The sequence below is a fragment of the Ochotona princeps genome, chromosome 24 (assembly GCF_030435755.1).
Source record: "Ochotona princeps isolate mOchPri1 chromosome 24, mOchPri1.hap1, whole genome shotgun sequence".
NCBI classification, from domain to species: domain Eukaryota; kingdom Metazoa; phylum Chordata; class Mammalia; order Lagomorpha; family Ochotonidae; genus Ochotona; species Ochotona princeps.
The window spans coordinates 6489439-6550386 of NC_080855.1; the positions used below are offsets into that span (position 1 = coordinate 6489439).

The 60948-nt window shown below is 60.9% G+C and overlaps 3 protein-coding genes across 3 annotated transcripts in view; 1 reads left to right on the top strand and 2 right to left on the bottom strand.

Moving 5' to 3' along the window:
- GNA12 (G protein subunit alpha 12) overlaps positions 1-29842 on the top strand; it is an 89268-nt gene extending 59426 nt beyond the window's left edge. Inside the window, exons 3-4 of the mRNA XM_004598122.4 lie at positions 28252-28302; positions 29211-29842. Of these exons, the coding sequence (XP_004598179.2) occupies positions 28252-28302; positions 29211-29780 (621 nt within the window). The 3' untranslated portion in view covers positions 29781-29842. The remainder of the gene's footprint in view (positions 1-28251; positions 28303-29210) is intronic.
- Positions 29843-34569: 4727 nt separating this feature from the next.
- AMZ1 (archaelysin family metallopeptidase 1) lies at positions 34570-38932 on the bottom strand. Its single transcript, XM_058680755.1, is given in 6 exon segments — positions 34570-34688; positions 36136-36288; positions 36652-36780; positions 37733-37747; positions 37750-37899; positions 38291-38932. Coding segments are annotated over 6 exon segments (783 nt in total). The 5' UTR covers positions 38595-38932; the 3' UTR covers positions 34570-34656.
- An 11061-nt stretch (positions 38933-49993) lies between these two features.
- On the bottom strand, positions 49994-55639 carry BRAT1 (BRCA1 associated ATM activator 1). The gene is made up of 13 exons (XM_004598124.2): positions 55448-55639; positions 54444-54598; positions 53726-53873; positions 52918-53293; positions 52718-52837; positions 52327-52418; positions 52086-52204; positions 51827-52013; positions 51675-51754; positions 51323-51425; positions 51152-51250; positions 50894-51069; positions 49994-50684 (listed from the first exon to the last, which is right to left on the bottom strand). The coding sequence occupies exons 1-13, from the start codon at positions 55575-55577 to the stop codon at positions 49998-50000; spliced, it is 2472 nt and encodes an 823-aa protein (XP_004598181.2). The 5' UTR covers positions 55578-55639; the 3' UTR covers positions 49994-49997.
- Positions 55640-60948: the final 5309 nt, after the last annotated feature.

Consider the following 60948-nt stretch of genomic DNA (forward strand, 5'->3'; position numbering starts at 1 on the left):
GTGTGTGTACAGTGGACAGGCAGCCTCTGTGTGTATAGTGAACAGGCAGCCTGTGTGTGGGTGTGTACAGTGGACAGGCAGCCTCTGTGTATAGTGAACAGGCAGCCTGTGTGTGTGTGTGTGTGTGTGTGTGTGTGTGTGTGTGTGTGTGTACAGTGGACAGGCAGCCTCTGTGTGTATAGTGAACAGGCAGCCTGTGTGTGTGTGTGTGTACAGTGGACAGGCAGCCTCTGTGTGTGTGTGTGTGTGTGATAGTCATACAGAAGTGCTGTGTGTGCAGCATGACAGGTGCTGTGTGTCTGCATGTGTGGGCTTATGCATTTCCCCTGAACAGGAGGAGGTGTTTCAGCACCCACTTGATAGCACTCATCCCGGTGACGCTCCTGTTGTGATTGTCAAGGTCTCCCACACCTGACGGAGGCCCACCTGTGTTAGCCACGCGTGGAGGTGGTGCTGTGTTCAGCCAGCCAGCCATCACTGAGTCGTGCCTTCTGCGGGTGGTGGAAACCCTGGGTCTGGTTTCGTTATCACAGACAAAGCTGCTTGGAGTGAGTGTAGGCACTGCTTCCCCTGAGGATCGTCCGCAGGCACAGGCTTGCTGTGTTTGTGAGGAAGTGGGTCCAGCCCTGCAGGCCTGTGCTGTTTCTCCCCAGGGATGTGTGAACGTTCCTGCACAGTCCATACCGTGACAGCATCCTGACGGCATCCTGACGGCATCCTGACATTTTAGCTCATGTTCATTTTCTTTCTTTTGTATTTAAGATTTGTTTATTTGAGGTAGGAGAAAGAAAGAGATCTTGAATCTTTTGGTTCACTCCTCAAATGACTACTGGCCAAGGCAGGGCAGCTCCATCCAGGCCCCCGACATGGGTGGCAGACACCAAGCATTCCTACGTGCCGGGAGCTGGACCGGAAGCGGAGTGGCCAGGAACCCAGGCAGCTCTCCAGTGTGTGGCGGCTTAGCTTGCTGCTCTGCCGTAGAACTTTCTACGTGCTGTGTCTCACACATCTGGCCGGGGCGACACCCTTTACTCTGCCGTTCCCTGTGAACTCTGCCTTTTCTCTCAGCCGTCTGTCGTTTTCTTGGCATCCTGGGCCTGAGTCCTTTGTCAGGAGATCTTTGTTTCCCTCGGGCTGCCTTCTTACTGGCAGCTCTGTTGAGCTACAGTTCACTCAGTGTGAACCTCCCTTGTTGCCGGTGTGCAGTTCTGTGGCTTTGAGGGAGTGACCACAGTGGCCACCTCAGCAGTGGCCAGCCAGGTCAGAGCACGGAGGCGTGGTCAGAGCCAGCGAGACGCGTCCCCCAGCTTGGCTTGGCAGTTCAGTCCGTGCTTGTGAGGAGTTGTCACAGCTTCTGCTGCATGGGCCGAGGCAGCAAGAGACTGGACAGAGTGTGACATGGTTCTGGAGTAGCACTGATGCTTGCAGCAGTGACATGCCATACTCACAAAACGCTTGAAACATTGTAGCCACATGTGTCCCAGTGTGATGTAGCCATGATCTGAGACATCCAGGGATCTGAGGACCTCACGGGGAGCACTGGGGGGCTGCAGCAGGCCACGCCCAGGGATCTGAGGGCCTCACAGGGAGCACTGGGGAGTTACAGCAGGCCATGTCCAGGGATCTGAGGGCCTCACGGGGAGCACTGGAGAGTTACAGCAGGCCACGCCCAGGGATCTGAGGGCCTCACAGGGAGCACTGGGGGGCTGCAGCAGACCATGCCCAGGGATCTGAAGGCCTCACAGGGAGCACTGGGGAGTTACAGCAGGTCACGCCCAGGGAGCTCAGGGAGGGCCTCACGGGGAGCACTGGGGGGCTGCAGCAGGCCATGCCCAGGGAGCTCAGGGAGGACCTCACGGGGAGCACTGGGAGCTGCAGCAGGGCACGCCCAGGGAGCTCAGGGAGGACCTCACGGGGAGCACTGGGGGCTGCAGCAGGCCACGCCCAGGGAGGTCAGGGAGGGCCTCACGGGGAGCACTGGGGAGCTACAGCAGGCCACGCCCAGGGATCTGAGGGCCTCACGGGGAGCACTGGGGGCTGCAGCAGGCCACACCCAGGGATCTGAGGGCCTCACAGGGAGCACTGGGGGCTGCAGCAGGCCACGCCCAGGGAGCTCAGGGAGGACCTCACGGGGATCACTGGGGGGCTGCAGCAGGCCACGCCCAGGGAGCTCAGGCACATCCTGAGTCAAGTTACCTGATAGGCTGAGGCTGACCAGCCAAGGAATGAGAGACACACACCACAGAGCAGTGCCAGGAGACGCAGGTACTTGTCCAGGTGATTCTAGCAACGGGACAGCAGAGCAGCATCCTAGAGGGCTGTCCACCTAGCCATCGTGCCTGGCAGAAATATTGTTTAGAAAAGCAAAGGGAAAATACAGACTTTTTTAGAGACGCAGGACCTGGTGAATTCCTTAGCACCAGCCATGTCTGACGCCTCGGGAGGTATCTGACAGCAGGTCTGTGGGCCAGCTGGATATGGGTTTACACAGCAAGACGAAATGCACCGGAAGAGGCAAGGTGTGATGAAGCCTTATAACTGAAACACCTCGAAAGGTAGCTGACTGCAAAAGAGCAAGCAATGTCAAAGGAAAACCCATGAAGGCGTTAGTACATAGCTGGGCAGGGAGGAGTGCAGATGGCTCTGTAATAAAGGCTCTAAATTAAAAATAGAGGGCCCGGCGGCATGGCCTAGCGGCTGAAGTCCTCGCCTTGAACACGCCAGGATCCCATATGGGCACCGGTTCTAGTCCTGGCAGCTCCACTTCCCATCCACCTCCCTGCCTGTGGTCTGGGAAAACAGTTGAGGACGGCTGAAAGCCTTAGGACCCTGCACCCGCGTGGGAGACCCGGAAGAGGTTCCTGGTTCCCGGCTTCGGATCGGCGCAGCACTGGCCGTTGCGGCTCACTTGGGGAGTGAATCATCGGACAGAAGATCTTCCTCTCTGTCTCTCCTCCTCTCTGTATATCTGACTTTCCATTAAAGGTAAATAAATATTTAAACAAACAAAAGAAAAGAGGTACACAGGCCTTAATTTAAGCAGTATGCCAACACAGGAGATAAAATAGAATCATTAAAACTCAAGGCGGAAAAGGAGGGAATGAGACTAAAGAGCCGAGAAAATAGCGGAAGGAGGAGCTTCGAGCTAACTGTAGGAACGCATACTGAGGACAAGTGCTCTGACAAGCTGATTGAAAGACGCAGATGCTCAAGCTGAACACAAAACCAAGACCACAGGAAGTGTGAAAACAGATGAAACACAAAGGTGCAAAGATGCTGTGTGTGAACAGTAACGCAGACCAGCCAGGGGTCTGTTGTCCCATGGGACAGCTGTCAGGACGAAGCTTGCTTCCTGACAGCCCTGAGTGCGAGAGAGAGCTTCAGGGAGCGAGCATACCAGCGCAGCAGCGGGCAGGTCGCCCGTGAGGAGGTGCGGGAGACTGCGCCGTGGGCACCAGTAGTGTGGGAGCAGGGCCCACAGCAGAAACGCAGACCAGTGTCCCAGGTTTGCCTAAACACTCGGAACACGGCCCAGCGTATTGGCGTCACAGGCTGACCCTCTGCCCGCAAGTCCTGGCACCTCATTTGGGCTCCAGTCCATACCTCCACTGCTCCACTTTGGATTCAGCTCCCTGCTCATGGCCTGGGAAAGCAGGGCAGGGTGGTCCCAAGCCTGGCACCGTGCACCCACATAGGAGACCCCGAAGAAGCTCCCAGCTTCTGGCTGGGAATCATCTCTGCTCCAGCCAGTGCAGCCATTTGGAGAATAATGGTGGAAGACCTCTCTGTTTCTCCTCCTCTCTCTCTCTAAAACCTGCCTTTCAGATCAATAAATAAATAAATAAATATATATATATATATATATATATATATAATACATGCAAGTACATATATACATGCATACATAAAATTCTGAACACAATATTAGCAAATTACCTAGACAGCTTACAAGAAGAATAACAACCTTGAGTAAGGAGTGCTCTCCTAGAAAAGTGAAGTTCCTGGGACTTGAAATGCGACAGTGTGACTCCGCGCCCTGCGTGTGAGAAGGCCACAGGATCATCTCGGCGTTTGCCGAAAGGGTGTTGGACAAAACCAGCTGCCTGTGTTTACCGGGAAGATGATTTCCTCGACATCTGGTGTTTACAAAAATGCAGCAGAAACCTGGGGCTCCCCCTTCCGTGAGGACAGACAGAGGGGCCTGTGCTTCCTGTGTGGATTGGAGAGGAAGACATCGCACTGTCTGTCCCTGCAGAGGAGCTTCCGGCCTGATAGTGCGTTTAGCAGCACTGGTGTGTTCCTACACACTAGCAGAAAGTAATCAGAATGGAAATAGAGGAGCATCTGCAGTTAAGCCCGTAAACGGAATCTTTTAGGAATAAATTTAGCCAAAGGTGAACAGTTTTAATGAAATTTACTGCAGGTTCTGAAAACATATCTGAGTGAAATTAAGGCCTAAATAAGTGACTAGATGTACCATGTGTGTGGGCCAAAAGTTTGATGTGAAAGTATGTTTTTTCCATGTTCCTCTAGATCCACAGAATCCCCATCAAAATTTCAGCAGACTTCCTTGCAGTGGACAGTTTGATGCTAAATATAAAATGTATGTGGGGTAGGCATTTGAGCTGGTGCTTAAAACCAGAGGCTTGCCTCCAAATTGCAGTCCCTGACTCCGGCTCCCTGTAGCGCAGACCCCAGAGGGTTTCTGTCCCTAACATGAGCGATCTGGAGTGAATTCCCAGCTTCCGTCTTGAGGGCCTTGGAGAATGAACCAGCACGTGGGGCCCACTCATGTCTCTCTCTCTCTCTCATGAATGTGTGTGGAAATGGCCATAGTACATGGGAACCGTAGGGTGATGGCTGTGGGTTTCCTGAGTGTAGTGAGGTTCCCCCAGGCATGTGCACTTTGGATGTGTGTCATGTCTTGTGTAGCAGTTACAGCCAAGCAGAGTTCTTCTTTATAAACAGATAATTGCTCTTAACTCCGTATGAGTAATCACAGCTCAGATTCACTGGACGGTTTTCCTGGTGCCATGAACATGTCAGTCTCGCTGTATTCCTGCACTGTTTTGGCTTGTAGGGTTGGGGAGCTGCAGCCTGAAGCCAGGTGGGCCCCCTAAGGCCAGGTGGGCGCCCTAAGGCCAGGTGGGCCCCCTAAGGCCAGGTGGGCCCCTTAAGGCCAGGTGGGCGCCCTAAGGCCAGGTGGGCGCCCTAAGGCCAGATGGGCCCCTTAAGGCCAGGTGGGCGCCCTAAGGCCAGGTGGGCCCCTAAGGCCAGGTGGGCGCCCTAAGGCCAGGTGGGCGCCCTCAGGCCAGGTGGGCCTCAGGGGCAGGGTGCAGGGGATGGAGTCACTGGAATACCGGGAAGCAGAGCTCTGGCTGAGCTGGCCTTCCGCTGGTGCATTTGTCCCACGCCCTTCATCCGTCACACATTAACACAGGCTGTGGGAGGCACTTGGGCTGCTCACCTGTCCAACCCCTACCTGTCCCATCCCTGGAGTAGGTCTGCAGCGCCCCCATGCGTCCTCCCCGGCCCCTGTAGCCTCTCTTCAGCCGCCCTGCCGGCCCAGGCAGCGACTGTGTTTGTACTCCGTCATTTAAACAGAACGTTTCCCTGTAATTGTTTGGAGGCTGGTTTATAGTCCCTTTCAAGCTTACATCTGTTCTGTTAAAGTGACAGTAAGAAGCAGTGCGCTGGTGGGTCTGGCCAGCTGTCTTCCTGTTCTCTGAGGCCGAAGTGTGCTTGAAGTGGAAAGCGAGGCACGGAAGTCGGAACCTCCAACACTTCCCTTCCTGGGCTCCTGCTCCCACTCGTCCTGTGGATCGGAAGGGAGGGCCAGCACTTGCAGACCTGTGACTTGGAGGGGAGCAGAGGTCGAAGCTGCACCCCAGCCGTGGCTCACCTTCACCCCGTGAGCGGCCGTTGTCTCGGCAGCTTGACCACGTGGGCTGTTGCCTTGCCCCTTCTAGAAAGCTGAACATGAGGCAGCCTGCCTGTTGACAGTTCCTGCACTTCACAGCTTCCCTGTGATTTTAGTAGTTTATTCTACTTATTCTGTTCCCCATTCCTTTGCTCTAGTTGAAAAGAACAAAACGGAGTCTGATGTTTGCCGTCATCGCGTTGCCCCAACTCCGTACGTGGCTTTCATTTAAGCCAATGGTGCCTTTCCTGCCTTGGTGCCCAGCCAGGGGCTCACACGTTCAGTGCTGGTTTGGGGTTTGCTGGTTTAGTTTGATTTATTGGAAGGCAGAGGGAGAGTTCTACCTCTGGTTCACCCCACAGATGCCCGTAGCAGGCAGGGCTGGACAAGGCCAAGCCAGGAGCTCACGCCGGGTCGCCCTGTGAGTGGCGGGCACGGGTTCCTATGGGTGTGTGTGGAGTAGAGCGGCCGGGTGCTAACCAGCCACGCAGGCATCCCCAACACCTCCTGGAGGAACCCAGTGGCCAGTGCGGAGCTGAGCCAAGGTGGAATCCAACACCTGTGCCGGTTGCAGTGGCCGAGCTGCGCCCTTTCTGTCGGACGCGCACTCTGCGTGCTCCTTAGGGCTGCAGCTAGGATTTGGGGGACCTTGTATGTCAGTTAGCTGTTCATCACTGTGACTGCATGGCTAAGGCTGCCAGCTCTATGGAGGAAACAAGTTCATCTTAGCCCACAGTTCTGGCACTAGAAGCCCAAACAGTACAGTGCAGACTCCTCGAGGGAGGGCGGGGCCTGTGTGGGCTCCTCTCCCACCTGGGAGGCTGGATTCCCTCCTGGGGGGCTCTCCTGCATGGCCCGGGGCTTTGCCCCCAAGGCCCTGGAGGACTGAACTGTGTGAGCTCAGGCTAGCACATAGTCGGTGCGCAGTACTTGTATGTGAGAAAGGGCGCTGCTGTGTATTCTGGAAGGTCGTAGGTACTGTCGCGGACAGACCGAGCAGTGCACACTGTCCTCTCTGTGGCGTAGGTGCCGGTGTATGGCTGGCTGACTCAGTGATCTGGGCAACATATCCTATTTCCCCCGCACCAGATCAGTGTATAGCTTGGGTTGAATGTTTTCTCTGCGTGTCCCCAGGATCTATTTTTATGGAGTTTTAACTATAACTTTTTTATTTTATAAAATACAAAAAACGTAAAATAAAAACCCTGGCCTCTTCCTGCCTGCACGGTGCACACACAGACTAAGAGTTACGAGGCACCACTCTTGGCCAGGTTGGTTAACAGCGCCCATTGGGGAAGGCCGGGCGGTCAGCACCTTGACCCTGTGTTCCCCCAGACGTTAGCCCAGCTGTTTGACCAGAGTGGCGGAGGTTTCAAACCTGCATGGCCCGTTTGCAGGTGTCTGGCCTGGAGGCATTGTGCAATTTACAACTGTAAATTCTTTCTATCTTGAGAATCTGTTACTGAATTTTGTGATTACTTTTTAAGCATATATAACTGCATTGTGACCCTTATAGAAGATAATGATCCTAACTAGTGTTAGATTTTGTTCTGATCTTGGACCCATGAAGCCTCGGTGAATCTCCATGCTCTCTGGGCGTTGTTTCTGTCTCGGGAAGTTGTCTTACGGAGTGACCTCCAGCCTGACGCTCGGCGGAAAGCCAGCTGCACACCAGAGTGTGACGCTAGAGATCAGATGGGAATTAGCAATTCCTCGGGCCCTGCAGTTGCAGATTTTGTGTATATAAACTCTGAAAATGGAAACATTTCTGGTAACTTACTTGGCAGCAAAACCTGATCTGACGCAACCTGGACTTGGCCCCTGCAGTTACTGCAACTTCCTGTTGGTGTGACCAGGGTCTGTGTCACTGGGACACGGTGAGGTCCTTGATTGTAAGGGCCACCCCGCCCCCGGCTGTTGGCGTCTGTGCTTAAATGTACCACACCACCTGGCCTCGGAACCCGGAAACATTTCTGATGGGAAGGCGTGGTAAAATGAGCAAAGAAATGAAGAGTCAGCCTGAGTGGGCACTGCTGGCCTGGCAGGCGCAGCAGCTGGAGGACCGGCTGCCGGCTTGGTTGTCAGCAGCTTGTGTCGAGAGAGCTCGTACCAACGCCGTTCGTAAGAGGAAGACACCCGGCTTCCCGAAAGTCCCAGGAAGGCCAGAGAGATGTTTGTGCCTTGATTCAGCAAACGTCGTGTAGTTATTTTTAAAAGTGTTTATCCCTTATCTTACACCACATACAAACTAACCCAAAATGGATTAAAGATCTAAATATGAGAGCTAGAACTTTTTAAAAAGATTTATTTATTTATTATTGAAAAGTCACATATACAGAGAAAAGGAGAGACAGGAAGATCTTCCATCCACTGACTCACTCCCCAAGTGGCTGCAACGTCGGGCTGACTCAGAGCCAGGAGCCAGGAGCTTCCTCCAGGTCTCCCGCACGGGTGCAGGGTCCCAAGGCCTTGGGCCGTCCTCTACTGCTTTCCCAGGCCACAGGCAGGGAGCTGGATGGGAAGTGGGGCTGCTGGGGTTAGAACTGGCTGCCATATGGGATCCCGGCACATTCAAGGCAAGGACTTTAGCCGCTAGGCCACCGCAGTAGACCCGACACTGGACTTTGTGATGATTTTTTGGATGTGGCACCAAAAGTGCAAACAACAAAAGGAAAAAAAAAATAGACAAACCTTACGTTTGTTAAAAGAGACAAGCAGAGTGGGTACTGCAGCACAGGACTAAACCTACAGCAGGGCCCCCACACCGGAGTGCCTGGTTCAAGTCCCAGCCCTCGCGCACTGGTGGTCCAGCTCCCTGCCGCTGTGTCTGAGAGGCCGTGGGTTATGGCCCGAGCTCTGGGGTCCCTGGTTCAAGTCTAGCTACCCTGCACTGGTGGTCCAGCTCCCTGCCGCTGTGTCTGAGAGGCCGTGGGTTATGGCCCGAGCTCTGAGGTCCCTGGTTCAAGTCTAGCTACCCCGCACTGGTGGTCCAGCTCCCTGCCGCTGTGTCTGAGAGGCAGTGGGTTATGGCCCGAGCTCTGGGGTCCCTGGTTCAAGTCTAGCTACCCCACACTGGTGGTCCAGCTCCCTGCCGCTGTGTCTGAGAGGCCGTGGGTTATGGCCCGAGCTCTGGGGTCCCTGGTTCAAGTCTAGCTACCCTGCACTGGTGGTCCAGCTCCCTGCCGCTGTGTCTGAGAGGCCGTGGGTTATGGCCCGAGCTCTGGGGTCCCTGTCAGGCCCAGGGGGATTTCTGGATGCTTCAGGCATTTGAGGAACCAATCAGCATATGCTGTCTCGCTCGCTCTCTTTTCTCCCGCTTTTCCTCTTCTCTTTCCCCCTTCCTTCATGGTGCCTTTAAAATAAAAATGTAAATCTTGGGCCCTGAGCAATGGCTCAGTGGCTAAAGTCCTTGCCTGGCACAGGTTCATATCGCAGCTGCTCCGCTTCCCATCCAGCTCCCTGCCTGTGGCCTGGGAAAGCAGTCGAGGACGGCCCAAAGCCTTGGGACCCTGCACCTGCGTGGGAGACCTGTAGGAGGCTCCTGGCTCCTGGCTTCTGGTCTACTCCAGCTGGAGTGGGTCGTGAGCAGAGCTTACCTAAACCAGGTGCCATGATGCAGGAGGGGCTGCCCTAAGCCACCTGTACACAGGTGTTACAAGGATGCTTGTGATAGAGGCCTGAGGCTGCCGCGGGAGGTGAGGTAAGCCAAGCAGAGTGACAGTTCTGTGCGACCCCTCTTCCGTGAGGTGTCCAAGAAGAGCCCAGCGTGGTGCTTGCCGGGGAGGAGGGGAGAGAGCTGTGTGTGATGGATGGGAGGGCTCAGGTGTGGAGGTGTGCTCCGAGCAGTGGGGATGCCAGGAAGGTGACCTGTGTGTCCGTGTGCCCTCGCCCTGGTTTAAGGCAGTGTGGACTGGGACACGCAGCGACACGCGAGTTCTGCTGGGGACCTCTGAGCTCGCCACTCATCCAGTGGCAGACCCCAGAGCACTGACTGGCCGTCACACAGTGTGGACTGGGACACGCAGGGACACGCGAATTAAGTTGAAGGACAGAGCGAGGGCGCTCTCCTGTGAGCACTCCCCAGATCCCCGCAGGAGCCAGGCCTGGGCCGGCCTGAAGCCGGGAGCTGGGAGCCATGCTGGTCCCACGGTACCAAGGGCTCCACTGCCACCTCGCGGGCCACGCGGGCAGGAAGGCGTGACGGAGAGCAGTAAGATGTGACCGTCCATGGTACAGAGTCTGCCTGGCCCACAGCAGCTCCTCGTGCCTGCAGCCTGAGCCTCTGAGAACTCGGCGTTCCCTCCAGGACGGTGGGCACACACTGTGAGAGCAGAGGCTGGCTGGGGCTGCAGCTGTCCCCTTCCTCAGCCCCTCTGTCCAGTTCTCCCCCGCTCTCGGAGGGTAGGACAGCCTTGGCAGAGGAAGTTGGACCTGGCGAAGCCTTGGGCACTCAGACACTGGGGTCTGAAACAGAACATGGGGCCCCACCCTGGGCCCCACGAGAACTGTCTGGTCCTGAGCAGCTTGGAGGCCACCAGGAATGGATGAGGTAGGTGTTAGATGATCCCAGCTGCAGTGTGGTCAGGGGGAAGACCCCCAGCTGCGATGTGTTCAGGGGAAGACCCCCAGCTGCGATGTGGTCGGGGAAGACCCCCAGCTGCAGTGTGGTCGGGGAAGACCCCCAGCTGCAGTGTGGTCAGGGGAAGACCCCCAGCTGCGATGTGGTCAGGGGAAGACCCCCAGCTGCGATGTGGTCAGGGGAAGGCCCCCAACTGCGGTGTGGTCAGGGGAAGACCCCCAGCTGCGGTGTGGTCAGGGGAAGGCCCCCAACTGCAGTGTGGTCAGGGGAAGACCCCCAGCTGCAGTGTGGTCGGGGGAAGACCCCCAGCTGCAGTGTGGTCGGGGGAAGACCCCCAGCTGCGATGTGGTCAGGGGAAGACCCCCAGCTGCGATGTGGTCAGGGGAAGACCCCCAGCTGCGGTGTGGTCAGGGGAAGACCCCCAGCTGCAGTGTGGTCAGGGGAAGACCCCTCCAGCTGCAGTGTGGTCAGGGGAAGACCCCCAGCTGCGATGTGGTCAGGGGAAGACCCCCAGCTGCAGTGTGGTCAGGGGAAGACCCCCAGCTGCAGTGTGGTCAGGGGAAGACCCCTCCAGCTGCAGTGTGGTCAGGGGAAGACCCCCAGCTGCGGTGTGGTCGGGGAACACCCCCAGCTGCAGTGTGGTCAGGGGAAGACCCCCAGCTGCAGTGTGGTCAGGGGAAGACCCCCAGCTGCAATGTGGTCAGAGGGAGACCCCCAGCTGCAATGTGGTCAGGGGGAGACCCCCAGCTGCAGTGTGGTCAGGGGAAGACCCCCAAGCTGCGATGTGGTCAGGGGAAGACCCCCAGCTGCAGTGTGGTCAGGGGAGACCCCTCCAGCTGCGATGTGGTCAAGGGAAGACCCCCCAAGCTACGTTGTGGTCAGGAGACCACCCAGCTGCGATGTGGTCAGGGGAGACCCCCCAGCTACGATGTGGTCAGGGGAAGATCCCCAGCTGCAGTGTGGTAGGGGGAGACCCCCAGCTGCGATGTGGTCAGCAGGAGACCCCCAAGCTGCGATGTGGTCAGGGGAAGACCCCCAGCTGCGATGTGGTCAGGGGAAGGCCCCCAACTGCGATGTGGTCAGGGGAAGGCCCCCAACTGCGATGTGGTCAGGGGAAGGCCCCCAACTGCGATGTGGTCAGGGGAAGACCCCCAGCTGCAGTGTGGTAAGGGGAGACCCCCAGCTGCGGTGTGATCAGGGGAGACCCCCAGCTGCGATGTGGTCAGGGGAAGACCCCCAGCTGCGGTGTGGTAAGGGGAGACCCCCAGCTGCGGTGTGATCAGGGGAGACCCCCAGCTGCGGTGTGGTCAGGGGAGACCCGCTTCTCGGAGCTGTGCAGCCAAAAGCAGTGTGCCACAACCTCGGGGGCCAATGGAATCATATAGGGGTTCTGTGCGCTCCCCTGTGGCATCCAAGTGGGAACTCCGGGGTGAGCCCCGGAAACGGCAGGGAGGCTGCCCCACTGAGCCAGCGGGGAAGGGTGTGCAGCCAAGCCTTCTTGTGGGAGAAAGGGTCTCCCCAGACACTCCCCAGGATAGCACAGCTTGGGCCGCCAAGTCCAGCTCATGCCATGGCTGAAATGGCAGGTACCGCTCTCCTAAGGTGCTTACGCCCAGGGTCACCAGCCCAGAGTCACCAGCCCAGAGTCTCCAGCCCAGAGTCTCCAGCCCGGGGTCACCAGCCCAGAGTCTCCAGCCCAGAGTCTCCAGCCCGGGGTCACCAGCCGAGTCTCCAGCCCGGGGTCACCAGCCCAGAGTCTCCAGCCCGGGGTCACCAGCCCAGAGTCTCCAGCCCGGGGTCAGCAGCCCAGGGTCACCAGCCCAGAGTCTCCAGCCCGGGGTCAGCAGCCCGGGGTCAGCAGCCCAGAGTCTCCAGGTGGAATTTGTTTTGGCTTTGTAGGCTGTCTGCTCTGATCCCACTTCAAGCAGCTGGAGTGTCGTGCATGTCCCAGCTGGCTGCCGCCCGCCAGCGTGGCTGCCCTCTGCTCCTGGCGCTCCTCGGCCACTGCCCCCGAGCCTGAAGACGTGCACAGCCACATGTTGGACTCAAGTGTGGATGGTTGCCCCTTGTTTCCTCAGGTGCACTATAACAAGGACTTTTTTCTCACTTTCTAGAGGCCTAGGGTAGGTTTCATCTTGTGTGAGCAAGGATCCTAGCGGTAGAGAATGAGCATGATGAACCAGCTTCCGGGCAGACGGACCGTGGCCTCGGCCACGCCAGGACAGGGGTGTGCTTGGCTTGCACCCCGCACCGTGGCAGGGCTTGGCAGCCCTGGGTGGGTGTCTGCGGCTATGCTTCCTAGGGGCCGCTCGGCTCCAGGAGAGGCGGCAGCCTCCTGCTCCGGCCTGCCCCTTCCCCGGCAATGGCCCAAGCCTGCAGGCGCCTCCAGGGACATGGCTCTGCTTCCTTTTCATTGCTCAACTTCCTGCCACTGTTTTGTTAAATAACTGTGGTTTACTGTGAGTCCAGCCCTGGAACCGCCCTTCTGGTGGGGCCTTTACCTGCAGAATGGGCTGCCGGAACAGAGCCGTGCTGTGTGGGAGTTACTGACGAGAGCTAACTAGTCCTCGGTGTGAGCAAAACAGTGTAGTAACTGGCTTCTGTGGAAAGCTTTTTTCTTTTTATGCAATTCTGTGACTTGGAGCAAATTTACCAAGTTGTGCAACCACCGCCATAACCCAGTTTAGAGCATTTCCATTCTCCTAGCGAGGCCCCACCACCTGCCCACCCCCAGCTGCCGCCCTCGGCGGCCCTCACCGCCTCCCACCTGCAGACCCTCTGGAAGTGACACAAACAGTGTGGCGCCTCCTCTGGCCCCTCACTTGGCATAGTGTGCGGGACTCACGTCCCGTGGAGCGTTCCTTTCCACAGCTGTCAGTTCACGGGGTTGTCCTCATGAGGTGGTTGGCATTCGAGTCTTCCAGCACCTACTCAGTGCTGCTGTGCCCATTCTCATGTCAGTTTCCAAACACGAGAGAATTGTGTTGGTGTTTTCAAGAATGCTAAAGTTGGGCCCGGCAGCGTGGCCTAGCAGCTAAGGTCCTCGCCTTGCACGCCCCGGGATCCCATGTGGGCACCGGTTCTGGTCCCGGCAGCTCCACTTCCCATCCAGCTCCCTGCTTGTGGCCTGGGAGGGCAGTTGAGGACGGCCCAATGCATTGGGACCCTGCACCCTTGTGGGAGACCCGGAGGAGGTTCCAGGTTCCCGGCTTTGAATCGGCGTGCACCGGCCCATTGCGGCTCACTTGGGGAGTGAATCATCGGACGGAGGATCTTCCTCTCTGTCTCTCCTCCTCTCTGTATATCTGACTGTAATAAAATAAATAAAAATAAATCTTTAAAAAAAGAATGCTAAAGTTAAATTTTTCAAGGTAATTTTCACAAAAAAGTGAAATTTTCTTTTCTCTCCTTCAATGTCCTTCTTATCCTGAGTTATGTGAGCAAAAGGATCCCATCTTCCCGGAGAGACTAGCGCTCTCCTGTGGCAGACATGTGAGCTGCAGCGTGCAGCCCGGTGTGAGCTAGGCACTCAACAGTGCCCACCCCACTCTTCACCTTGGCGTCAGACTGCTGTGGCAGCACCAGGAACTCAGTGTGGCCTTTGGTCTTGTCATTGTGCTTTGGCTTCTAAGGGAATGTTCTGTTTGAAAACGGCACTTGGAGGAGCAGCATTCGGCGTCACAGCGAAGATGCCCATGGCGCTCAGCTCTGTAGGGGTGCCAGGGTGCAGCCAGGTGCAGACTGGGAGCAGTCATGGCTCAAGCGGCTACCTCCTCCTGCTGCCTGCGAGTTCGAATCTGGGGTCTGCCTGGCTCCGGTCCGCCCTCTGGGGTCTGGCCCTGGCTCTGGTCCGCCCTCTGAGGTCTGCCCTGGCTCCGGTCCGCCCTCTGAGGTGTGGCCCTGGCTCCGGTCCGCCCTCTGGGGTCTGCCTGGCTCTGGTCCGCCCTCTGGGGTCTGACCCTGGCTCTGGTCCGCCCTCTGGGGTCTGGCCCTGGCTCTGGTCCACCCTCTGGGGCCTGCCTGGCTCCGGTCCGCCCTCTGAGGTGTGGCCCTGGCTCCGGTCCGCCCTCTGGGGTCTGCCCTGGCTCCGGTCCGCCCTCTGGGGTCTGCCCTGGCTCCAGTCCGCCCTCTGAGGTGTGGCCCTGGCTCCGGTCCGCCCTCTGGGGTCTGCCCTGGCTCCGGTCCGCCCTCTGGGGTCTGCCCTGGCTCCGGTCCGCCCTCTGAGGTGTGGCCCTGGCTCCGGTCCGCCCTCTGGGGTCTGCCCTGGCTCCGGTCCGCCCTCTGGGGTCTGCCCTGGCTCCGGTCCGCCCTCTGGGGTCTGCCCTGGCTCCGGTCCGCCCTCTGGGGTCTGCCTGGCTCTGGTCCGCCCTCTGGGGTCTGCCCTGGCTCCGGTCCGCCCTCTGGGGTCTGCCCTGGCTCCGGTCCGCCCTCTGGGGTCTGGCCCTGGCTCTGGTCCGCCCTCTGGGGCCTGCCTGGCTCCAGTCCGCCCTCTGGGGTCTGCCCTGGCTCCGGTCCGCCCTCTGGCTGTTGGCATTTCAGGGATGAAGGGCAGATGGCAGAGCTTCTCTTACCATGTCTCTTGAACTTGAAAACAAATGTATGATTACAAAAAAGAGAGCACTTCACCTCTTTTAGTGTTGAATGTATGTAAATCAACCAGCTGATAACTGAGCTTGTGAAAGTAAAGGAGGTGGCAGGAATTGTGGCATAGTGGGTGGGGTCCCCTCCTGCCCAGCTGGCGTCATACCAGCTCCCCATTCGAGGCCCAGACACTCTGCTTTCAGTCATGCCCCCTCATACTGCCTGGGAGAGCAGTGGACCCTACACCCACATGGGAGACCTGCTCAGAGACCTGCGTGGGAGACCTGCGTGGGTGACCTGCTCGGCCACTGCACCCACGTGGGAGACCTGCTCGGAGACCTGTGTGGGAGACCTGCTTAGAGACCTGCTTAGAGACCTGCTCGGCCCCTGCACCCACGTGGGAGACCTACTCGGCCCCTGCACCTGCGTGGGAGACCTGTGTGGGAGACCTGCTCAGCCCCTGCACCACGTGGGAGACGTGAAAGGACACCCTGGTTCCTGCTTCAGCCGGGTCTGTCCTCGGGGCGCTGTGGCCATCTGGGAGTGAACCAGCAGAGGCAGCTCGCACTCTGCTCCCTCTCTGAAGGCATTGGAGCAGCATTCCGTCTCGCAGACCAGGAAGGAGCTGCTGCCCTTCTGCTTACTCAGCTCAGTCTTTTCTTCTGAAATACTAAGCAAACGCCTCCCAGAAGATGGAAGACCGGTTCACAGGCTGCTTTGAGAAGTGCTGGAGGCACGCCTGTCAGGTGTCCTGTTGTCCCTGGGTTCCTGCTGGACAGACCGTGGGTGGCGCAGTTTTCTTCTGGCCCCCTGAGTTGATGTGGGGCCCACTCTGAGACACACACACTCCCGGGGCACCAGGTTCCCCCATTGCTGCCGCCAGTCCTGGAGGGAAGAAGCCTACTGGGCATTTAGTTCACACCGTGCCACTGCGGAGAGACACAGGATTATCCAGAGGCACCATCACGGAGTGAGGGTGGTCTCTAAACTGCCTGGCAGATCAGCTTGCAGGTGCGCACACGTTCACTCACGCCGCCTCCCGCTGCACACCGTCCACACGTCTCCCCTAGGGACGCCGCAGGAGCGAATGGGCACCATTGCATTTGCTGTAGTTTCCATTCTGGGAGGGGTAGACTTGTTTGAAAGGCGGAGTTGGAGAGATGCAGAGAAGGTTCATGCAGTGGTTCACTCCGTATGACCACAGTGACCGCAGCAGCCTCATCTGGGCTCCCATGTGCCTGTGCGGATCCGAGCACTTGGGCATTTTCTGCTGCTTTCCAAGGTGCATTAGCAGGGAGCTGGATCAAAAGTGGGACAGCCAGGGATCAAGATGGCAGAATAGGGGAAGGACATGTTTCAACAGACAAACATTAGCCAGTGTGAAGCAGAGAGGGCACATTCCAGGAGACAGCAGAGGACAGAACAGCAGAGGGGGACCCGGAGATTGACAGACACAGGAAAGCAGCGGACACGACGGGGTGGTGTTGCAGAGACCAGTACTCCAGCAGCCGGAACTCCACCAGCGGCAAGGTGGGAAGGGACATTGACCAGGAGCTCAGAAGGTGAACTCAGACAAAGAACTGCCTGTCCTGCTGGTCCGTTTGATTTGACCAGGATCAGAGACAGAGCGGCAGATCCCAGACTGATGGTGCGGGAACAGGGTGGATTTCACAGCCCAGTCTGCCCCCTAGAGCCAAATGGCGCGCCATTTTGTATGGTGTGGGAAAACTTTAAGACTTCAGGGACAACAGTGAGCTGCACATATACTGAGCTCAGAGCATTGCACTGGTCCACAGGGAAAATAATACTGACTTTGGCATCGTACGGGTCAAAATAGGTCCGTGTGGGCCTCAGACATAATGGCAACATGTTCCAGCAAGATCAGCGCCACCAACAACCTAGCTGTATAGGACACCTGGTGTCTCCCTAATCCTGGGACCTGCTCCAACCGGAAGTGGGAGAAAGGTTGTATAGACAATGGTGCAGCCTCGGCACAGTATCACAGGAGGTGGAGACTGGTGAGCCAGGAGTTGGGGCTATGGAGACCATGGTGGAAATCTCACATAGGAACTCAGACCTGGAACTCACTGGAGGGAGTGGCACAAGTGACTGCAAACAAAGAGCCATGTCCCAACCACAATAATTAAAATAGAACTGTGGACCTGTGGGTGACAGAGCTTAGAAACCTGCCCTGAACCAGGCAGGGCTGTAACACCTGTGGGCCTCATGTGAGCTAGATCAGGGAAAAGCCAGGCTGGGTGACTGTTCCTACTGGTACAAGCATAAATCAGAGGGAGTGAGGGTTGGTGGGGCTTTGCCGCAGCATCAGCTGGCAGATCCTGCAGTTAAACTGCAGAACCACCTGGAGAGTGCATGTTCCAGGAGTGGGAGTAGCCCAGTAGGGAAACAGTGGGCACCTCCCTCTTGGGTTACCACTGCCACTGGAGAGCACAAAAGCCAGGACTAGGGCAGCGGTGGCTAGACAGAAGGGTACCCGCTAGTATGTGTGTGGGCCGGATAGTGGGGCTGGTTGGGTTAAACTAGGCTTCAATGCCCATTGAACTGAATGGGATGTGGGACAGATTGTACAAGTCAGCTGTACATACTGGCAGCACGGGAACCAGGACAGGGAGCAAACCTGGTGGGGGTTATTGTGGGTCGCTCCGACTAGGCTGCAGCTCCCACTGGTTTATGCAAAGGCTGAGTATGTGCTGGGCAGAACCAGGCTGGACTGCAACACGCATTGGTTCCAGTGGAAGACAGGGCTGGAGACAGAACCAACCCAGCAATTGCAATCACCAGCATGTGCGTAAGCAGATTGGAGTGCACGACTACCAGGCCCCACACTGGCAAGCAGACGCAAGAAACTGGCCTGGGAACACCTCAGACGAAGTTTCTTAGCGATCCCCTCAATTGAACTGCCGAACTCAGAACCCTAACCAAGAAAAGACAGAAGACAGAACAAGTCAATCAGCCGCCTCAGCTATATGTTGGCAGCGAAATACGGGGCAAATGGAGACTCTAAGGTGGACTATGTCAATCAGTGGATTCTTAACGACCCCCTCGTGCTTGGCGTGGCGAGACTGGCAGCGATTCATAACTGGTGAACTATCAAAACCACTTGAGCAAGAATCTCAGAGCATGTCCCACATCCGGGACCTGGGGAGGGTGGGAAACTGGGTGGGGCTTCTCCCTTTACCTCCCCCTTTACCTAAGATACAGGAAAAAAAATGTGTGGAAATGATAGTCTTACCCACTTTCCTGTAGCCCTCGAACCTTTTTACCCTAATTAACCATGTAAAGATTGTCAAAAATATAATAAAATGGAAAAAAAATCTTCAGTGACTCACAAATCATATAATAGCATCATTTTCTTCAAGAAGTTTCTTGATTTTCGTTTCTTCAGCATTAATCATTCAGTAGCATGTTATTTAACTTCATGGCATGGTTAATTTCTTTTTTCTTTCTGTTGTTGATTTTGTGTTATGGCTTTTCATTTAAGGGATGTGTAGTAACTGTGTAATGGAGACTAACATATCCAGATGTGAGGGTACAATGCAGTATGCATCTCTACTTCCGGACAAAGACGGACTTACAATGAAACTGTTCACTGTATCTTGACAGTAAGATGCTGGACTCTGCCATTGTCCATGCCCGCAATGATGGACATATGCCTGTGTATGAGGAACTACACTGTAGTAATGGTATAGGGGAACTCAGTGAAGGGAAAGGGAGTTGGGGAGGGGTGAAGGAAATCCCAGGGCCTGTGGAACTGTATCATAAAATAATAATAATAATTTTAAAAGGAGACTGGAGAAAAAGAAAAAAACGTGGAGCATCCGGTAGTGGGATGCCAGCATCCCACACGGGACCCGGAGGTGCCTGCATCCAGGGACAGGGACGTCCTCACTGCACCCACCCGGGTCAGCTGCAGACTGGCAGGCCTGCGGCACCAGGGGAGCCTGCCTGTGGGCCCGCCTGGACAGGGCCCTGCCTCCCCTCGGCTCCTCCACCCCAGCCCAGGGGCTGAGCTCAGCGTCACACGGCTTGGGCTTGTCGGGAATGGGATTACTGTAATGCGGAGATTCTGTAGTTTAATCTTCAGGAAATGCAACTGGATTTCAGTCCTAAATAGACAGCCTGGTGTGTGCTCTTCGGGGACCAGGGATGACATGAATTAGTCGTGAACTTTGGAGTGCTGTAGCTGTTCCACTTTTTAATTTTTTTTTTTTCACTTTGGCCAAGTTAACTCCTAAGCCTTGATTTCTTCAGCAGGAAAAGTGGAAATCCCTCTACTGTGTTTGGATTAAGCGGATAGCCGGCAGGTGCATGGTGACTTGGCACTCACCGAGGTTCTGGTACCGCTGCCCCCGTCTGCTCTGACCCACCCCTCCTCACCCACTATGGGATCTCCCAGAAAGTAGCAGACCCCCGAGGTCAGACCCCCCTCAGCCTTCTCGGCCCCTGGGCCAGAAGCTTCGTGCTGTTTGGGAACAATATGGCAGGTCACGTTTCCTCCCGTTCCCCACTGCTCTGCCTTGTTCAGCGATGGGAGGGGAATGGGTGGCCAAGAGATGGTCGGCGGGGAGCATGCGTCTTGACGGACGGAAGGGCTGGGCAGGTCTGCAGGGAGCGGGGATCCTGGTGCCCTCGTCCTGTCTTGTGCTGGCCTCTGTCTCGGGGCCCATCTGGGCATCTCTGCTTCTGTCTCTCCTGCTAGCAAATGCAAATGTAAGGTCGAAGGGAACGTTAAGACAGAGACAGACGGAGGTGGCTGGAGCCGTGGCTGCGTTTGCAAAGCTGGGCAGCAGTGTCGTTCCCTCCAAGTGAGGCGAGCGGCCAGCGCTCGCTCTGGGCTCACACATCTTCCAGGTGACTAGAACACCAGCAGGTTGGAGCCTGCCAGCCCCTCTCCTGCACTCCTGCTTCCTGTCTGGAAGCCCCAACTTCACGCAGAGGCTGTCCCAGCATCCTGTATGCTGAAAGCCCCGGTTGCATGCCTACCCCACTACACTGCTCAGCCTCGCGCAGAAGGCAGCCCCGCCAATGGGGACCGGGCCCCATGATGTCAGTGAGGTGCTGCCCTAAGGCAGAGGGGCCTGTGACACTGGCTGACCCTTGCGCTACCTGTGTGGCTATGCTGGACACTGACTATTGTGGGTCTGAAGCCCTTTTGCACCCAGAGGACCCAGAGCCAGGCGGCGAGCTGGGCGACCTCGCAGTGAGGAAGCACGCACGGATGAGTGTCCCTGACACACGTGCACCCCAGGGGGAGCCAGGCTGCTCCTCAGTGTGCACCAGGCCCACATAAAGCCAGCAACCGGACTCAGCCGTGTCCCCGAGGAAAGATCAGAAATGGTCGCGGCTAAACTTAGCTCCCTGGATAAGCTGCCAAGAACAGGAAGTGGACATGGGGCTGGAGGAAGGGGGTTGGGAGGACTTAAAGGGGCAGCCGGGGCTGTGCGTGCGTGTGCACGCCAGCAGTGGCTTCACTTGGCCAGCGTCCCAGCATAAGCGTGTGTGGGGGAAGGAGCACCCAGTGTCGGCTGGCTGCACACACGGGCGTCTGAAACTCCCAGGGTACAGGTGCGTGTCCTCCCCCAATGGTCCTTCTGCAGGCGCTCTGGGATCACACTGGGACGGACCCAGGGACAACCCGTGACCTAGGAGCACAGATCGCATCTGCTGGGAGGCCAGATGGCCCTGTGCCATGGGTGCTGAGCTAGGCACAGAGCATCCTGTCTCAGGCAGGGCTGCACTCAGCATCCCTGAGGCCCCTTCAGGAGGGGTGCCAGGGCAAAGCCCCCTCACCACTGGGGTGACAGCAGGGGCGGGGAGCCACACGCGCAGACCATTCACTGCCGAACCTGGCAGATGCTCACAGAGCCCTGTTGCTTTCCGACTTCTGTCAGTTTCCTTCCTTAGTGTGCTGTGACTGACAGTCTGGGAGGTGCCGAGTGTGGGCGCACAGGGATGGTCTGGAGGTGCCGAGTGTGAGCACACAGGGATGGAGGAGCCGAGTGTGAGCACACAGGGATGGTCTGGAGGTGCTGAGTGTGAGCACAGGTCTGGAGGTGCCGAGTGTGAGCACACAGGTCTGGAGGTGCCGAGTGTGAGCACACAGGTCTGGAGGTGCCGAGTGTGAGCACAGGTCTGGAGGAGCCGAGTGTGAGCACAGGTCTGGAGGTGCCGAGTGTGAGCACACAGGTCTGGAGGAGCCGAGTGTGAGCACACAGGTCTGGAGGTGCCGAGTGTGAGCACACAGGTCTGGAGGAGCCGAGTGTGAGCACACAGGTCTGGAGGTGCCAAGTGTGAGCACAGGTCTGGAGGTGCCGAGTGTGAGCACACAGGTCTGGAGGAGCCGAGTGTGAGCACACAGGTCTGGAGGTGCCAAGTGTGAGCACAGGTCTGGAGGTGCCGAGTGTGAGCACACAGGTCTGGAGGTGCCGAGTGTGAGCACAGGTCTGGAGGTGCCGAGTGTGAGCACAGGTCTGGAGGAGCCGAGTGTGAGCACACAGGTCTGGAGGAGCCGAGTGTGAGCACAGGTCTGGAGGAGCCGAGTGTGAGCACACAGGGACGTTCTGGAGGTGCCGAGTGTGAGCACACAGGTCTGGAGGAGCCGAGTGTGAGCACACAGGTCTGGAGGAGCCGAGTGTGAGCACAGGTCTGGAGGTGCCGAGTGTGAGCACACAGGTCTGGAGGAGCCGAGTGTGAGCACACAGGTCTGGAGGTGCCGAGTGTGAGCACAGGTCTGGAGGAGCCGAGTGTGAGCACACAGGGACGGTCTGGAGGTGCCGAGTGTGAGCACAGGTCTGGAGGTGCCGAGTGTGAGCACAGGTCTGGAGGAGCCGAGTGTGAGCACACAGGTCTGGAGGAGCCGAGTGTGAGCACAGGTCTGGAGGTGCCGAGTGTGAGCACACAGGTCTGGAGGAGCCGAGTGTGAGCACACAGGTCTGGAGGAGCCAAGTGTGAGCACAGGTCTGGAGGAGCCGAGTGTGAGCACACAGGGACGGTCTGGAGGTGCCGAGTGTGAGCACACAGGTCTGGAGGTGCCGAGTGTGAGCACAGGTCTGGAGGAGCCGAGTGTGAGCACAGGTCTGGAGGAGCCGAGTGTGAGCACAGGTCTGGAGGTGCCGAGTGTGAGCACACAGGTCTGGAGGAGCCGAGTGTGAGCACACAGGTCTGGAGGAGCCGAGTGTGAGCACACAGGTCTGGAGGAGCCGAGTGTGAGCACACAGGTCTGGAGGTGCCGAGTGTGAGCACACAGGTCTGGAGGAGCCGAGTGTGAGCACAGGTCTGGAGGTGCCGAGTGTGAGCACACAGGTCTGGAGGAGCCGAGTGTGAGCACACAGGTCTGGAGGTGCCGAGTGTGAGCACACAGGTCTGGAGGTGCCGAGTGTGAGCACACAGGTCTGGAGGTGCCGAGTGTGAGCACACAGGTCTGGAGGTGCCAAGTGTGAGCGCACAGGGCCTTTCCACGGAGCCTGGCGAACGCAGGCGCACTGCTTGTTTACTGTTGCGTGAGGACTAAAGCCTGAGCGAGGCGGGGCGCAGTCCGAGCACAGCACCGACACCCGCTGCGCGTGGCCTTGTAGAAACGTCCCCGCCCCGGACCTCCTCTCCCTCACTGTTCCCACTTCTCTTCATCACAATTTTTTTTTAATGCATTTTCATCTGCAAGGCAGAGTTAGGAGAGAAAGAACGAGAGTGGGAAGTAGTTCCCCGGGGAAGGTGTGCCTCAAGGACAGAATCCGAGGTCACTACCGTGTGGGTCGCAGGCCTGTGCACTGAACTGCCCACCCGGAGTGTGAGATCGGCCGATGGGAGAGGTTGATCCATTGGTCCTGGGAGACAGGTAATCAGTAGTTTGAGGGCAGGAGTGAGTAGTGTGCGGTTCCTTGGCAGTTGGGAGAAGGGAGGCCGGATTGAGTGGTAGTGACGGGGCCAGAGTGGTGTCCGGGTATTCGATGAAAAGCAGGCGTAGCTCCCGAATCCGAGAGGACCCGGGTGATGGAACAATCTCCCCCGAAGGTCCTTGAGGTGGTGAGCTGAAAGCACAGCGAGGGTAGCTGAAGGGTCAACCTCAGAGCTTCCTTGGTGAGATGGGCCGGCCAACCCCTGGCTTTGAGATCCAGCTGTTTGGACAAATGGGCTTCAGCCGGTGTGCCATGGGCCCACAGCGATTCCCCGTCGCTCTGTAGAGGTGGAAAGGTCGTCTGGGTTGGGGAAGTTAAGGAGTTCCATAGGAGAGTGAGGGTCCGTGCACCCCCTTAGGAGAAGTCAAGGGTGCTTGGGGTGTCTGAGAAACCCTACCAGTCCCCACAAGAAAAGGATGGGTGGTTGAGATCCCTAAGGGCCTGGATTCTGTCTCCCGTGAGGAACTTCTGTCCCGATTAGAGGACCCCAGGTGGGTCGTCTGTGGAGACGAGGGCTGGGCCTTGGCCCGGGGCCCCTGTATCCTTTATCTCCCCCCAAATTCAGTAAGGCTGCTGTAGAGGAGTACAAGGCCTCGAGGGAAGGGCGGCTGGGAGCAGAGCTGCCTTGGCTGTACCACACAAGTCCCTTAGCCAGTGCCTGGCCAGAGACATGGGGGCACTCTGAACCCCATTGGGAGCGCAGTCCTCGTGAGCTGCTGTGACTGACCGGAGTCCGGTTCCTCCCAGGGGAAGGCGAACAGGTGGTGAGAGTTGTGGAGGGGATGGCAAAGAAAGCATCCTTGGCCCAGGCCTGTAAAGTGGGTGGCATCAGGAGGGACCCGGGAGAGGAAGGCGTAGGGGGTGGGGACTGCTGGATGGAGGGGGACACTGGGCGTTAGCGAGGCGGACATCTGGAACCATGCCACGAGCTGCTGAGGGTTTACGGAGAAGAAGCCATTGGCCCAGTGGTCGGTCGATGATGGATGTAAGGCCTCGTCGGTGCTGTGGTGAGATGGGAAGGGTTTAAGGGAAATCTGAATGGGCTTGTGGTGAGTGGCCACGACAGGTGTAGAAACATCCCAAAGCCAGGGCTCAACCTGGGACGAGAGAAGAGGCCACGGCTCATCTAACTGAACGCAGTCCGAGGCCAGGAGAAGTGACGCCAGCAGGGCCTGTGCTCCGGACAGGGTGCGGGAGGCCCGCAGTGTGGACAGCATGCTGCGTCCCAGCAATGGAGTGGGCACCAGGGTTTGACCAGGAAGGAATGGGTGAAGGGTGTTCCCTTGAGGGAGCAAGGCAAAGGAGTTCCGCCAGTACCCGTAACCAACGTTATGGAAGAATGTGCGGGGCCGGTGTGAGCAGGCAGCCCCGTGCCACCAGGAAATCGGTGTGCTTACCCGCTACTTCAGTGGAGTCCGGGGTTCAGCCGGGGTGATGGGGGTGTCCGTTCCCGGGTCCTGCCAATCCTCAGCCAATCACAAGAGTTCGAGTGTTGGCAGGATGCAGCGTTCTACGAAGGCGGACCAGCAGACCCCCGCATTGGGCAATCTGATTTCCACTGACCCATTGTCTTCAACGTGGACATGGCTTAGTAGGCCTGCGAGGGCACGGGTTTGGACACTGGGAGTGCCCAGTGTCCCTCCTGCCCACATTTAAAGCAGACTCCCGGTGGTTCCCCGGGCTCCACGAGGCATGGCTGGCCGTAGGGACGCCACCAGTGCCTGGGACTGGTGGGTCACCTTTTCCTGTAGCTTGCCTGCCTTGCCTGTTCAGCCGCCTCCTTGTGAGTGTTGCAAATTTTATAGGCCATTTTTACCAGGTCCTGGATCGGGGTTTCAAGACCTTCCTTCGTCCGTTTGAGTTTTTTCCGAATATCTAGGACTGACTGGGAAATGAAATGAGTTGCCAAGACCCCTGTGGAAGACTCCAGATCTAATTTTGTATATTTTATGAATGCCTCAGTCAGCCTGGTAAGAGACAGTGCTGGATTTTCATCTAAGACCTGGGTGATCTCCCGCAATTTATTAAAGTTGACCACTTTGTTGGAAACTGCCTGCATGCCTGCCAGGAGGAGTTGGGCCGTGCAGCCACACTGACAGCCCTGTTGGCTGTCCTGATATTCCCAGCGTTGGGGCACATGGGGACTGCCTGGTTGGTCAGGCATGGCTGGCCCGCATGGTCTGTGGCTGCCTGCAGGGTGCGAGCCCGTTCCTCAGAGGTCAGCAAGGAAGTAAGAAAGAGATAAACGTCCTGCCAGGTTAAGTCAAAAGCCTGAGAAAGATTCTAAGCTCCTTAATACAGATGTGCGAATCAGCTGAATAGAACGTGTCTCGATTTGGCAGAGGTCCTGTATAGGAAGAGGAGCATGCACACGCACTATGCCCTCCGCCCCAGGCGCTTCTCCAAGGCACACCAGTGTGTGTGCCTGCGAAGGGGCCGGCTGGTCACCCGGTGCCCGCACCAATGGGTGAGGGCAGGGGGAGGAGAGATGGGGAGTCAAAGACGGCAGGGAGTGGGGGGCGGCACTGTAGAAAGGGGGGAGCAGTGGGCTTAAAGATAGCATCGGTGAGAAACATGGATGTGACTTTTTCAGGGGGCTGTACCTGTGGATACAAAGGAGGAGGAGTCAGGTCCAAGGATGGCACCGAAGGACTGGAGACAAGTGGGAGTGAAAGTGGCAGCACCCGAGTTAACATATGACGGGGAGTGGGCTGAGGGTGGGGGGGAGGAGGAAGAGGGCCGAGGGTGGTGGTAATGGGGGAGAGGGTGGGGGGGAGGGGAGAGGAGGAGGAGGGAGAGCGGGAGACAGCCCTAGGAGTTCAGGCAGCGCAGAGGAAGTGTGGTCAGGCATCATGTCCGAGGAACCCACAGAGGTGCAGGAAGGCTTGGCCTGTCCAAGGGGACTGGAGAGACAACAAGAGGAGCAGAGGGAGGGGCGAGACTGGACAAGGCCAGTGCATAGGCATCTCAGACCATTTGCTGTTGAGGCAACAGAAATTGTCCATTTCCATGAGGATATTAAAATCAAACGTGCTCTCCGCTGGCCACTTAGAACTACTGCCTAATGGATGTATCCTTACACCAGTCGGGTAAAAGCCAAGGTGCTTGGCGGAGGTCCCTGCCAGACCGCAGGTTTTGAAATTGGCCAGCAGACACCCGAAGGGAGTTTGGATGTCGTGGGATTGGGACCCTGCATTGTCCATTCTGTCCCGAGGGAGTGCCTCATGACTCGTTCAGCTGCGAGGAACGCAAACTAGGCAGGCACCTCGTTCCCAGCTTTGAAGGGCGAACCAGTGAAAAGGACGGCTCGTACCCCAGGAGCCCCGAGACCAAGGGACCAGCGTGAGAGATGTCTCCCCGTCAGAGGGTCCAACGACGGAGGACTGGCGTGTGCAAGACTCGGCGGTTCTGTACTGAGGACTCTGGGGACAGGAGGGGCTCAGTGGAGGGTCTTCCCTTCCTCACATCTGTTGGTGCCATGGCAGGCGGGAAGTCGGGAGGGGAAGCCTCCACCCTGCGGGTTGGGGTAGCTTAAGGACCACTCTTCCCGGCCTGGTTCCCCGTCATGGAACCAAGATGTCAGGTTCGCCGACCACCAGAGAAAGAAAAGCCTCCGTCAACTGTTTAAAGAGGCCTTTATTGGGGGGAGTCCGCTCTCGGGCCTCTCCACGCAACAGAGCGGCAGAGAGAGAGCAGGAGCTGCGGGGAGCCAAAGGCGCCCAGGGAGCGTGAGGGGGCTTTTCTACCCTGCAGATGCGGACGCGGGTGCAGCTTCACTCATTAGGAGCAGAAGTGCCCGCCTGAGCTGGCCATTGGTCCGCCAGGGCTCGTTAGGAACACAAGTGCCAGTCTGAGCTGGCCATTGGTTCGCCAGGGCTCCATTGCCCGTGTGGCATGCCGGGTCTACACCACCCGACTGTTCCAGCCAGAGGACCGATTGACACAAACTCCACCCTCCTCAACCATGGAAACCTTCACTCACGTGGTCCTCTCCGAGGGACCTGAGTGGCCGCGTGGGAGGCCTACATTGTGGGTACTGAGTGCAGCCCAAGCTGCTCCACTTTGAACCTGGGTCCCCGCAGCCACGTGGGAGGCCTGTGCGAAGCTCCTGGCTCGGCCCTGGCTTCTGCCCCAGCTCGGCCCTGCTCGGCCCCAGCTCGCCCTGGCTCGCCCCGGCTCGGCCCCGGCTCGGCCCCGGCTCAGCCCTGCTCGGCCCCGGCTCGGCCCCGGCTCGGCCCTGCTCGGCCCCAGCTCACTGCAGCTATCTGTGGAGTGAAGCAGCAGGTGGAGCATCGGCCTCTCTCTCTTCCTCTTCCGTTTCGCACTCTCTACCCCCACAGCCCGTGTGTGTCTCCTCTGTGACTCTGCCTCTCAAATAAGTAAAGAATATCCTAAAAAAGAAAATACCAACAGCAGTGTGGATGGCGGGGCTGGGGCCAGGTGCTCCGTGTCTGTGCTGTGGCCGCCATTGCACACAGGGGACACTCACCCTCAGACTGCACCATGCCCTTTCCCAGGGCACTCCCAGTGTGCGCCCGCCAGCTGTGCCCTTTCCCGGGGGCTCTCCCAGTGTGTGCTCGCCAGCTGTGCCCTTTCCCCAGGGCATTCCCAGTGTGCGCCCGCCAGCTGTGCCCTTTCCCCCGGGCACTCTCAGTGTGCGCCCACTCTCGTGTCTTGTGTTGGCTGCTGTGACTGAGTCCGCCCAGGCTCCCACTGCTAGCAGGAGGGCTGTGCCCCGCACCTGGCCATGGGCAGGTGGCCATGTGGCAGAATTGGGCTGCTGGCAGGCAGGGGAGCTTGCTTGTCTGCATGTGGAGGGGGCATGCAGGCAAGGGCAACTCAGGGCTCTCCCCACCAGGGTGCCCTCCAGCCTGCCCACCTGTGCCGCGCCTGGTGCCACTGGAGGAGGCTCGCTAGTGACAGGCCACGGGAGGTCATTGCATGGTGGCTCCTCAGCCTGGGCCATATGCGGGGGTGCCCTCCTCCCACCGTCTCCCACCTCTGACCCGAGGCCCAGCCCTGGCCGTGAGCAGGGTCTGCCCAGAGAAGCCAGCACCACAGCAGGAGCAGGGCCCTTCGGGGGAGCTGTGACAGAGCTGTCTGGCTTGAGGCTGGAGCTGCGGGAGCTGCCCTCTGCCGTCCTGTGTGTTCGGTTTGTCAGCTGCAGACGGCCCCGCAGTGCTTTGCTCACTGACCGTGAGCCAGGCGGGGAGTGCTGCTAGAGCACTGAGCCGTGGCTGTTTCCCCCATGACAGGGTGAATCGGTGAAGTACTTCCTGGACAACTTGGACCGCATCGGCCAGCTGGTGAGTCGAGACTCCTGCCCGGGCACTGGCTGCGTGCGGGCGGCGTGTGTTGTGTCACGTGACCGGGAGTGGCCCACGTCTGTCTTGGGGTGCAGGGAAGATCAGTTCTGCATCAGCCCACACGGCCCCTTCACCTGTGCACCCTGAACGTCGTCGGTGACTGGGGCTGAGCCAGGTGGGAGCCGGACCAGGGCCAGGCACGCAGCCCAGATCCCCCGCGTCTGCTTGAGCCAGGGTCTGCGTCCCAGGACGCGTCAGCAGAAAGCTAGGTCAGGAACTGGAGCGGGGTAGGTGGGGCCCCCGCTGTCAGAATTGGGGTACTCGCTCAGACATTGTGGTCAGCAACACGAGGGCCGCTCAGGGCAGTTGGTCAGCGCCCTGCAGTTTGACACTCCCTCCGTCTGTTTCGCTTTCAGTGTATTTACTGAAGTCACAGGACCACTTCCCACCGGGCTCCTGCCAGCCCGAGGCTGGTCCCAGACATGTCCCCGTGGCTCTGCCCATTGTCCACGGGCCACAAGCAGGGTGGAGTCCCTGTCGGCTTGCTCCTCATCCTGCCCGGCGGCTGTGTGCCTGGACATGGCCATCCGAGCTCGGGCAGCCCTGCAGACCCTGCTGGAAGGAGCGTCTCGGGGTGTGGGGTCACAGAGGGGTGCCTCCCACAGCAGCCAGCACAGGCGGGGTCTCTGCCTCTGGGCGCCTGCCGCCCGAGAGCCGCCGCTCGGTCCCAGACGAGGCCCTGGTTCTCTCACTGTGTTTCCGGGCAAATCTGGAATTGATGGATACATTTGCCAAACCAAATTTGGTTTGTTTTGGCTTCTCGTGACACCGCCTCTGCCCCCACCATGCCCCGTCCCACCCCACGCTGGCTGTCCCTGTTGACCGCCCCCTCCTTCTGTCCTCGGCAGAACTACCTGCCCAGCAAGCAGGACATCCTGCTGGCCAGGAAGGCCACCAAGGGCATCGTGGAGCACGACTTCGTCATCAAGAAGATCCCCTTCAAGATGGTGGACGTGGGCGGCCAGCGCTCGCAGCGGCAGAAGTGGTTCCAGTGCTTCGACGGCATCACGTCCATCCTCTTCATGGTGTCCTCCAGCGAGTACGACCAGGTGCTGATGGAGGACCGGCGCACCAACCGGCTGCTCGAAGCCATGAGCATCTTCGAGACCATCGTCAACAACAAGCTCTTCGTCAATGTCTCCATCATCCTCTTCCTCAACAAGATGGACTTGCTGGTGGAGAAGGTGCGGACGGTCAGTATCCAGAAGCACTTCCCGGACTTCCAGGGCGACCCGCACCGGCTGGAGGACGTGCAGCGCTACCTGGTCCAGTGCTTCGACAGGAAGAGGAGGAACCGCAGCAAGCCGCTCTTCCACCACTTCACCACCGCCATCGACACCGACAACATCCGCTTCGTGTTCCACGCCGTGAAGGACACCATCCTGCAGGAGAACCTCAAGGACATCATGCTGCAGTGAGGACGGCCGCCACGGGGCCTCGCCTCGCGTGGGTGAGGCCTGGGAGCGCGGCTCGCTCCCTTTCTACCGGAACTTCACTCCCCTCTGACGCGGTTAACCCAGGACTGCGCGGGCCCTGGCCTCCCACTGCACACAGGCAGGTCGGCCTGAGGTGCTGCCAGCCCCAGGCGGAGGGCCGCCGTCTGTTCCCCAGGGAGCACACTGCCTTCTCTGACGCCAGTGTCCTCAGGGCCCGGTCCAGGCGTGTGCATGGACCTGCCTTCCCGCCGTCTGCCAACACGGCGGCACAGGTGCAGCTGCCGTAGATGGTGGCCGAGTGGCCCCGCCTACCCCGTGCCCACCCAAGTGGCCTTGTGGACGACTCCCCCTCCTCTGTGTGGGTTGTCCTCCATACTGCTGTGCCTGCAGGGCCGCCCCCACCTTTCAGGAAGCCCCGAGCCCTGGCCAGGGCCCCATGCTGCCCACCCTGGTGCCTTCTCAGCGTACACTGCCCTCACCGTCGTCACGGACCCACCTGCTCCCCGGCCACACACACAGCAGGAGCAGAGGGCCGGCCACGCACTGTGTCCGACGTGGTACATTCCAGCCCATCCCCGGGGACCACCCCTCCCAGAGGCTCTCACTCGCCAGGGACGTGGCCTCCAAAACACAGCGAGCACTTCTGCCAGGCCCTGTCCCGGGGCTGTGCCATTGCCCGCCAGCCCTGGCATCCCTCTTGGGTGGTTTCCAGCGAGACAGGCAGTTGGGCACCTGGTGGGCGGGCCTGCCCCTGAGTGGGTCCAGTGAGGGGTGGCCTGAGCCTACCTGTGGCTACTCAGGAGGCTGGGCTCAGTGCAGACGCTCGTGCCCCGGGGCTACCTGCAATGAGAGCCCACGGCCAGCTTCGAGCAAAGCCGTGCCCTGGTGCGCTCGCCTGGCCCCACCAGGCACGGGATGTGCGCAGTGTGAGCCCTGGAGACCCACGGGCCTCCGTGTCTCAGAGCCCAGTGGAAACACAAACCCACCCTTGGCCTAGTCCATCACCCCCTGCTCTGTGCCCCTGGGGCTGAGGTCAGCCCGGCGGGGAGCAGGTGCAGGGTCCTCTCCCCGTCTGCTGTCGCCATCACCCCAGGCGCATGTCACCGTGTGGTGTTCCTGTTGAACTGAAGGGCCTGGGTGCCCAGGCAGCTCAGCCCCTCAGCCTGTGGCCTCATGGGCACAGCGGCCATGGTGGGTTGGGGGCCCTGGTGACCCCTCTGTTGTGGGGTGTGGTGGGGCTGCCTGCACCAGCTTGCAGGCCTCACTGTCATCATGGGGTGTTGGGGAGGCAGGTGGTTGGTGCCTTACCTGTCACACCATGATGCGACAATAAAGTCCTCGAACGACGCTGCCCTCGGAGTGGTGCTGCGCACTCGGCCCGCGGGGCTGCCAGAGCCTGGGAGCTGCCCGGCTAGGACTCACTGGCAGTGTGTGATTGAGTCTCTGGGAGTTTATTCAAGTCCTGGGTTTCTCTTCCCTTGTTACACAATACCACTAGGCATTCGAAAGCAAGCATTGATTTTTCAGTCCCAGAAATTCCGAGCAAGTAAGTGCGAGGCTGACTGCAAGTCTGACCCGTGCCTCGGTCCAGTGCCTCGGTAGACAAAGCCTGGCAGGGAAACCATCGGGAACACCGTGTGAGGCCAGGCCACGTGCCAGGGTGAGGCGCCTGTGGCAGGGTTTGGAGCAGGCACCGGCATGCTGGGTGAAACCCCAGGGGTCCTGCCCCATCCCACAGAGCATGGTATGGCCAGGGCCAAGACCTGGGCAGAGGTACTCACGGGGACACACACACGTGGACTTCCAGGCAGGTGCAAGCTCAGCCCTGGCTCCTCACACCCCCTGAGCTGCCCAGGGCAGGCCCCATGTGCAGGGAGCTGGCTGCAGAAGGTTCCGGAAGGTGGTCCTCCCTCAGTTCCCCTGCGTGTGTAACAGCCACAGCGCTGGCCAACAGGCAGGGCGCCGGCCTCTCACTTTGGGGTACCTACCTTTTTACAGATAAGGAGCTGTGCGGTGCTCGCGCGGCCTCCGCAGGCCTGGCCAGGGCAGGTCCGGGGCAGCGGGGCGCAGGGAAGCTGGCAGCACATCCCCTGCCTGGGAGGCACCTACCATTACTGTTCCTGGCCTTGCCAACTCCCAGCGGCTGCAGCTGGGAAGGGCCACAGCCCGACCTGAGCAAACTGACTCCCCCAGGCTGCCAGTTGGCTGTGCAGGGGCCGCCGCCTCCACCTCACAGCCTTGGAGGTACAGGCGTCCGCACCATCATCTTCAGAGGTGGGCATCTGACATCCTACCTCTGAAGGCCCTAGGGTGAGCCGTGGGCAGGTCACGCCTGATGGACGGCCCAGGGAGCTTGGCATTCAGGCAGAGGGTGAGCTGTACAGCTTCCCGCCCATGCTGACTGTCGGAAGGAACCTGAACACACCCATCTAGGCCCAACTGCTGGGCCGCAGCGGGAGCTGGCATTCAGGGCAGACCACAGGTGAGTCCCAGAAAACCCTCAGCTGCCTGGGGAGTGCCACGTGGGTGGGCAGGATGTGGGTGCTGAGTGCCTGGCTACATGCCAGCCGCAGGCTCCTCCCCTCCACCGTCCCTGACCCCAGGCCGGGGCTGAGGAGAGGGGTCGGCAGCCACAGGTGCAGTTCCTCCTCCGGAGGGGCTGGAAGGGGCAGGTGAGTGGCCACAACCTCCTGCTTTGCTGCCCTGAGGCGGCCCACACGTGGCCGGCAGACCAGTCCCACGAGGAGACGCAGAGGCGCACAATGTAGGGAGAGCACTCACCACACGGCATCGGTCACAGCCCGGCCAGGGTGGCCACGCCGGCTCTGGCCATTTGCCAAGAGCCCAAGGTCACCTGAGGGGCTGAGGCGGGACAGGCCCTGCAGGGAGAGCCCCGCAGCCAGGGCCGCCCTAGGGGGTGCTGTGCTACACGTGGGGTGGGTCGGGGCATCACTGTGATAACACTGGCCAGGTAAAGGCGCAGCCTGTCAGGGCCACCTGTGGCCACCTGGGGATGGGGTGTTGTCACGCCCTCTGGCAGCCTGGACACTGAGGGCTGTGAGCCTATAGCAGCCCGGAGGGCTGCGCAGGGGGCGCCCAGTGTCACCCACAGGGCTGTGGGGCACCGCCCACAAAGACGGTGGGTGTGGAGTCCCCTGTGTCTTCAGAGAAAGCCTTCTCACAGGGGATCCCCGCCAGGCGGCTGGTGTCCTGGGTTAGGAATCCCACGGGAACTCGGGGAGCACGTTGGCATCCCACAGATCCAAGGGACGGACCTGCCCAGGAAGTGGGGGCGGGAACGGGGACTGTCACGGCGCTCCCTTCATCCGGCAAGCCCCTGGCGGTGACGCATGTCACAGACGGTGCTCCCCTCTGCGCTGCACGGCCCACCCTGGCCTGCAGGGATGCAGACAGAGCAGGGAGCAGGCAGCACACAGTTCTGATAGAGCTTTTTAAAAATTAATTGGTTTTTATTGGAAAGTCAGGCATACAGAGGAGGAGAGACAGAGAGGAAGATCTTCCGTCCGATCATTCACTCCCCGAGTGACCACAATGGCCAGAGCTGAGCTGATCCAAAGCCAGGAGCCAGGAGCCTCTTCTGGGTCTCCCACGCAGGTGCAGGGTCCAAGGCTTTGGGCCATTCTCAGCTACTTTCCCAGGCCACAAGCAGAGAGCTGGATGGGAAGCGGGGCCGCTGGGGTTAGAATGGCATCCGTATAGGATCCCAGTGTGTTCAAGGTGAAGGCTTTAGCCACTAGGCTACTGCACCAAGCCCTACATCTTTAATTTTTAAGCCAGGGTTAGAGGTGCGTGGGCCATGGCCCCTTAGTTTGTGGAAACAGCCATCTCCGTGCCTTCTTGCCCTGGGGGCCTCAGGCCTGGTCCACCCTGTGGGCGCAGAACACGGACCAGGACCACACCTCATCCACCATCTTTCCCAGGGTTGGCTGTGGGAATTCCCAGCCCTGGAAAGCATGAGCACCAGAGGCCCTCCCGCGTCCCCTCCCTATGCCTCAGGCCAGCCTTGGGTGGCAGTGCACAGGAGTGGCCATGCCTAGCCCAGGCCTTCAGTGCCCGCGAGGCCCGCCGGTGGCAGCCTCCTGGGCCACAGAGCAGCAGAGGGCCTGGCCGAGCCCTCCTCTCACCTCCCAATCGGCGGTGTTGTCCTGAGAGGCCCCTCACCGTCCACCCACCATCCTGGCCTCACCCCACAGGGACTCCATGGTCAGAGCTGGCCACCCCACGCTGGCACCAGGCAGGAAACCAGTGAGGGCAGTGCAGTAGGGCGAGGCCCAGGGCTCAGCACCCCCTCCCTCCTTGCTGCCTGCCAGGTGCAGGCAGGTACATGGCGGCACACGGGTCCAGGTGCACACAGGCCAGGCTAGGCCTCCCCTTGGACAGCCTTGGGGTGCTGAGCCGCCACCGCATCGAGGAGAACTTGTTCCCCAGCGTCTTGCGCAGCCCCGAGCTGTGCCTCCCGCTGGGCGGGCCCTGCCTGGCGGCCGGCAGCTGCCCGGTGAACAGGTCCCAGCGCTGCAGCGCGTCCACAGCTAGGTCTACCTTGGCCAGCTCCTCCTCGGCCACCTCCTGCTCCAGGGCCTGGATACAGGCAGCCAGCCACCGCCCGTGCTGCTGCACCTTCTCCTCCGGGCCCCCAGGCTGTGGCACAGCCTCCACGGCCGCCAGGCAGCTGGGCCTGTCCTCAGGGTTGGGCTCCCGGCCCTCAGGGAACAGGTGGCTCAGCACGTCAGGGGTCGAGGTGCCGGCCGAGGAGCTGCTGGCCGGTTCTGAGTCACTCTCACAACACACGCCTCAGTCGGTGCTGAAGGCCACGGACGCCTCCTGGCCAGGCCAGCTCTCAGCCACCGCCCAGGTCCAGGCGTGCAGTCTCTAGGGGAGAAAGACAGCCCCCAGGACTCCAGCTGTGGTGCGGCCAGATACCATTCGCCTTGCAGGCACTTGGTGGGTCACAGAAAGTTCAGTTTCAATGCCTGGGGTTCTCCTTAAGACCCCATGAATTACACGAGGCTTGCCTGGTGGCATGGTGCGTTAATCTGCCAGCATCCATCCATAGAGCGCTGGCTGCTCCAGCAAGGACGACCTGAACTTCCTGGCTTCAGCCTGGCAGCTACTTGTAGAGTGAACTGGCAGATGGAATACTGATTTATTTTTATTGGAAAGGCAGAGACAGACCTTTCATCCACTGGCTCACTCCCCAGCTGGCCACAATAAAATGGCCAATCCGAAGCCAGGAGCCCCTTCCGGGTCTCCCAGGCAGGTGCAGGGTCCCAAGGCTTTGGGCCGTCCTTGACTGCTTTCCCAGGCCACAAGCAGAGAGCTGGCTAGGATCCCAGCGCTTGCAAAGCAGGGATTCAGCCATTGCACCAGGCCCAGATGGAAGCCCTTTCTAAATGCCTCACAATTACAATGTTACCGTAAAGACTACTGAGAACCCCCAATTCCAGGGGGTTACAAGTGGAGTAGTGGGGTACAAGCCTCTGCCAGGGAGCTGGCATCCCATACAGGTGCCCATTCAAATCCGATTCAGCTCCCTGCTAGTGATCAGAGATCCAAGGAGGGCGGCCAAGTGCCTGGCTCCCTCCACCCACGTGGGAAACCCAGAAGTTGTCCTTGGGCCTGCGCAGCTCCAGCCACTGCAGCCTGCTGGGGAAGAACCGGCGGCTGGAACATAGATGTCTCTCCTCCTCACTGGGCCTTTCAAATACAAATTAATCATCAAAGACCCAGTTCCAAAGTGCTTCTTACTATATTGCCTCGTGCCGACCCCGTGGACAGAATGCCCTCTTCCTTCCCAGTACCCGGGAGAGCTGGGGGCTTAGGTTGCTGGCCCCCAAAACAACACAGAGGGCAGTGCCCAGGCACCTGCAGGCAAGGAACCTGGCCTAGCGCCAGAGGCCCAGGGCACATGCCTCCAGCTGGCCCGCGTGGGCCTGGTCAGCCCCAGGAGCCTGGGTGCCGTGCCCCACTGCTGGGTCCCTGTGCGTTTGCAGCCAGCCCACACGGGCCTGGTGTGCACTCGGCGGCCCCGGGCACACCCACGGCACTGCTGGGTCCCTGTGTGTTTGCAGCCAGCCCACACAGGCCTGGTGTGCACTCGGCGGCCCCGGGCACACCCACGGCACTGCTGGGTCCCTGCGCACTCCCGGCCAGCCCACACAGGCCTGGTGTGCACTCGGCGGCCCCGGGCACACCCACGGCACTGCTGGGTCCCTGCGCACTCCCGGCCAGCCCACACAGGCCTGGTGTGCACTCGGCGGCCCCGGGCACACCCACGGCACTGCTGGGTCCCTGCGCACTCCCGGCCAGCCCCACTCACCTTGTACCTGTCGAGGAGCCTGAAGCCCAGGATGTGCTGCAGCTTGCGCAGGCAGGTGGGGCAGAGGTCCAGGCTCAGTGCCCCCTGCATGAGGCAGCGCAGCCAGCGGCAGTTCCCCAGGCCCAGCAGGTGGCAGAGCTCATGGCAGGCGACCTGAGGGAGAGGGCAGCCCTGCTGGAGAGGGGGCTGGGCACTGAGACCCCCACCCTGCAGCTTCCGGTTCCGTGGCCTCGGCCAACACACGGGGCCCCTGAGCCCGTACGTGCCCACGCGGGGCCACATCAGCCTGACCCTGCACCCACCTTGCAGCACTGCACCAGGCCCAGGGCACTGAAGCCTGGGGCTGGACCTCCGTCCTGACCAGCAGCCGCCTCCGCCTCTGCCAGAACCAACTCGGGCCCTACCCGCAGGTGCTCCCTGGAGAAATGGGCAAAGCTGCAGACGCCCACCTCTGGGGAGAGGCAGAGAAGGTCTCAGTCAGTAGCAGCCCTGGAGCCGGCAGGGGGTGCCGCTCACCGTGGCCCGGCAGGAACTTGCTGAAGGTGAACCTCCAGCTCTCGTGGGGGTACAGGTCAGCCAGCGTGAGGCCCAGCACGCACAGCGCGTCCTCCGGCTTGCTGATCTTCAGGAAGGCCAGGATGCCGTCTGCAGCAAGGGGTGGTGGGCTCAGGGCAGCCTGCAGCCCCGGCCAGCCTACACACTTCAGGTTGGGTGCAGCTGAGCAGAAAGGCCAGCGCTGGCCAGCAGGGGGCAGCACGGCTGGGCTGGGAAGGCTCTTGGCCTATCCCAGAGAAGCTGAGGGATTCACGGGGTGCTCACGGCGCAGGGGGAAGCAGCGTGTCAGACCTTGCAGCCCCTCCAAACACTGGGCAAGTCCTCGGCTCTCCCCGGCTGTGTGGACGCCTCCACCACAGCCCAGGGATGCAGGAACAAGTCTGGGAGAATTGTACCAGCTCACCCGGGGAGCGGGCACCTGTGGGGGTGCCTGTGGGAAGCTCTGCCCTGGACAAGGCTGGCAGGCCCAGTGACGGAGGGAGCGGGTGAGCGGTGGGTGCGAGCTGCTGGGATAGCCGTGCTCCAGGCTCAGCATAGAGGCTGGCGTTGTGGCACAGCAGGCTGTACCACCGTCTGCAATGCCAGCATCTACAGTGAATATGCCGGATCGAGTCCCCTCCAGCTCCCTGCCTGTGGCCTGGGAAAGCAGTCAAGGATGGCCCAAAGCCTTGGGACCCTGCAGCCATGTGAGGGACCCGGAAGCTGCTCCTGGCTTTGGATCTGGTACAGCACTGGCCATTGCAACTGGTGGATAGGAGGGCTCTGCCTCTCAAACATAAACCTAGTTTTAAAAAGATGTAGTCATCATTTTTTTAAAAAGCACTTTAGCTGCAACTAGAGATACAGTCAGTCAACCAGAAGATAACAAACAGACTAAAGTAAGAACAGTGAAAAGGGAGACTGGGGGAGACAGGCTGCCACCCCCTGCCCGGGAGGTTGGAGGCAGCGGGCCCCAGGGCCAGCCCAGCGCCTTCTCGGGACCACCGACACTCCCAGTGACCCACAGGGCCTGAGGGGTCTCCTCCCCGAGCCCGGACCTCACCTGTGTGCAGCTGGGGGCCGGCCAAGTCCTGCCCGGGCGCGAGGCGCAGCGGATGGAGGTGGCAGCCACCGGGGGCAGGCACCTGACCTGCAGGCCTGGGAAGAAGGCGTCGGCACACCTGCGCAGGTCATCCAGCAGGGGGCAGCCCGCCGAGCCCTCGCCCAGACCTGGGGGCAGAGCAGGGGAGACTGCGGAGGGGCATCACCTGGGGGCAGGCGGCCAGCAGGGGCAGCCAGGAGCAGGACTGAACAGACATGGGCCAGGAGCCTGTGGGAGAGTGGGCGCAGCCGCCCCCAAGAAGTTAAGCAAGCAGGACCCGGAGCAGCCCACACTCTGACCCGGGCAGTTAGTAGGGGGCAGGGGGCAGGGCCTGAGGGGCAGAGCTGCACAGCACGCAGGGGACATGTGCTGGTCCCCAGGGACAACAGGGTCAGCGTGGGCCAGTGCACTGAAGTCCGTCCCTTGTCCCCAAGAGCCCAGCCTATGGGCACAGAGGGGCTGTACAGGCCTGGAGGGTGCCAGCTCTGAGTGTCCCCTCACCATGGTGACCGTCCTTACCTATGGGCTGCAGGTAGATGTGCCTGCGGGCCAGGCCCGGCCACCTCTGGCCTAGTGCCGCGTGGAAGGTCTTGAAGTCCTCAGGGGCCTCGGGGCGGCTCAGCGGCCAGTTGAAGGCCGAGTGCACCAGCGGCGTGCCGAAGAGCATCCTGCGGGGGTTGTAGGCCTCGGCCAGGAAGAGCCGCTCAGCCGGAGAGAAGGCGGTGGCATAGAGCCGCTGCAGCGCCACATCCTGGGACAGCAGAGCGTCCTTCAGGGCCCGGGGCCCAAAGCTCAGCTCCTGAGCTGGTCTGTGCTGCAGCATGGCGGGAGGTCCTGCCGCTGCCCATGGAACATGCCTGCCTTCTGGAACCTTCCGTCAGACCATGGCTGGGCCTTCTCACAGAGCCATGGCACCTGCAGGTGGGCGGGCACATAATCTGTGGGAGGGGGTGGCAGGGGCGCCCAGAAGCAGGGAGATGGGGCTGCTGGAGTGCTCAGCGGGGGCAAGCGGGGACATTTCCAGGAGGAGACCGAGCAGGGCCACGGGGCCTGCACCAGGACCCCAGCACGGGCGAGCAGAGGGCAGGGCTCAGGGCACGGCCAAGGGGGCCAGCCTGCACTCCCGGCCAGGTGGTTGGGGAGGCAGAGTCCCTGCAGGCACCCCAGTTCCCTTAACACCAGCAGAGGCCTCAGTTCACCCTGACGATGAGCACAATACCACCCGCGGGAAGCAGGGGTGCCAGGCAACTGAAGCCCACTGCAGCCTGGCACACACACCCTCCTTCCCGTCCTGGGGGCCAGCCACAGAGCGGCCGCCATGGCAATCCTGATGCCAGGCCACTCGCCAGCATCCGGCCAGTGCTGGGCTCCAGGGACCTCCCCAGGGCACAGGAGACAGAGGGACAGACACCTGTGCCAGGCGTAGGCCCAGGGCCCTGACCAGGCACCTTAGGGCCACATCCACTCCATCTGGCACCTCCGCCAGCCCCAGACACAGAGGCTGGGGAAGCAGTCACCTGCCAGGGGTCTCCCACCCTCTCCTCACCCCCTACCCAGGGTTAGGGGGTCTTCTCGCCAGTGCCCCAACTCTGAGATTTTTATAATGGAAACTTCATGGCAGTGCCACCACACTTGGTCTTGACTGCGAAGCCCAGGCGAGGGCCGCAGGAAGGGCCCCAGCGAGCAAGCTTCCCAGGGGTCAGAGGGCATGTGTGGATGAGGGGGGCTGAGAGCAGACCAGATCTGAGGAGACGAGACACCGGCCATCTCAGGACCCCTCTCCAAGCCCCCTGCTGGCCATGGCATCCAGAACCCCCGCATGCTCACCACACACTGGGGTTGGGAGGCAAACCTGGAGCCTCCTGCTCCCAGACCCGCTGCACCCAGGCGTCCTCCCAGCAGGCACGGCTATGCCACCTGCCCACCCTCAAAGCGAGTAGGCACAGCAGCTGAAGCCCAGGAATGGCTCAGGCCTGAGGAAACGGAGCCTTCCAGAAGCAGTGTCCCCAGCACCCCTGCGTAGATCTCCCTGGCTCCAAGCTGGGCACCAGGTACGGAGAGCCCCCCCACCCACCATGTCTGCCCTGCAGCCACATCAGGAGTCAAACCTCTGTCCCCACGCCCAGCCACCCCTCTCCCTGCCGCGGTCCCTCCTACAGTGGGGTCCTCCGGCAGGAGCCCGTGGCCACGCCCCACCTGGCCCAGCCGCCTAGTCCGCCTAAGCACTGCTGTCACTCAGCCCGGTCACACAGCTGGGCAGGATCCAAGCTGGTGCCAGAGGTAAGGGCAGGTGTCCCCCCAGCAGCCTGCTCCCCAACCCGGCTCTGCTGTACCGGGGCGGAGAGGGAGGGGCCACCGCTCCAACCCAGGCCAGCCGGGAATCAAGGTCAGCCTGCCCACACAGCCCCAGAGAGAGCTCTCTGCCACCTGACCGCTGAGACCCCGGCCCCAGGGGCAGGGTAGCCATTTCTGAAATGCTTTGCAAACGCTTTGAAAACCTCTCAGCTCCAGCGTGCATGGACCTCCAAGTCCCACCTGGTCTGCAGCTTCCCACTCTCCCTTGAGTCCATCTCCACCCGGGATGGCTTCCTTCCCGCACTGGGCCAGGAGAGGACCTGGCCGGGAGTGTGCCTCGCCTCCTCTAGGTCCCGGGGTTCTCAGCCGACACCCATGGGCTGGGGCTCCAGGAGATGCGCCCTCCCAGGAGAACGTCTCTCCCGGACCTTCCCGCCGCCCTCACACAGGGGCGTGACTCTGCCTGCAGTCAGTCCGCGCTCCAAGCGCCCTACCTCGCAGCCCTGTGCTCCTGCGAGGCCCCAGAAGTTGAGGAGGTCCAGGCGCAACGCGAGCCCCAGGCCGAGGTAGCAGTCCCGGAGGGAGCGTCCTGTGCCCCTGCCCCTTGCCGCGCCACCACATGCGCAGAGCTCACCTGCCGCTTCCAAAAACGCGCGGGCGAGCGGGACGGGGTGGAGAGGTGAACTCGGCGCAGGTGGGCGAGGTGGGCCGAGCTGTCCTGCCACGCTCCTGGGTGGAGGCGTGAACATGATCGGGGAGGGCCCGGCTTCAGGGCGCGCCGCAGATGGTGCTGCCAGATGGAGCCGGGCCCCCACCCCACCAGATGACCAAGCGCATGCTGGCCAGAGCATGGCCCAAGGTCAGGGCACCGGGCACCTGCCAGGCTCTGGGAGGATGAAGAGGTGCCCTGCCCCAATCAGGCCTCACCCACAATCAGGTCCCTTAGGAACCAACTGATGGTCCCCATGCCCTCTGTGTACCAAAGGGGCTGTGCCTCCCGCGGGAGGCTGTGCAAGGCGCAGGAGGAAGTAGCAAGCCCCCACACTGTGCCTGTAGCTGGGGCCGCCTTCCTCCTCCCCACCCAGCTCAACTACAGTGGCCCCAAGTCTCTAGCCACCAGACTGCCCACCCCAAGGTCCCGGGGCAGTGCCGTGGCCAAGAGTCACCAGCCCCACCTGAGGTCCTGAGGCTGGCATTGCCTGCACCCCCTCCACAGGTCATGCCCCCAGTTTAGGTGACCAAGATGGGTACCAGGAGATGAATGAGGGTACTGGCACCTAGCCTGAAGTCAGGAGGCAAACCAGGCTCCCCTGGGGCAGCGTCTGCTGCTTGGACCCATCCCTGTCGCTGCCGAGGTGGGCCCTACAACCTTCCAGGCCCTTGTGGAACCAGCCCAGCACATAGGGACCGCTCCAGCCCGCCATGGCCAGCAGTGTCCTGGGTGGGCAGCTTAGGCAGGTCTCGGGTCTTACTGATCCAGCCTCGCGGGGCCTTATCTGGGTGGGACAGGTGCATGTGAGAGGGGGCAGGGTGGAGGGGGTGGGGACAGAGGCCTGGGGTCTCAGGGAGGCCTGAGAGGGGCATGGACAGACACGGAGGCTGCACAGCCCTTCTCCCTGCGCCTGAGCCCCCCTGCAAGGACACGCCCCTCTCCACCCCTGCACAGCAGGGGAGGGGCCCTGGAGCAGCCCCACTGGCTGCAGACACAGGTGAGCCCCGTCCCCAGCTCCAGGTGCCAGGCTCCCTCTACCAGTGCCAGATGGCATGCTCCTGCAATGCCAGGCAGGGGCCTGTCCCCAGGGCCAGCACGGTGACCCTGGATAGTGAGCACAAGGCTGGGGGGTCAGATGGCAGAGGTGCCAGGAGCCCCTGCACCCACGTGGGCGACCCAGCAGCAGCTCCTGGCTTCAGATGGGCTCAGTGCCAGCTGTGGGGGCCACCTGAGGAGTGCACTGGCTGACAGATCTCTCCGGCTCTGTCTCTGTAATTCTGCCTTTCAACAAATAAATAAATCTTAAAAAAAAAAAAAACAGAAAAGAAACATGTGGTAGGTGAACGCGTGCAGTACTGGGTGGGGGCCGGGGCTGGGGCTGGCGGGCAGGACTCCCCACCCCCTGCACCCTCTGGCCCTGCTGGGAGCAGTCTTTCAATCCCCCCCAATATAGGTCCACCTGCCACCCCTGTGGAGGCCAGGGCAAGCAACAGAGGCCCCTTGGCATGACGGGGGCTCTCTGCTAGCCTGGGCACCCTGGCCACTGCCCAGCGGCCCACTCTGGCCTCTGAGGCTGCCTTTGAGCCAAGGGACTTAGTATTCAGCTGGGGTCCTGGCTCTGAGGGCCTTTGTTCCCTCCAGGAGGCTCAACACCTCGTACTGCGCCCCAGGGTGGGGGCTGGGAGAGGCGGGCAGGGTCCCCCGAGGGGCAGCTCACCCATCTCGCCCACACTGTCTCCCTCAGCCCCCTCTCCCTGGAGCTTCCTGGTCTGGGGGAGACCATGAGGGGCTCCCCATGCCAAATGTGTGCACCCTTAGCTAGAACAGATCCACCCTCCCTGCCTGGCAGGTGTGTCTGACACACAGACGTGGCTTGGGAGCCACACACGAGCGTGAGGAGCGCGCCCTTGCACCAGGCAGCCGGCACCAGCCGACCTGCCCACCTTGGAGGCAGCCAGGGACTCGGGAGGCTCTGGCTGGGTGCCCAGCTCAAGCCTACCCCACTGCACCTGACTGCTGTAGCCAGCAGGGGAGACCTGGGTCCGGGAGCAGCAAGCACCAGGCGGTGAACAGCTGGGTCACACGGGGCCTGCAGCTACAGCCCACAGGCAGCTGAGACCAGCCAGGCTGACCCTGGGGACTAGGATCCCTGGAGGTTAGGGGCTTTGAGGCTCCCCGAAGGGCCTGCTGACTGGGTGTGCACCCTGCCCAGCCTGGGTGGAGGAAGAGGCTCAGACCCAGCAGCACCCCAGGAGGGACACCAGGAACCAGCCCCGGGCTGCAGGCAGTGCCATCCGTAACCCTCTCAGCCCCGTTCCTCCTGGGGGGACCAGGAGTCTGAGGCCCTAGACCTGCACCCCCTGGAAGGCACTCCTCCTGCTCCCCACCCCTAGCTGGGTGTCCGCCTTGGCGTGGAGCCCCAGCCTCACTGGGGGCTACATGTATGCATGCTGGCCGCCACCCTCTCCCACCTGGAGCACCCCCGCCTCCCCCTCACACACATTTAGGCTCCAGACCCAACAGCTGCCTCCTCCCAGAAGCCCTCCTGCCATGCACTCCCGTCCACACTTAGGGTTACCTGGTCAGCAGTCTCTCGGTGTGCACAGGCAGCCGAGGCACCTCGGTTTCATCCCTGCCAGTGCCAAGTCTGTGCCCAGCATGCGCACACAGTGAGTGCTAAGCCACAGCGGCTGAGCACTGGCTGCTGGCCACACAGCCCCCAGCACACACAGCCTGTGTCCCCACGCCCACGTGCTCTCGCACACACCCAAGCCCTTGCTCCCCCACGCTCGTGCCCCCCTCGTCCAGGCATGCTCCTGCCACGTCAGTCCAACGGGTGCTGGGGCACGACAGTGTGAGCCGCTGCTGGCTGCCTTCGCCAGTCGGCGCTGCCAAGTGGTTTCCATGGCGACCCTTCTTGGCTCTGATGGGAGCCACGGAGGGCTGGGAGGGCTTCCGGGAGGGAGGGTGGGACAGCAGGGTTGCAGCTCCCACCAGGGACACCCCCATCCCAAGCTGCTTGTACCCTCTGTGCTCAGTGAGTCACTCAACAGACCTCAGAGAGCCACTGCACCTGTAACACAGCTGAGGAGCTGGGAGCCCAAAGGGTGTTGGGTCGGGTCCTCAGGTCGGCTCGTGCCTCCACAGCCCCGGCCCCCTCCCTGGCCTTGGAAGCTGCACCCCACCCGGCTGCCACAGTGGAAGGGCAGGAAGCGGGGGTTGGCAGTCCTGTGCCACTGCCTGCCCCACCTCCCTGGGGAGCCTGAGCCTCTCTTCAGGAGCTCCAGCCCTGGCACTTGGGCAGAGGCCTTGGCCTGTTCCCTCCTGTCACAGCCGAGGACAAGCCAAAGGCTGGGCGCAGGTGCAGGGCAGGCCATCCTGTGCTGGGCTTCCACAGCCACTCCAGTGGGCAGACATGTGACAAAGGGGCCCACAGACTCGTCCCTGCCAGGGCCAGCCTCAGGACACACACACACGGCAGAGCAGCTGGGTGACCAGGCCTGGCCCAGAGGAGACAGGCATGAAGGAACAGGTGAGCTGGCCGAGCCCGGGGACACAGCGCAAGCTGGACCCAAGCTGGACCCGACCTTCCCATCGGCTCAGCCCCATCACCCTCCGCCGACCCCTGCTGGGAGCACAGTGTAACTGCAGTGCCAGGTCATGGAGCTGTCCTCCGAAGGAACAATCTACCCGGCAACGGCTCCCTGATTGGCCACACCTGCCAACATCCATTCTGATAGGCTGAGAAGCAGAGCGCTCACTGTCTAAGATGGAGGCTAGCATGCCAGCTGACTGTCTGAGGCAGCGATGGGAGCCAAGAACAGAAGGCGGCAGCTGCACCTGTACAGTGGGAGCCAGGAGACGCAGTGCACAAACCGGAACAGTTCTGCCTGCCGCCACAGCCCAGGGCCCCACTGCGTACCCCATAGCCTGAGACCCCCAGTTCCCACTGCACACCCCACAGCCCAGGACCCCAGGCCCCACTGCGCACCCCACAGGCCAGGACCCCCAGACCCCACTGCGTACCCCACAGGCCAGGCCCCCAGGCCCCACTTCGCACCCCATAGCCCAAGACCCCCAGACCTCAATGCAGACCCCACAGTCCAGGACCCCACTGCGCACCCCATAGCTCGGGACCCCCAGGCTCCACTGCCCACCCCACAGCCCGGGGCCCCACTGCGCACCCCAGAGCCTGGGACCCCCAGGCCCCACTGTGCACCCCACAGCCCAGGACCCCCAGACCCCAATGCAGACCCCATAGTCCAGGACCCCACTGCGCACCCCATAGCTCGGGACCCCCAGGCTCCACTGCCCACCCCACAGCCTGGGGCCCCACTGCGCACCCCAGAGCCTGGGACCCCCAGACCCCACTGTGCACCCCACAGCCCAGGGCCCCAGGCCCCACTGCGCACCCCACAGCCCAGGACCCCAGGCCCCACTGCACACCCCAGAGCTTGGGACCCCAAGACCCCAATGCAGACCCCACAGCCCAGGACCCCAGTAACCACTGCACACCCCACAGCCCAGGACCCCAGGCCCAACTGCGCACCCCAGAGCTTGGGACCCTCAGACCCCACTGCGCACCCCACAGTCCAGGACCCCACTGCGCACCCCACAGCTCGAGGCCACCAGGCCCCACTGCGCACCCCACAGCCCAGGACCCCAGGCCCCACTGCGCACCCCACAGCCCAGGACCCCAAGACCCCACTGCGCACCCCACAGCCCAGGGCCCCACTGCGCACCCCACAGCCCGGGACCCCAAGACCCCACTGTGCACCCCACAGCTCGAGGCCCCCAGGCCCCACTGCGCACCCCACAACCCAGGACCCCAGGCCCCACTGCGCACCCCACAGCCCGGGACCCCCAGGCCCCACTGCGCACCCCATAGCAGACCTCTTTCTCCTCCAGCTTGGCGTCAGGGGATGCCCTCAGGGCTCATGGATTCTCACACTTGTCCAGGAGCTGCCAGGGAGGACCGGAATTGGGGAGGTGCCCGGCCAGGGCGTGGTGGGCAGTGCTGGGGGCTGCTAAGATCGAGGCAGGGGGAGATCGAGGCAGCCAAGCTCTAGACTACCGTGCCAGCATCCCGTGGTGACCGACACAGTGGGCGTGCATCTGCTCGGGTGGGGCTTTCATCTCTGAGGCAGAACACAGACTGGGAGGCACAGCGGCTGCAGGGACAGGCTGGGGGAGGGAAGTTTCCTGCTTTCCCCCACCCTAGCAATGTCGAGGCCCACGGCCACTTTACAGGCCAGGAAACTGAGGCATGGCTGGGTACCCATCCTGGGGGAGCACCTTTCCTGGTACAGCCTGGGTGGAGCACCATTCCTGGTACAGGCTAGGAAGAGCACCCGTCCTGGGGGAGCACCCTTCCTGGTACAGCCTGGGTGGAGTACCTGTCCTGGCGTACAGGTTTGCCCTGGTTGAGAAGTTGCAGGACACAGACCACCTGGCCTAACCACAAATATGAGCCTGGCAGCAGCCCAGGAGCAGGATGCCCTGCTGGCCTGCCCAGCTGGCCTGTGGTGCCCACTGCCCTCTGCTCTCTCGCCGATGAAGGATGAAGGCAGAGCCCAGCCGCCCTGCTCCTGTGTGTGGCTGCACTGCCTGTCACCCCCGCCTCCTGGCCCAGCTGCAGGGCTGTCCCCTGTGGGTAGAGCCTTCACCTGGCCTTCCCTGGGTTCCAGGCTTGGCCATCGCCTGCGGTTCTGAGGACTCAGTGTTCAGAGCCTCAACCCTGACTTGGCCACTGCAGGCCCAGCACCCCACAGGAGCACCAGGCCCTGGCAGCTGCCAGCCCTACCGCGGCCTTTGCACCCCTTTCTCTAGGGCTCACCTGCCGGAGGCCAGCTCCAGCCAAGTTCGGAGCTCGGGAAGGGTGCTCGCAGTGGGCGATAAAGACACGGACACTGTCACTTGGTGCGTTCTCACAACAGCCCAAGAAAAAGCTGTCCTTTTTATTTACTCAGACACCTCACAAGCTTCTACACAAACAACTAATTATTCTATTTTTACTTCAAGACTAAGGGGGCATGTACAGACATTTGGTCACTCCGTCTGCACTTCAGGGCTAAGCAGGTGCCCCTAAAGAGAATTCTGCAAAATACTGTATTCATATTCTTCAAAGCAAGCCATTATTGCTTCTTCAGCAGTAGCCATGGAGCGACAGCCAGGACTCCAAGGCCAAGGCACATGCGATTACCTGCTATTCAGTAGTACATTCCCACCACATTTCTACTTCTACAATTTACCCATTATTTAATGGGAAAATAGGTTACAAGGGAAAAAACCTAAAATCCAAGACAGAAATTTCAAATATTAAATCCCCCTACAACTACAGACTCTACAACCCCATAAACAATGAGACAATAATCAAAAGCATATTTCCTTAATAAAAGCATCCTTAATTCCTCTAGCTAAAAATTATAAAAGCAGCTAAAACAGTTACATTTTCTATGCTCCAAAAAACTGCAAAGACAGGCTGGCCTCTGAGATAACAATAACTATATTATTGCCATAGCAGTTTCAGCCCTCACTCCCATCACTCGCATTAATATTTAGGATAGTATCAAGCCCTTTCCCAGAAGGAGTGCTACATGTCTGGGCCAAATTCTGAGGCGATGGTTAAGTACCCAATAAGGTGTCCAGAAATGGCATGGGCTTAACTGTGCTCCTGTGTGTAAATTGTCAAAGGCCCACTCACCAAGACATTATCAATAACATTAACTCAAAAGCTCACGTTGGTGGCAAAAGCCATCTCACAGGGGCAAACGATGCCTCAATAGATTACAGAATTCTTAGTGGGGTGCTTGAGTGTCCATGCAAAAAGGTGGTCGGAGAGACATCCGTCAGGCCCTGCTGAACAGCTGGAAGCTCCCCCGGGCCCTGCCAAGCAGGGGAGCTGTTCTCTTCCACCTCGGTGCCAGCCACACGCACTGCACGGACCCCAGCACTCACCCCAACAGCCCCACTCTCACAGGCCATGCAGCACGCCCTTGCCACACCTCTGGCATTCCCTCCCCTGGATTTGCCCACAACGCGCAGAACATGCGGTGGGGCTGTCCTTGTACTGGGCTTGCTGGCCAGCCTCTGGTAGTGCTGGGCTCGCCCGGGTCCAGCCCTGAGCAGAGAGGGACCTGCAGGCTGCTCCTCAGGCCGAGGCAGAGGCCTGCAGGACATGGCCCAGGATGCCAAAGTGGGGATGGGAGCCAGGCCCCCAGGGCACTGAGGGAAGCTACAGTAGCTCAGAAGCGGCGGTGCTTCCATGGCAAGCACTATGGACCCCAGTGTGAGGGATGCCTTCCCAGTGGGGCTGTCAGGTCAAGGGTGCACACATCGGGCAGGGGGTGGTCTGTCCAGGTCACATGGTCAGACTGGAAGCTGGGACTCTGCTTCACTCAGAGCCCGGCCTGGGACCCCAAAACCCACAGCTGGCCACAGAGCATGTGAGCGGCCACGCCACACATGACAGACACAAATGCCATGGCCTCCTAAATGCAGAACCTCTCAGAACAGGTGCACTCTGCCATGTGGCAGTCACCAGCCATCTAACGTGCCCATCCTCACTGCTACCACTCTCCTAGGTGGGCTCCCCGCCCACCAAGCCTGCACCTTTACCGAATGCCTACCCCGCCGTACCACCCTCAGCTCCAGGGAGTTCCAGCCATCCGTGCAGCTCACCTGCTCTGGTTGGTCCCTCCTCCCTCACACGCACAGGTGCGCGCCCGACACCTCCACCCACTGCCTGGCCAACGGACAGTGGGGCCGACCCCGACCCCATGCTGCGGCATCCTGCAGTGGCGGTGGGCAGGGCTCCGTCACCGCCTGGGACCAGCCATCCCAGCAGGTGTGAGCAGAGCTCTACTCGACAGACAGACCTGCTGTGCACAGTTCACTCCCCAGGGCCAGCCAGGCTGAAGTCAGGAGCCCCAGCTGGATACCCACGGGGGTGCAGGGGCCCAGAAACTTGCCAGGTACATCAGCAGGGAACTGGCATTGGTGAAGAGGCTCAGGCCCACCATGTGGGCCCGACGGGCTGTGGCCCAGGGCGCCACACACCTGCTGCTGTCCTGTGCCACATCTGGCCAGTGCCCTGCCATGGGGCTGTATGAACCTTCCCCCCAGCCTCACAGAAGCGCTAACATAACATGTGCCGAGACCTGAGCTCTCTCACTGCCCGCGATCCCGGCGTCACCCCCAGAGCCCATCACCAGCCAGTCTGGTCCACTCTCTCCCCCAGCGCCTCCAGTGCCAGGTTCTTCACAGCTGGCGTCTGACTCCCTCCACGGACAGCGCCTCCACGTGTGGGAAGGTGGGATTTACTCCTGGACGTGTCTGTCCATCAGTCTGGGTGACGCACCGAGACAGGAAGAGGGGCAAGATCACTCGGGCACCCAATTGGTACAGATAAGCAACCAGGGAACTCGGCTCCCTGCACGTCCAAGCAGTCCCAGGTCCAGATGTGACGCGCCCGCTGCACTCTACAGCCACGGCCCCAGGTTTCTGAAGGGGGCTGGCGTGGTGGCACAGCACTTAAACCTGCTAACCCCGGCATGCTGGTACCCACAGTCCCAGCCGCTCCACTTCCCATCCAGCTCCCTGCTACTGTGCCTGGGAATCAGCGTAGATGGGTCACTCCTTGGACCTCTGCACCCATGTGAGAGACCTGGAAGCAGCTTAGAACACGGGCCTCAGCCCTGCCCAGCTGTGGCCATGGTGGCCATCTGGGGAGTGAACTGGGAGCCTGAGGACTCTCTGCCTCTCTGAAATTCTTCCAAAACAGTATTCTTAAAAATGTTCAAAGAGATACGCAAGCACCTCACATCCCTGCCAATGCAATGGCGTCTTCAAACTGTAACAGGGCTGTGTAAACGGGCTGGTGCCAAGCGCCACCTGCAGTGCTGGCATCCCGTAAAGACCCAGGTTCAAGTCCTGGCGGTTCCCATCAGGCTCCCCACTTCTAACTCTGCCTTTAAACCCAAATAATGTCAAAACCACAAACAGCACAAGCAAGGTTTATGTGGGGCCACAGAGGTTGAGGAGGGGCAAACAAGCGGGGACATGTGGGGCCCGGGCGCGGCAACCCGAGGACATGGCACTGCCAGCATAGGTTTGTGCCTGGGAGCTTGACCACAGGCCCTCACAATGCTTGGCACACAGGACACAGGTCAGGGCCCAGAGAATGCCAGCACGTGAACTTGGGTGCTGCAGCCGCCCGGCTCAGTAGCAGTCAGCCTCATGCCCCCGCAGGACGTCCACGGTGGCCAGCATGTCCTGCAGGAGGGACTGGGGGCTGCGCTCCAAGTGGTCACTGCTCTTGGCCAGCCTGCTCTGGAAGCCCTGCAGGTCCACGGCGCCCAGGACGGCCAGCACCACTGCGGGTGCCACATCCCCCAGCACCTGGCTCTGCTCGCCCTCCCGCCACCTCCTTAGGGCTGCGTCCGCGGAAGCCAGGTCAGCACTGCCCACGGGCACCCTTAAGGGGCCACTCTTGTCCCTGAGAAACAGGAGGAGGTCACAGGCCTTCTGTGCCACAGGGCGGTCGCAGTCCAACAAGGCACTCAGGGCGAAGTCCAGGAGCCGCACCCGGCTCAGCACCTGCAGGGCTGTGGGCGACGGGCCAGGGGGCACCGCCTGGGGCAGGGCCACCGTGTACGGGCAGCAGGAGCCGGGTTGGCCCAGTGTCTGAGCCACAAACACTTGCGCCAGCTCCAGACCCTGCACCCGGACCTCCCAGTCCAGGTCTCGGCTCACCGCCTTGAACACGGCGATCATGAACTGCTCTGTGTTCCAAGCCATACCAGCGTGGCCATCCCTCAGCCACTCGGTGAAGACTTGCATGACAGCCCTGCGTGGGAAGCCCTCCGAGTCCGTAGACAGTATGTGCAGGAGCTGGTCCAGCACGCCCTGGGGACAGAGCACAGCTGAGGTAGGTTGGTGGGCATGGGAGCACTGGCCCACGGCCTGGGCTGCAGGCAGCACCCAGCCACCCTCTCTTCTGTCGGGGAGGCAGTGCGTGCACAGGCCGAGGGCAGCCGCTCCGGGCCAGTCCATTCCTCCTCCCAGGATCTGGACTGCAGCAAAGGCTGCCCGGCTGGGAGCCCACGGCCTCTTACCTCCTGGGCCTCTGGCGGCTCTGGGCTGGCTCCGGTGGGCAGCAGGCCGTGCTTGGACAGCTGCCCCACGGCAGTCACTGCACTGGCTCGCACGTAGCTCTCAGGGTCTCGGAGCAGCTGCCGGGTAAGCTGGGGCACCTCGGAGGCCAGCAGTACGGCGCAGAATTTGGCCTGCTCTGGGAGAGGGCGGTGCTGTGGAGGGGCCTGGGCCCAACGCCTCACCCCAGGCAGCACCCTGGCCCCTCAGACCCCACTCACCTGCCCAGAGTCGGGTCAGCTGTACCAGAAACTCCAGGGCCGAGTCCCTCACCTCCCAGCAGGGGCTGCACAGGCGCTTCCGCAGCGCAGGGAACAGCTCTGGGTGGGAGGGTACAGTCAGGGGGTGCCCGGGCCCCCACCCCAGGGAGCCCTGCCAGGAACTGCCATTACCTTTCAGAAACAGCAGGGTGCGGGGGCCCAGCTCACAGCCACCAGGGCTCTTGGGAGCTCCCTGGAACCACTTGAGTGTGGCCTGGAAGGCCTTCTTCAGGACCTAGGGTGCAGGTGGCCATGAGAGCAGAGCCACCCACCTGCCCCAAGTGGGGAGGGAGCCAGGCTTCCTGCGGGACAGGCCAGGAGTGTGCTCACAGAATCGTGGCCACGTCCTGCCCGCCACGCCGCCTCCAGCTCAGACCTCCACCCAGCTCCCTGGCAGCGCCCACCAGCCTGCACGGTCCCATGAGGCAGTGCAGCTGTGGTCCCCTCTGGAAGCCCCTACAGGGCAGGGGAGTGGCCAGCATACCATGGGGCTGGAGTCGTGGCTTTCCAGGCACTCCAGGAGGACAGCAAACACTTGGGTCAGGGCTTCGGACTCCGGGGGGCCTGGACAGACATGGCAGGGTGAGTGCCCCAGCCCGAGCAGCACAAGCCCCAGGGCAGCTGAGGGCAGCTCACCTGTGCCATGAGCCAGAGTGCCCAGGAAGTCGAGGGCGGCGCGCTGCACTCGCGCACAGCCCGCCAGGGTCCTGCAGAGCTGGCGCCCCACGCTCGAGGTCAGGGAGGTGGAACCCCCGCACAGGTGCAGTATGGTCACCACAGCACTCTGCAGCGCCTCCTGCGGCCAGCGCCAAGGGCACTGGGGCTGCGGACAGCAGAGGGTCACAGGCCTGACGCCCCGGCCCTGCCCCCCCACGTGCCCTTGGGCCACACCCACCAGCAGCTGCAGCTCCTCCAGGTGTGCCAGGGTCTGGCACAGCAGCCCCGCGCACGCCGACTTGGAGGACAGGAGCATGTCCACCGTCATGGCGCCATCTGAGGCTCTGTCCAGCATGTCTGCAGGCCAAGCCAGAGAAGTTGGGCGAGTGGGCACCTACTCCCCAGGTCACACCCACTCAGAGTGTGACCAGAGTAGAGCACCGCAGCCAGCTGCCAGCGCAGCTGGATCCCCAGCCTACCTAGGGTTCCAGGGGCCTGCCCCGTGGCCTTCAGAACGCAGGCCAGAGGCTGCAGGAGGACCCCGAAGGCCTGTGTCCTCAGGCTCTGTGGACTGGAAACAAAACATGGGGTGAGCCCCACACCCCGTCTCAACCCACCCCACCCGGTGCCACGCACAGCGGCCATACCCCTGGCACGCTTGGGGGGGGCGCTGCACAGGACAGAGGACAAGGTGAGGGCCAGCCTGACAGGCCTGCATGGCCCAGTCCACTGTGCCCAAGCACACCTGCTGGGGGCCTTAGGGACCCAGCCCTCAGGTTTGGGCCCGGGGCTCACCCCCCCATGTCCTCTCTGTCCCAAACCCCAGGCCCTTGGGGTTGGGTGCTGAGGCCACTTCCAGCCCCCACATACCAGCGCTGTAGCTTCAGGATTCCCAGGGCCAGCGGCAAGGCCTGTGAGGGCTTCAGGCGGCCCAGTGCCCGGGCCAGCATCTCCCATGGGCCATACGCAGCACAGCTTAGCACCGGGGAACTGCGGGGAACCCGAGCGAAGAAGTGACGCGGGGCCCTGGCCACCCCCACAGGCACCACCTGCCACCCCAGGAACCTGACCGGGCCACGCTGAGCAGCAGCTCCACCACAGAGGGTGCGGCCGGCACGGGGTCCCCCTCGAGGAGGTGGCCCACGGTGGGGCTCAGACGCCTCCAAAAGTCCTCCGTCCAGGGTTCGTGGCAGTGCGTGATCGTGGACGTCAGCACGTGCAGGGCCTGCGTGGCCTGCGGGGTGGTCGCGGAGCACAGAGACGCCTCCACGTGGGTGACAATCTCCTGGGCACAGGTGGGGGCACAGGCGCTGCCCTGCGCGTCAGGGTGCCCCTTGTCCGCATCCTGCATGGACAGGGTCAGGATGTGCGCCAGGAGCTGACTGGCAGCCGAGGCCACAAACAGACTGGGGTCCCGCTGCAGGGAGAAGACGGTGTCGAGGGCGCCTATGGAGGGGCACATGGGGTCGCTGGTAAGAAGGCGGGATGTGGCACCAGCTTCCATCTGACCCCCCCAAACTACACAGCGCTCAGTGGCGGATGGCTGTGCAGGTCAGTTTGCCCAGGCGGCAGCCCATGGCTCGACTTCTTCTAAAGCGTCAGACGCTCCGGGTGGCTGACTGTGAGCCACAGGGCCCACCCGAGGCCGGGGGCTGACGGTGGCACAGGGCCCACCCGAGGCCGGGGGCTGACGGTGGCACAGGGCCCACCCGAGGCCAGGGGCTGACCGTGGCACAGGGCCCACCCGAGGCCGGGGGCTGACCGTGGCACAGGGCCCACCCGAGGCCGGGGGCTGACCGTGGCACAGGGCCCACCCGAGGCCGGGGGCTGACGGTGGCACAGGACCCCACTCAAGGACGTGTTCCCAGCCACACTCACCGCAGTCGGCCAGGAAGTTCAGGGCGCTGGGGTGGCACAGCAGGGAGCGCAGGCCCTGCACCCAGCCACTGCGCACGCCGGGCACAATCCAGACGACCTGGCCCAGGGGCCCCGCTTCGCCGAACAGCTTCAGTAGCAAGTTCCCTTGCTGGAAAGCAGAGAAGAGGGCTCAGGGGGGCTTCCGAGGGAGCAAAGGTGGGTTTCCACCCTCAGGGCGGCAGTGTGCGGGGGCTGGACTCGCAGGGGAGCCAGGGCCAGCCGTGGGAAGACCGAGGTTTCAGACAAAAGGCACTTGCTGGGTCCACCTCCTGAGCCCAAGCCTCAGCCTCTGGGGCCCTGCCCACAGAGGGAGACTCTGGGCCTGGGGTTTCTGGATACAGATGATCTTACAGACACTACTGTGTGGTCTATACATGGTATGGTGCTGATCTGCACTCAGGCAACAGAAAGGCCCTAGAAAGTTCTGGAAGGCCTGGCCCCCAGCCAGAGGGGTTCTTAGTCTGCCTCCTGGAGTCTGCTGCTGCCAAGCAGGCAGCCACGAGGGGCTCGGGGGCTAGAGGGACCCCGGGGCAGGGCACTAAGCCTGGTACGGGAGATGGAAGGCAGGACACCGGAGCGGCAAGAACCAGGCTGGCTCAGCGCCCCGTCACCTGACCAGTCTGGCTGTACCACGGGAAGGGTGCGAGGGGAGCCGGTGGTCCAGGGCGGAGCGACCCACCTGCAGGAACTGGAAACAGTCTTCCTGGGCTGCGAACATCCCAGTGAGGCGGAGGGTGAAGGCCAGAACCCTGGCGCTGACGTCCTGAGCTTCCAGCGCGTGAGCCAGCAGCTCCAACAGGCACGGGTGCTCCTTCAGCAGCTGCAGGCTGGACTCTGCAGGACAGGGCCGCCCCGAGCCCCTCAGTGGACAGCCTGTGGCCTGGGCAGAGGCCAAATCCTGGCCCACGCGGGACACCGGCCCTGACCACCCCACCTAGGCCGCTGCATGCCTGGAAGTCCACAGTCACGCGCTCTCCCTCTCAAGCTCTTCGCCTCTGTTTAAATTTGCTTTCTCAATTTAATTTGCACGTTAAATACATCACACAACATTTTTAAGGAGAATCAAACAGAACACGTAACTTCAAAACCAGAAACAAATTATACATTTTTAAGACAGACTTTGAAAGTCAGTTACAGGGGAGAAACGAGAGCTTCCCCACCCGTCACTTCACTCCCCACGGCTGGCCGGACTGTGGCCAGGAGCTTCGCCTGGCTGTCCCGCGTGGGCGCCAGGGGCTGCACACGTGGCCCATCCCAGACCAGGACAGAGCCCAGAGACCGATCCTGTGGGGTGCTGGCGCTGCAGGCAGCAGCTGCTTTACCCACTTCACCACAATGCTGGCCCCAAAACTTTTAAGAATCTTTTATCAACTCAACAAAGGGCAGAACAAGAAAGCAGAAGCCACCAAGACAGGTACAGGAAATAAAAACAGAAAATAAATGTAGAAAGTGCATTCTTCTCTCAGTCGCCTCAAGAAAGCAGACAGCAACCCAGCTGTGGAGAGTGCTGTTAGGCCAGCAGGCAGAGCCCCGGGCCGGTCCCCGTCCAGTGGCCTGCAGCAGCCAGGGCTGGGCCCGCCAGAGTGGGGGGCCAGCTCTGTCTCTCGGCCTGTCAAGCACATGAGCCGCTTTTGGGGTGTCCGGGCCCTGTGCACGCGGGGCAGAACGCAGGCCAAGCCTCACCAGTCTCCGTGAGCGCCTTAAACCAGTCCAGCAGCTTCTCCAGGCACGTGTCGTCCTCAGCCAGCGGCTGCCTGCGGTCGGCCAGGACGCGGCAGAGCATGGGGAGGAGCTTGGAGCACTCGGGGTCCATGGCAAGGCTGGGTTCAGGAGCCGGAGGTCCCTGCCAAGGAAAGGCCCGGCCGTGAGCACCCCGCCGCACCCGGACTCCTTGGTACGCCCTGCCAAGGAAAGCCACCACCCCACCCGAGCGCCTGCGGCCGGCCCCAAGTCCCCGGTGCGCCCTGCCTACCCGAACGCCCCGGACACGCCCTGCCCACCCGAGTGCTCGAGCACCCCGCAGCACCGAGTTCCCGGTGCGCCCGCCCACCCGAGCGCCCCCGGCACCGAATCTCCAGTGCGCCCTGCCCACCCGAGCGTCTCCGACACCGCGTCCCCGGTGCGCCCTGCCCACCCGAGCGTCTCCGACACCGCGTCCCCAGTACGCCTTGCCCACCCGAGCGCCCCCGGCACCGCGTCCCCGGTGCGCCCTGCCCACCCGAGCGCCCCGCAGCACCGCGTCCACGGTGCGCCCTGCCCACCCGAGCGCCCCCGGCACCGCGTCCCCGGTGTGCCCTGCCCACCCGAGCGCCCCAGGCACCGCGTCCCCGGTGCGCCTTGCCCACCCGAGCGGCCCCGGCAACGAGTCCCCGGTGCGCCCTGCCCAGTCCGGGCAATCCAGCCGGGAGGCGCAACCTTGTGCCCTGCAGCCGGGAAGGGCTGTGCGGGAGTCGGCGACGTGCGCGGGGGACGCCGCCCGCCCAAGACCCACGCCCAGGGTCAGCGCGGCGTGGACAACGGCCCCCGGTGTGCCCTGTCCACCCGAACGCCCCGCAGCACCGCGCCCCCGGTGCGCCCTGCCCACCCGAGAGCCCCGCAGCACCGACCCGGGAGGCGCACGGGGAGGGCGGGGAAGCCTTCCCGGGAGCGCACGTGGCTCTGCGCGACCTGGCGTCTGCCGTGTCCGGTCGGTCCCCGGCGAGGGCCGCGTTCCGGTAGCCGGTCCCCTCGGCCCGCTGGCCTCGCCTGCCGCCCGCGACAGTCCCCACGGCACGGAGCGCGCGCCTCAGCAGACCCGCTTCCGCCGCCGCCTCCACCCGCTTCCGTCGCGCCGCCGCTCGCTCCGCCCCTCCGCCGCAGGCCACGCCCTGGGATGGGCCATCTGCCCGGCCCGCAGGGGACGCAGGTCGGAGGCGGCGGGCGTGGGGACCTGCGGAGCCCCGGAGGCCTATCGAGACGTCCGGAAGGCCGAAGCCAGTTCACTGAGCTCGGGTCTGGAAAGGAGGGTCGGAGACGGGGCCGCGTCCAATGGGTCTTTCCGGACTTCCACCCCCACCAGGATGCGCAGTGGTACGTGCCGGAGGTGGCACCCGGGAAGGGGCGGGGCCACACGGTGGGGCGGGGCCTAGTGGGGGCGGGGCTCATGCCGGGGGGGCGGGGCTCACGCTGCCGGGAGGGCCCTGGGGGCGGGTCCGTGGAGGGCGTGGCCCCCGCGTGGGCGGGGCTCGCGCCAGAGGGGCGGGGCTTTGCCTCTGCGCCCTTAAATGGAGCTTTCAGCTGGGAGCCGGAAACGGGGCGGTTGTGATGGACGCAGTCCACGGGGACGCCGGTTCGAGTCCCAGCTGCTCCAGCCCCCTGCTGACGGGTCCGGGCAGGCCGTGCAGGACGCCACAAGTGCCTGGGCAGGTGCCGGCTCCTGGGGCCCGCCCTGGCTGCTGTAGCCATTGGGGGCGGGAACGAACACATGGAAGCCCTCTGCATGTAACTGCTTTCCAGATAAATCCATAAAACTGCATCGACATGGTTATAGAAAAAAGTGCTTTGTTTTTGTTTTTGTTTTTGTTTTTCTCCTTTTTTCACAGTACTGCAAGCAAAGGAGCACACTGCCGCTGCTGGGGTGAGCTGCTTCTGCTGGCCCTGCTCGCCTCGGATGCAGCCCTGTTTGGGTAAAACATTGGAGCTGTGCTGCGGTTTGGTTTCTCCTTCGGTTAGTGGCCCGGCTCCAGCTGTTGCGGTTGCTTGGGGAGTGAACCAGCAGACATAAGATGGATCTCTTGTTTTTAAAGATTTATTTTTATTAGGAAGGCAGATATATATAGTGAGGAGGAGAGACAGAGAGGAAGATCTTCAGTCTGATGATTCACTCCCCAAGTGACTGCAATGGCCAGAGCTGAGGCGATCCGAAGCCAGGAGCCAGGAGCTCTTCCGGGTCTCCCACGCGGGTGATGGGCCCCAAGGCCCTGGGCCGTCTCTTCTGCGGTCCCAGGCCACAGGCAGGAAGCCGTACCCTCCGCGCCTGGGCAACTGGCGGTTTCACCGTTACAATACTAGACCAGCAGATGCCAAGATCTCTGAAACCCTGCTTGGCAAATACATCCTTTGGGTTTTTTTTAAGAAGGTGTAAGATTAGGGTAGTCAATGTAGTTTTAAGTAATGATAAGGGTTAATTAGGATCTTAATGAGTTAGCATGAAGTAGCTTCAGGACAAGGCAGTGTTAAAAAGGTGTTGGAGGGCTCGGCAGCGTGGCCTAGTGGCTAAGGTCCTCGCCTTGATCCCATGTGGCAGCTGGTTCTAATCCCTGCAGCTCCACTTCCTCTCTATCTCTCCTCCTCTCAGTATATCTGACTTTGTAATAAAAATAAAATAAATAAATAAATAAATAAATAAAAAGGTGTTGGAACCCTAGGCAACCTTAGAGCAGTAGTCACTGAGTATTGATCATCCAACCGCTAACGTGCTCGCGTACGGATCGCCTCTGCTCTAAGACTAACGCCATGCCAGGCGTGACGTCAGAGAGCAGGCCTGTGTCTCATTGCCCAGCGGTGCCAGCATGGCTCTTGGAGACCGTCCGGAGAAACAGAACTGAGCCTCGGGTGAGGGCAACAGACCAGCCATCGTCGGCTCTCACAGTCCTTCGCGTAATTTGATCTGTGCTAGGTGAACACGCAGTATGTAGCTAAGAAGTCACGTACGAGCTGTACGTGACTTGGACAATGTAAAAGCCGCGTGGGGGAACAAGTGGGGTCCTTCTCAAGATCCCACTGTGTTAGGTGAGACTCGGCCCCTAGGTCAAGCATGTGGGACTTGTCTGTCCGCAGAGCGGGGATGTTTTGGACCTAGCAAAGGAACCCTAAGCTGGGGCCGTGCAGTGTGTGTGCGGATGACATGAAGGTGTGAAGAGAACAGCTCCCCTGTTGGCAGGGCCCAGGGAGCTTCCAGGGCCCGGCGGCTCTCTCTCCGACCACCTTGACACAGTCTCACCCCCTTGGCATGGACACTCAAGCACCCACTAGGAATCCTGTAATCTGTTGGGGCGTTGGTGCATGCCCCTGTGAGACGGCTTTGCAACTGATGTGAGCTTGGGAGTTGATGCTGCTGACGGTGTCTTGGTGAGTGGGCCTTTACACACAGGAGCACAATGAAGGCCAGGCCATTTCTGGACACCTTATTGTGAGCCTACCCATCACCCCGAAATCCTGCCCAGACATGTGGCATGCCTTCTGGGAAAGGGCTTGATAAGAATCCTACACACTAGGGCCCGGCGGCGTGGTCTAGCGGCTAAAGTCCTCGCCTTGAAAGCCCCGGGATCCCATATGGGCGCCGGTTCTAATCCCGGCAGCTCCACTTCCCATCCAGCTCCCTGCTTGTGGCCTGGGAAAGCAGTCGAGGACGGCCCAAAGCTTTGGGACCCTGCACCCGTGTGGGAGACCTGGAAGAGGTTCCTGGTCCCGGCATCGGTTTGGCGCGTACCGGCCCGTTGCGGCTCACTTGGGGAGTGAATCATCGGATGGAAGATCTTCCTCTCTGTCTCTCCTCCTCTCTGTATATCCGGCTTTTCAGTAATAATAAAATCTTTAAAAAAAAAAAAAAAAGAATCCTACACACTAGTGGACGTGATGGGAGTATGAGCTGAGACTGCTATGGCAAAACATGCAGTTACTGTGATCTTAGAGGCTAGCCTGTCCTTGCAATTCTTTGGAGCGTAGAAAATGTAGCTGTTCTAGCTACTTTTATAATTTTTGGGCTGGAGGAATTAAGGATGCTTTTATTAAAGAAAAATGCTTGGGCCCGGCAGCGTGGCCTAGCAGCTAAAGTCCTTGCCTTGAACACGCCGGGATCCCACGTGGGCACCAGTTCTAATCCCGGCAGCTCCACTTCCCATCCAGCTCCCTGCTTGTGGCCTGGGAAAGCAGTTGAGGACGGCTCATTGCTTTGGGACCCTGCACCCGCGTGGGAGACCCAGAGGAGGTTCCTGGCTCCTGGCATCGAATCGGCGTGCACCGGCCCGTTGCGGCTCACTTGGGGAGTGAATCATGGGACGGAAGATCTTCCTCTCTGTCTCTCCTCCTCTGTGTATATCTGGCTGTAATAAAAATAAATCTTTAAAAAAAAAAAAGAAAAATGCTTTTAAGTATTGGTTGTTTATGGGCTTTTAGAGCCTATAGTTGTAGGGGGATTTAACATGTGAAACTCTTGTCTTGGATTTTTATGTTTTTTCCCTTGTAACATATTTTTCCCATTAAATAATGGGTAAATTGTAGAAATAGAAATGTGGTACGAATATATTACTGAGTAGCAGGTGATCACATGTGCCTTGGCCTTGGAGTCCTGGCTGTCGCTCCATGGCTACTGCTGAAGAAGGAATAATGGCTTGCTTTGAAGAATATGAATACAGTATTTTGCAGAATTCTCTTTAGGGGCACCTGCTTAGCCCTGAAGTGCAGACGGAGTGACCAAATGTCTGTACATGCCCCCCTTAGTCTTGGAGTAAAAACAGAATAATTAGTTGTTTGTGCACAAGCTTGTGAGGTGTCTGAGTAAATAAAAAGGACACCTTTTTCTTGGGCTGTTGTGAGAACGCACCAAGTGACAGTGTCCGTGTCTTTCTTTATCGCCCACTGCGAGCACCCTTCGCGAGCTCTGAACTCTGCTGGAGCTGGCCTCCGGTACCCTAACTTGGGCTGCAGCCTCCTCCTGGCACCACCAAATAGGGGGCTCAGCGAGAGTAGGACTTCCACAGAGCACACCCAATTTATCATCTCCTGGTGACCAGGGCCGCTGTGCCTGACACCCAGGGCTGTCTGGGTGGCCTGGGCAGGTGGTCTGAGCAGGTGGTCTGTGCAGGTGGTCTGAGCAGGTGATCTGAGCAGGTGATCTGAGCAGGTGGTCTGAGCAGGTGATCTGAGCAGGTGGTCTGAGCAGGTGGTCTGGGCAGGTGGTCTGAGCAGGTGGTCTGAGCAGGTGCCCTGGGCAGGTGATCTGAGCAGGCGGTCTGAGCAGGCGGTCTGAGCAGGTGGTCTGGGCAGGTGGTCTGGGCAGGTGATCTGAGCAGGTGGTCTGAGCAGGTGATCTGGGCAGGTGGTCTGAGCAGGTGGTCTGAGCAGGTGGTCTGAGCAGGTGCCCTGGGCAGGTGGTCTGGGCAGGTGATCTGGGCAGGTGGTCTGGGCAGGTGGTCTGAGCAGGT

Bases quoted from the DNA above. Each gene is read 5' to 3' on its own strand.
- BRAT1 (XM_004598124.2), bottom strand. From the start codon at position 55,577: ATGGACCCCGAGTGCTCCAAGCTCCTCCCCATGCTCTGCCGCGTCCTG. The intron at 53,874-54,443 runs GTGGGTCGCTCC...TCTGCTTTCCAG, and splicing joins ACTGTTTCCAGTTCCTGCAG to CAAGGGAACTTGCTACTGAA. The intron at 52,205-52,326 runs GTAGGCTGGGGA...CTTGGCCTGCAG, and splicing joins GCAGGCCCCTGGAACCCTAG to ACATGCTGGACAGAGCCTCA.